General features: G+C 35.0%; 1 protein-coding gene across 2 annotated transcripts; it reads left to right on the forward strand.

Moving 5' to 3' along the window:
• The first annotated feature begins 28,300 nt into the window (after window positions 1-28,300).
• On the forward strand, window positions 28,301-60,083 carry LOC145665824 (uncharacterized). Of its 2 annotated transcripts, none has more exons than XM_081732939.1 (4): window positions 28,301-28,500; window positions 45,455-45,872; window positions 51,006-51,340; window positions 56,714-60,083. In XM_081732939.1, the coding sequence occupies exons 2-4, from the start codon at window positions 45,467-45,469 to the stop codon at window positions 56,924-56,926; spliced, it is 954 nt and encodes a 317-aa protein (XP_081589065.1). In that variant the 5' UTR covers window positions 28,301-28,500; window positions 45,455-45,466; the 3' UTR covers window positions 56,927-60,083. The 2 variants fall into 2 exon arrangements, with proteins under 2 accessions (XP_081589065.1, XP_081589067.1); XM_081732941.1 differs by having other exon boundaries at window positions 45,455-45,866.
• The last annotated feature ends 2,655 nt before the right edge of the window (window positions 60,084-62,738 follow it).

Consider the following 62,738-nt stretch of genomic DNA (forward strand, 5'->3'; position numbering starts at 1 on the left):
ATGAAATTGTATACAAGTATTCGGACATTAGGTAAGTTTTCTTCCATTAGCGTGTAGCGATAAAATTCTTCCCACTACTAAGGTCTATATGGTTTCCTTCAGTGTTGAACAAGTTAACATTGATAATAATTATAAGGAACCCTAATACTCGTAGATGCAATTATTGTATTCATGGTGCAAACGACGAATAAATTAAGGAATTGATAGAGAAGTCACTTACACATGTTAGAAGATAAAATTGAAATATATTATGATTGAAATGGTTTTTATATGTGAAACTATTAACAAAATTGCTACAAACAACTACAAAGAATGTATGGCACTTGGCAGTTTCTCGGATTTCGGCATTTATGGCTACTGTTGGAAAGAGACTTGAGTGATTCTCTGACTACATTTTGTCCACAAAGCAATCTCGTAATGATTAAGTATGGTTTGTAACATTCAGAAAAACTCTGCAAATATATAGTAAATTAGGTGGTAGTATGGAAAATTAGAACGTGATAACTAGAATTTCGGATCTATTATAAAATTTAATACCAGTATCAGCTCAACTTGTGTGGTCATATGATGGACTTGGACAAGGATAAACTTCAGAAGTTTTGATGAAGTAATCTGGTTATAATCCCCAATTACTTCCAGCCAAACATTTAAAAAAGTTCAGTTAAGTTTTACAGTTAAGTATCGAACTGAACATAACTTTTAGTTATTTTACATTATAACTTGGGCGTATCCAAAAGATGTAGACGTCTTTACGTTGAATGATGTTCGATTTCGTCATGTTCAAATTCAAGTCTACGGTGGTGAAATGACTAAACTTATATTTTAGAACTAGTTATCTTTAATTTCCAGTGATTACACCAGATAGAGAATAGATCTATTACAAGTGTAAGCTGTTATTGATTGTATTGATGTACCAAACGAGAATTAACTCATTATATGCCATATATTATCAAATGCTTCCTCAAAGCCGAATACGATAAAACAGAATGGGAGTATTTTAATAAACTGAATACTAATTAAGACGTTTAAGCATACTAAATTCTCTACAAAATTACGCTTAGAGAATGAGATCAGTCGATTGGTATATGTCCCATTTTGGACATTTTGTTCCCATTATGTGCGGCATAATTTGGGGTTCCACAGAGGGCAATTATTCCCCTGAGTTTGAGATTTATAAATATTTTAATCAATAGGATAATAATATACCAATGAAACAGGAGGGATTCTATTTATATTGTGGGTCCTTCTCCCTCCCCCCAAGAAAAAATTCTGGTTATATGTCTATAATATTATGGAGTGTTTTACTTCGTTTGGTATATCTTATAAGGCTTTAATGATATATTTTTCATGTACGTACATTAATATATAAAATGTTGATCTTTTGATGATATTAAAGTCAAGATTTCTTTTTTATTACTTCCCCGTCATGGTTATAGTTTTGGTGTATTTAGAAAAATGACATGGCTTAGGGACACCCAAAATCATCTCACACACATATTAAATAGACCCTGTCCTACGTTATGAGAAATTAAGCGAGAAAAAGGGTTATTAAAAAGAGTAAAAGTAAGTTTGAAGTCTCTCTAAATCGTTCTTTGTTTCACCTCTGATGCACATCCAGTATGTGAGTATAAGAAAATATGTGTGTGCGTGTGAAGATGAGGTGCATCTTTCTTGTTTTGATACTTCCCTTTCTTTTCTTCCATAAAGCAGTTTCTCATATAGAGAGAAAACTCCCGTTTACCTTTTCTGGTATATGAGATGACATCCGGTTTAAACATGTTCCAAATATCAAGCAAGTGAATAAGTACATATGTTTATGTATCTCCATGAAGCGACAACTACTTAATTTGAGTTTTTTTAAATTTCATTTTTCTTGTTCTTGGTTTTAATGTACATTTTACATTTCTAATAGTAAGAGTTAAATGGATAACCATATAAAAAGTAGAGTGTATCAATGAACGCAATCAGGATGTGCTTATAAAAGGAACACCTGTGTTCTGCTTTTCTCTTTCTATCGTATCACTTCAAGGTCAATGATGAAAGGAACATTAAGAACTCAATGGATTTAAAAATGAACAGAAAGTGAACAATAGGAAGAACCGTTGACAGCAAGTTAACACTTTCTCATTGACCTCAATGGCTGTTTATCTCAGATTGATTAACAGTGAAATGAAGAGGAGACATTCGTATCAACAGTCTAGTTGTCAACAACATCAAGTCTTCCTTTCCCTTAATTAACATCTAACTATATAAATTAAATAAAGTAATTTTGCTAACGATATACAATATATGATGACATTTGGATTTGCCTTTCGTCTGTCATTCTCAAATCATCAATCGATTTACTATTCAATTCGAAAAATTCTCATTTCGCCTCCCTATCAGCTGTGATTCTCAAAGATCACATCCGTCGTTTTAGACGAAATGTAAATTCGCATTTGGTCTTAATTCTAATTTCGTCTAACGGTCTTATCAAGGAGAAAATGCCCCTACGTAATAGATCTGGCAGTACTATACCTATACCCATATATAAATACGGTATACATATAGTGAGGATGTTCTTAAGAGAATACAATCATGCCAAGAAGAACGATTAATTATTACAGATCTAATTAACTAACTAACTTTATGACCTATAGAACCCGAAGCTTCAATATCGCGTTCACTAAAGCTCTTCGTTCATTTCTATCCTTAGCCAACTGGATCTAGTTTCTAGTTTGTATTCCTATTTCTGCGAGATCCATCTTTCTACGCCCAGGTCTTCCTAATGGACGTTTTCTGATTAGACTTCCAGTTGAAACTTTGAAAGTGTTCGAACTTCCTTCCATTCTGGCTACATGACCTACTTACCTGAGCCTCTTAGATTTGATGACACTAACGATGTTTGGTAAACGGTATAAATTAACTTCTTATCTACTCGTACTTTGACAATAATTTTATAGTATATTTTGCTTATCAAACTTAAAATAAATCTGCAATGCTTGTCCTGAACATATCGTCGTCAACATGAGTTTGTGGATCTGGTTTGGGTACAAAACCTCGCGGCCAGAACCTCGCGGCGACAACATCGCGTATCAAAACCTCGCCGCCCAAAGCCTCGCGAGCTAAAATCTCGATGGGCCAAAACCTGGCCTGTTCAAAACTTCGCTTCCCAAAATATCGCCATACGCAAAATCTCGCCTGCGAAAACCTCGCGGTCCTGATCTCTGGACACAGAATCTCGCCTCGTCTAACTACGCGGGACATAATCTTGCCTGGGAAGAAATATCGTCAGTATAAAACCTAGTCACGACGATTTCTTCGATGTAGAATGCTCTATATATTGCTATATGTACATATTTTATAATAACACATAATTACATTAAAATAATGACAACAAAATATTCTAACGCCTGCTTTGAAAATCTTTATATATAAAAATGAAAATTACTATGTTTGTGACATCATACCTCTTGAGCCACCCGACCGATCTCGATCAAATTTTCAACATCGATGAGGTTCGGGCCTGGGATGTCTTTTGTAACTTCACTTTGAAGGCATAATGAAGTGGAGGGATATATATATATATATATATATATAAAACTTAATAGCTCTTGAACCAAGAGACCAATATCGATCGAATTTGCCAGACAAATCAGGTTACCGCCTGGGATGGTTTTTATCATTTCACTTTCACTGGAAGGCCGAGGGAAACATATAGAAATACATAAAAATTAAATTGGCTGCGTTTGTAACTCTTAAACCACCCGATATGTCTCGATCAAATTTTCAATATAGATGGAGTTCGAGCCTGGGATGGTTTTTATTTCACTTTGACGGTGACCTTAGGAAATTCTAACAAAATCGAATAATATTTATGAAAGTATGAAATAATATGTGAGTTTTTACGTCCCTCGCTTATGTCCTGTAGGTTAAAGGAGACGTACATAATCAGAATGAAGGAAATGATGGAATGAAGAAAGTGGGAAAAAACGGGAATACCCCAAGAAAGGCCACACACACGATGTTTTGTATATTATTGAAATGAAATGAACTTTTGAGTTTTACGTCCCACGGTTATGCCGGTTAGGCTAAAGGAGACAGTGATAATGAGTAATGAATGAAATGGTGGAATGAAGAAAGTGGGAGGAAAACGGGAGAACCCCGAGAAAACCCACGCACACGGTGTTTGTCCACCACAAAGTTCACTTGGCGGGAGCAGGGTTTGAACCCGAGACCCCTAGCACCAGAGGTGAACGCTCTACCACTGAGCCACCGATTTTTTCATCAAAAATGTATTTCATTATGAAAAGTTTACCTTCTAGAACCTAATTAATCTTTTCATTACAAAATTTTTTAAGGTTTTGAAAAACACTATGGCCATTTCACCCGGAATTACCCGATCTAGTAAACACACTGCCCTTCAACATCAAACTCAGCCGTAGGGCTTTATTTAAAACACACACACACACTGCAACATCACGAACTTATGGAACAATAAAGGGATTCGTTTTTCATGAAAAACATTATTCAATTCTTCGCATATTGCTTACATAATACTGATATTAAAAAAATAATTTCTTTATTTTTCAATCAAAGGAATTATCAAGGATCTGTTGACACGTTGATCCTGTCATTGAATCTTTTGCTATACACTACGATTTCAAACCTCCAATAACTGCATCGTCTCCCCATTTTCTGGAGATCCTTTGTGGCTAAGCGTTTAGCGTGCGCGGCTTTAGCGTGGGAGACCGCGGTTCGATTTCCAGCAGTAGCTCATGTGGTTCTGATCCCACGTTAAGCTGTAGTTCCACGTCCCATATAGTCTCACTACTGGAAGAGTCACTAAATTCAAAATCAAATCAAATATAATTCTTATTTTCTAGCTGTCAGCTGAATATAACAGCAGATTGTGCTGTGGTTTGATTTTGCACTGTCATGTTTTCTATAGCCAATATAGAGTATTGATTCCTTCATAAAAACATTAGACGGAATAAGAATTAAGCCAAATTCGATTGACATTTCCCTCAAAATGGCTGATGCTGTTTTAATCTGTCAATGGCAGCTGGTAGAGTATTAGGCAAAGTGAAATGGAGGTTAAGTGAAAAGTGCCTAATTATTGCCTTCCACAAATAAACTATATTTACCAATGTAAAAGAAAATAACATTTTTCATAGCTATGTTGTACAGTTCTTCATGACACTATAAAACACATACCAGACATTAATTTGTTCATAAACAACAGAATTGTGCATCTGAGTGGACCATACCTTCTATAGAATAGAATAGAATTTTTAATTATTTACGAGGCTTACATGACTCAGACTATGTTGTTAAACACTTTTATTTTTTTAGAGATTTTTAACATTTTATTTAGTTTAATATTGACCACAATAATAATGGAATTCCAAAATATCAAGGTCTCAATTTTCAAATACACTCCCGAATGTTTGTTCCTCTCTTTGTACCTCCTTTTCTTCAATTTGCTAAATATTTTTAGTTCACCTATGCTTAGCGATAGCGTTCCAGTCATTAATACATTTGGTACTTGCTATTTTTGATATTATAGTGTCATCTAACATTGTTTCGGCTTTCTTAAGTTATTGGTTTGCGATCTTTCGCAGAAGAGGAAACTTTCTTATTTTATATATAACTAAAGCCCATCCTAGAGCTTGGAGCTCTTAAAAGTAGCTCTAAGTAGCAGTATTACAACCCCCCCCCCCCAGAAGTCCGTCCTGGATCTGCCCCTGGTTAGGATAATGAATCCATATTATGTGAAAATTCTCGTCATCTATTGCCGCTTTTGCTCTATTGGAATATAGAATAATATTAAAACCAGAAATAGGTAAAACCACCCCTTTCGGTTTCAACAAAGTGACAAGGGCTGAAATAGAGTATATTCTTGCGACTCTGAATCCACACTACAAAGATCATTTCTTGTTAAATCTTACCGCTTTTCCTCTATTGGAATCGAATATTGGAATAATATCTACCATTTTTGGTTTCAATAGAGGAAGAAGAGCACAGATGCAAACAGACGTGTACCCAGAAAGGTTATTTATGATTTCAGTTGGAGTAGTAGTCTGAAGAAGGAAGTGATATACTTTCGAAACTGTAACATTTCTAGTTAATTTATAATAAAGATTACGAGGGGAAGCTGGGAAGTCCTTAGCTTTGCTCCTTCCCCCTTCCGATATTTATAATGTTTGTCTTTATTTGAGGCGTATAGTTTCTAAATCCGCCATCTCCTTCATAAACGGTTTCGAGAAAAACAGAAAAAACTGATAACTCAGAGATTATGTGAGATAAAATTTTCTTTTTACAAATACTTTACTGCTTTCTGGACATTCATTATAACTACCAAATGACAAAAATCTCTCTCATTCCATTTCTCGGTTATTGCAGAAAGCAGTTTGGAGATGGCGGATTTTGTAAACAACTTTTGGAGATGGAGGACTTTGACACAAACGTACCTAAGTTATTTTGGGGGTTTATTTGCTTCCAAATCATTACTATTATACTTTCGGATAACTATTTCAGAACAGAACAGTAGATGGAGATAAACTGAATCTAAACAGCGATATTAACTTGTTGGGTGACATTATAATGTGCACAAACAAGGAAAAAAATGAAGATCTAATCATAGTACGTTAGCTACATTTACGGGTCAAGTTCCGAAGTTCCCAGCCCGTTTAGAAATATCGTCTCCTAGCATAACATAAGCTAACTTAACCTCTCCTCACTAACCTAATCTAACCTATTGGAACCTAACCCAATAACAGGTTAGGCTTCACATAACAGGATGGGAACTTCGGAATAAATGCCACCTTTACCAACAAGAAAAGGATTGAAAGTGATCTTTACACTGTTGTCAGATATAGATCTCATCAGAATCATGTTCGGAAGACTGGCATTCAGCCTAATCCTCATCTACACTTTCTTCTGTTGACGCAGTCAGTCTCTTTTCAGCATCAACTTAAATGGCTAAGTTTGAATTAGCACGCCAATTCTCCCCGATGTGTTTCGTTACGAGTTGAACAACATCTAGCAACTTTTTTTCATTAACGTCGGTCTTCAATTCATAGCATAGCCTAGAATAGAATCGAGATGGCGGGTTTACAAACACACTGCTGAGTGGAGATGGCGGGTTTTGAAAAATACCCTGAACTTTAAAGCAGTAATTGAGGGTGGAGGTGGCGACATTTCAAACAACTCTTTTCATCATCATGTAGGGCATGGAAAGGAATACCAGTTAATCTACTTACCTCATTTTTTTTTGAAAATTGGAGATGGCGGATTTAGAAACTATAGGCCTCATTTGAAAGCTACATGTGTCTATATGTTTGTGACGAAATATTAAAACATTGGTACTAAGGAAAGTTATTTTTTTTTTAGGCGAGTGTTTGAGATGGCAGGGCAGCCCAACAAGTTCAACGATGTTGAGAGTCGAGCAGTGATGAAGTTCCTCTTCCTCCAGGGGAAATCTGCAAAGACGATCCATGGTGAGATGCCACACACATTGGGGGTCCAAGCACCTTGTTATGCCACAGTGAAGAACTGGATTGTGAAATTTAAGACAGGCCATTTTGGCACTGAAGATGACCCCCGCCCTGGGGGACCATCCATAGTGATTATGCCAGAAATCATTGAACAGGTTCATGAAATGATTCTCACAGACAGACGAATTTCTGCTAAAAGTATAGTAGAGGACCTAGGTATATCCCGTGAAGGCGTTGGTGTCATTATTCGCGATCATTTGCACATGAACAAACTTTCTCCCAAATGGGTGCCGAAATGTTTGCAAGCCGATCAAAAGCGTGCAAGAGTGCTTGCTTCCAAAGAGGTTTTGAGCCGTTTTGACCAGGAAGGGACTAATTTTGTGGAGGATGAAACATGGATCTATTTATATGATCCAGAGACAAAGGAACAATCAAAAGAGTGGCGTCACAGTGGTTCACCGAGGCCAAAAAAGTTTCGTGTGCAAAAATCAAGTTCAAAGGTTTTTGCCAGTGTTTTTTGGGATAAGGATGGGGTAATCTTTGTTGATTATCTAGAATAAGGTAACACCATAACCGGAGCTTACTATGCATCATTACTGGAAAGGCTTCACTCAGAGCTGAAGCAAAAACGCCGTGGAAAGTTGTCCCGAAAAGTTCAATACAACGCATCTCCTTCTACCTTCAAGACAACGCATCTCCTCACAAGAGCAATGTTGCGATGCAAAAATTGGCTAGCTTAGGGTTTAAAAACTTGTACCACCCACCATATTCATCTGACCTGGCCCCATCAGACTACCACCTATTCCCAAATTTAAAGAAACACTTGAAGGGGCAAAAATTCGCCACCATTTCTGAAGCAATTACAGCAGTAAACTCATGGTTTGACACCCAACCAAAAGAGTTTTGTTTAGAGGGCCTAAATAAATTGCAGGCCCGAAGCAAAAAATGCATCGAATTGAAGGAAGATTATGTTGAATAAATCCATCAAAAGAAATTAATTTTGTCTTATTTTTCTTAGTAAAGCTAAGAACTTATCAGCACCCCCTCGTATAGACAGACTTGTAAGAAGGTTGTATTTAGTTTGTGTACCCAGAAAGTTTTGTTGGGGGGGGATCCAAGCTTTTGTGGGGGGGAAGAGTCCAATACTACAACCCACTACAACTATGTAGTATTGAGCAGGTAATATTCTGCACCCGAAAAAGACGATAAGTAAGTGTAAAATACATTTTCTGTGGTAGGGCTATAGATTGGTTTTTATAAGAGATAGAGTACAGATGAAGCGCAAGATCAAAAGTTCATGTTATGTCAATCATTTTCTTCTTAAATAAGTAAAGTTTTATTGAGAAAGTTTACTAATGTATATTGAATTAGGAAGTTTTTTTGGAGGGGGAAGGTCTACACCCAGTGGACCCCTCGTGGGTGTACTCTAGGGTGCAACCCATTCTTGGGATGTTGTGTCCATATGAAGAAACTAACTTCAATATCTATTGCCTTTTTTGCTTTATGGGAATCAACTGGAAACTGGTAAGAAGCAGATCTCTACCACTGACGCATAGTGAAAACTCAGTCTGAAACTTGTAATGAGCCGCTATTGTATACCTGAGCGACGCATTACAAACTGTTCCTGAGAATGTTTTAAAGGATACTGGTCCGTACCAGATGATTTAAAATATTCCAAAACTAAAAGTAATTAAATTTTTTCGAATCATTTTTGGATAAACAAACATATAAATTACATAGTAAAGAAGACATTTTGTGAGTGAGTTAATATGGATTATAGTAATATGTGTCGTTAATAAAATATATGTGCCTCGGATCAAACATCAAAGCTATACCAACTGCAATTCATATATAATGTTGTAAGTAAAAATTAAAATCTACCGTATAGTAAAATGATTAGTTGTCATAACGCAGAATAAAGGGATAATTAAGTGGATGATGATACATATATGTATATATTGATGAGATGATCTTAGTGTCTTCTTACTAAATCAGCCCTCAAAAGAAAATAATGTGATAAATATGATAATAATATGAAAACGTATATTGAAAATAAATGTAATGATATGTGATAAATTGATGTTATTTATAATGTGTAAAGTTAGAAAGTGGCTGTTATAAGAATTGAATTGATCCTTAACTAAACTAAACGGCGTGACAAACATCTTGGCATTTGAAAGCGGCGCTCCAAGTTCCCTTTAAATGCTGCTAGAAAACGAGAGGTCTGCGGTATTGCCACGTTCATTTTGTACACATTGACTTCAGTCTATTCCTGTCACCTGATCGCGCTGTAGTTTGTCTGCTTACCCATAGCCACATCCCTTTACCACTTGGCAACGTCGCCTCAGAGCTTGCGTTTTATTTGTTTAGCTGAAATGACAAGATGTTTGTCACAGACTTTATATCTCTATCTCTATCTATCTATCTATATATATCTATATCTATATCTATATCTATATCTATATCTATATCTATATCTATATCTATATCTATATCTATAGTACACGTTGCTTTGTTAAATAATACATCATCCAATAAATATTACAAGGAATTATAGGCTGCTAGTTGACCTTCTGATATAGTATTCTTTACTGTGAGAGTCTCAATCAACACCAGAACCTAAAATATGACAAACTATGAATTGTAAAAACTCTTCTACATTGTGGTGAAAGTGGGATAAAACAAACTTTAAAAAAAAAAAATTAAAAATCTTTAGATTTACACTCGGAATCATTTAGTTGAGGAAACCTCTTGCGGTTCCGAGACGCAGTAGAATTCGTATACGCCCATTGGTTTTGTTACCGTTAACAGTTCTTCTTCCCAATAAGAGATCACAATGGAGTTAAGTAATTGTTCCCTTTTCTTTAAGTATTCAATTGTATTGTTGATTCCAGGTATATTAACTTCATTGTACACTTCTTCTGAATAAATGCTCCTTCGTTACCACTTAGGTGACGCACTTGCTTTCTATGTTCCTGGTTATCAAGCCTTCAACTTCTGATTTGAATATATACCGAAGACATAAGTCTACTGAAATAATGCTCCAGATACAGCTCCTTCTCAAATAGTCTCTGTGCTGGAAAACAATTGAACCAATTAGCCAATGAATCAATACTTTGAGATAATTAGTTGAATTACAAACAATTCACATGTGCATTATACAGGGATGCAGGAACTTAGTATGTTGTCTGTTGTAGTCATTTCGGACATGAGAATTACGGTAAGTTTAGAGTCACACATTAAGAAACAGCTACAAAAACACAAAAGAATAAATTGAAGAAATATCATTAAAACATGTCATTAAATCTTCACTGAGCGATATTGTCTTCATTATATGGCTTCTTATGACAACTTAAAAGCCGGAAAAGGCAAACCTAGATTTACCGGACATGGTTTTAGAAAAGGAAAAGAAAAACAGTATGATTTAATGGACTATTTGATGACTGAAAATTAAGTCATTATTACGTTTAATTTATATAATGGCGTAATACGTCTGCTCCGTTATTTTTATCGGATGCACTTTACTTTCAATCAATAAATCTAGAGTAATTAAAATGTTCACTGAGGATACCGTTTCCGGCGTATTTCTATTTTAAATGCTGTTCAAGTCACCTGTACTTGGTAAAAATTTTCACTCAGAAATCTTCAGTTAACCTTTAAGATGGTAATAGTAGAATTTTTTTTTTTTTTTTTTTTTTTTTTTTTTTACATCGTTGGCGGATATATGCATTTTACGAAGGAAACACCTGGATTTTGTAAAAATAAGATCGATTCTTTCGGTTTATGCATAATATTTACCAGTAGTTCTTCATCCCGAGTCTTCTGCCCTTTGTACATTGTAAGTTAAAGTCGTGGTTAAGTAAAAGTTCTTATATCTATATATATATATATATATATATATATATATATATATATATATTGCGTCAGGCAGGCAATCGATAGCACATGCAGCGATATTTATTAGCGTCCGGCAGACAATCGACAGCACATGCAGCGGTATCTATTAGCGTCAGGCAGAAAATTGATAGCACATGCAGCGATATCTTTTAGCGTCAGGCAGAAAATCGATAGCACATGCAGCGATATCTATTAGCGTCAGGCAGGCAATCGATAACAAATGCGCGATATCTTTTAGCGTCAGGTCTGCAACTTTCTCGCAGTAACCCCTACCAATTATAATTGTTCTTGACTAACTGCAGAGCATTTCAAACCAGAAGACTTTTTGTAATTATAATCACCACATTGGATCAGCAATTTTGAATTTTGAAATTTTGAAATCAGATTCTTAATTAACTGTCCGAAAACCCCCCTGGCGGTATGTTTTCTTCTACTTATATTATTGCTTTCTGTCCTGCTTGGAGACCACCCCTAACGTTCAAAGGGTAATTTCTACCCTCAATCCCGCACCATTGCTGAAATTAAAAAAAAAAAATACCTTGTTGATTATTTGTCAATATTCTACAAATATGCAGTTTTAATCAAATCTGTGAGTTATACTTCCGTAAGTCTCCTTGTCAATGAAACCTAAATAAATTTTAGTAAACATTCATTTTATTCTAAATTTGAAAGATGCTTCATATCGCAGTTATAAAGAAGAAGGTGGATATGTCTATATTCTGACTACGAGAGCTGAATTAAACATCGGAACAGGTGAAATAAAGCCTAAAAGAGGAAAATCCTTAACTTTTCCCCTATAAATCGGTGCCGTCACTCTTTGTCTAAGGTTGGCGCACGAGTTTCGTGGTTCGACTCTCGGTGAGAAAGTATAGAACACATTACAGCAGCTCGTCCTATATAGCCTTGCTCTGTTGCCAAGGGTCGTAAATGAAAATCAATCAGTTAAATAAACTCTTGTGTAATTTTAGTTAGATTTCAGTTTAGTGTCCCTTTTTAGCAGAGAGGTTATATAAGAGTGTTGACCTTCAGCTTAACATAGGATTCAAATTTGAATCATGTGCCAAAAGTACGTATACCCTCTCTATAACCATTAGGAAGCTCATGTGTTTGCAGTAGTCAAACATAATTGAAGAAATTGAGTATCTATTATATACATTATGAATATTACAGGATATTTCAGTAGAGTTATTCTCTTCTGTGTTCGTATTTTGCGCCCTTAAACGTAGGACGAGCGGGATCTGCTATTAACTCTGACCCACGACCGAAGATTGAATCTTACTGCTGCAGTTAGCAGATGCACAGGCCATCATATAAGATCAATCCTCTGAGTAGGCTATAGGCTGTTTCCTATATGTAATACTAAATAGCCTCCATAGGCTATAGGCTGTTTCCTATAATACTAAATTGCCTCCAAAATATATAGATCGCAGGTATACACCAGCAGACACGGTGATAGGATTTTTCCAAGGTGGGGAGGGGCAAAAGGCAAACAAGCACAATCGGAAGTGCACATACTCATTGTTGCATACGTGAGCATAATACCTACATCATATAAAATAGCAATTATTTACGAACATGTCCTTCTTAACTACAGTAGATAAACTATGGTAAGTTATATAAATATTATGTTAAATACTATAGTATATGAATAACCAAATTCGTGAGATGTACGTGGTGTACCTCTAAGAACTGAACACCCTTAGAAAATTCAGGGGGCCAATTGACCCCCTTTTCTTTGTTCCTCCGCTGCCGCGGGCGGTCATAGCAACAGGGTCTTTAAGATAAAACATCAAATGCTTATACATCACGAACGGCTAGAAGTTAAAGCCCGAAACTCAAATAATGATAGGAAAATGTCAAAGGGAACATCGAATAGAGCATTTTGCTTGCCCCTACAAATTTTATCTCAAAAATTAAAACGGAAAGGTATGGAAAAAAAAACAAGTATTGTACTGCAGTAAAAAGGTTTTCGTACGTGATGCGCCATTTACGCTAAGGCTACCATTTAACGTTGATTTTTATCTCAGGACTCAGAGTTAAATAATGGTAATTACGAAGCGGTAATCCCACACACACACAAAACATCCTACAAAATTTGTTTAATTTTCCATTTTTTTCCTCTGGTTTCTCAATAATGTACCCTGCAATTTTAAATTTTTTGGTGATCCCCAAGTCCCTATAAAGGAAGGCACTGTGTGGTAAACAGAACTCTTCATTCAATGAGAACTTTGATATTTTTGTATCTCACTTTTTGTGTCATTCTTTCTTTTATCGCCATTCATTTTTGATGTTTAAGCAGCAGTGGCGCACCACCTATGGGGGAGCTTCACCGGGTCTGAACCCTCTCCCAAACTTTGTAACTCGCCATGCTTTTGTACATATTCCCAACAAAACTATATTTTGTTTAACAGGGAAATGATTGATGCAGCATGAAAATTTGATCTTACACTTAATTTGTACTTTTTTCTCTCATGAAAACAATGTAGGTCTATGACTGTTATCCTAAAATGTAGGTGGAACTACTTTACAATTACTTATTGCCTTTTCGGCTGTAGAATAATGCCTGTTCAGTGTTATGTACACCAGTGGCTTGTAGTATTGGACCTACGTAGTGTAGGCGCTAATGCTCTCATCTTTGGGGCCAGCTGTCCCGTTTTCTATTCCTGGTGAGAGCACACGGTCGAAAAAGTGTAAAAGTTTTTTTTTTCAGTCCTGCCATCCTGAGTGAGGTTTTCCTGGGTTTGCCTCATTCATACCAGGCAAATGTCTCTTACGTAACAGGCTAACATGGCCATAGATGCCGAAAGCCCAGAAACCTAATTCCTAATTCTAAACCTAGTATTGGATGCCCCAAAACAAATTTCTGGATGCGCGCCTGATAAGTGCCGTAACTTATCTGAGAATCCAATGTTTGCTTCTGTATAGCTAATTCGTTTTGTTTGGTGGTTAGTTTGAAGCCTACCGTTTCTTTCAGTACGAAGATATATGAAACGTGAATCTGCAGCTTAACATGGGATCTGAATAGTACTGCTCATAGGACGAGATTTGGGGCTGTTTCGTGTCAAAAAAGATGCCAAGAAAGTGTGATCTCATCTCGAAAAGCATATATGTTTCTATTGGAAGAGCTACGTTTTGTCTTGTATTTCGTATCTTCTAGAGAGCAATACACATACGAATCACATGAGCTGCTGCCGGGAATCAAACCCGAATCTCAGACTACCAAAGGCACGTAAACGAACTTAACCATAAGTAACTAAGCCTAGGGCCTGTGGAACCTGAAGATTATATGCAGTGTTCACGAAAGCTCTCCGTTGACTTCTACAATTAGCCAATTGGATCTAATTTCTGCTTTGCATTCCTATTTCTGCGAGATCCGTCTTTTTAATACAAGGTGTCCCAAAAGTAGGTATATACCCATGCATTGATCAAGTATAATCTTCTACTTTATGTGTTTATTTGCTTCGGCTGTTCCGAACTTAAAGTGTAAGTGAAAGAACATTAAGAGCAAATAATAAAGAAACTAAGTCTACCTGATGGATAGCAATAAGAAATGATATGAAATGTAATGAGCAGATCAATATGGGGCTGTATACATTTGAGACGCCTTGTATTGTCCTCCTATCTGCGCCTAGGTCTTCCTAATGGTCGTTTTCCGATTGGATTTCCTGTTAAACCTTTGAAAGCGTATCTTCTCTCTTTCATTCTGGCTACACGACCTACCCACTTGAGCCTCTTAGACTTGATGACCCTAACAATATTTGATAAATGGTATAAATTATCCAGTTCCTCGTTATGAAGTTTCCGCCATTTCCCATTCTCGTTCTCTTGGGTCAGAACCTTTGTCTCAGGATCTTGTTCTCAAATACTTTCAGTCTATGTTCTTCCTTCAGAGTAAGCTACCATGTTTCGCAACCATACAGCATACAAGCATGATTATCGTTTTATATATTTTAAGCTTCCAATTCCTCGACAGAATTCGCGACGACAAAATATTTTCAACTAACCCTATTTTAAGTAGACAGTTAGTTTCTTTGTGGATATGGTTTTGTTCTGTTAATATTGATCCTTGATATTTGACAGTATCTACTTTGTCAAAGGTATTATTTGGTATTTTAACACATCCATAATTTGCAGTATTACGATCTCGGCGAACTTCCAGGTATATAATTTATTTAACATTTATTTCTATTGTTCTTCTATTATACCCTATTAAATTTACATCATCAGCATGTGCCATAACCTGGTCAATACCATTCATCCCAAGGCTCTGGTTGCTGTCTTTGAGATTTCTTACAGCGTATTCCAGAACAAAGTTGAATAATAATGGTGACAACACATTTCCTTGTTTCAGGCCATTCCCGACGTGAAAGCCCGTGGACAAAATTTTTCCTACTCGGACTTTACTCTGGGATTTATTTAAACATTCGGTATTCTAAATTCTGTAAGAATGTTGCAGAATGTTTCCCTCCTTACCGAGTCGTAGACCTTTCTAAAATTAATAAATAATTGATGTATCGGGGTATTGTATTCCCTTTTGTTTTGGAATATTTGTCGAATGGCAAATATCTGGTCGATACTTAACCATATAGCCACAGGAAAATTGTCTTGAGATGGTTTCGTAACATTTCGTTCTGGTTTCTTCGGTAGTTTGTATATGAGAATACTTTATATAGCGTTCGCTAAGTTACGGTGAAAGCAATATATATAACCAGAGACAAATCACTGGACTAAAACGAAAAATGTAACTTAATAGAATTCAAGATAAAGATGATACTGTCAACCGATCCTAAATCATAACAATTGACGTAGTAATTGTGCGTTTCCTAACTGAAAGTCAGATTTATATTAAAAAAAGATGAACAGATAAGTATATGTAATATTTTTGATTGCTCCGATCTGACAGTAGCACATAAGAAAAGAAAATTACATTTATAATTCATTTCATTTGAAAGATTTTTAGTGTTACGCTGTCTAGAAACGTTAGTTAATGGTTAATTGTGCAAATAAAAATCAAGAACGCATCACAATCAGATGACACGGAATGTAATTTTGAAAGCAAATCAGGTGCTCTCATACGTACAGGAAAAAAAAAAAGAACACAAAATATAAGCTGTTATTCATAACAGATAGGATCCGCCCTTATTTTACTTCTGATGTTCGGCACAGGTGGGCAAAAATTGCTACGCCCGCCAGGATTTACTGTAAGCAATACATTTATATATACATACATACATACATACTGCATACATATCATCAACATAAACGAAAACATACTTTTTTTTCTGCTTCTGTTGGTCCACATATTTTTGTCTGCGAATTGAGTCCGACCAGTTTCGCACTGACCTCGATACACATAGAAGTTCTTCAGTGTTCAACTAAACTGAATTATATTTTAACAGTTTCGGTTACTCTGTCGCTTCACAGTGTATATATATATATATAATGGGGAAAATGTTAATTTTTTATTGTAAAATCATGTCTATAAAAGTAATCGAACACAATCTGTTTTATCTAAAGACCACATTCTTGCAGCAGTTAGTATTATGTTTTAATAAATGTCAGGCATATACCCAAAATTTTTTGTTGGAGATTTTAAGCTTTGGCAGGAAGGTCCAATGCTAAAAGCTACTATATCTATACAGTATTGAACGGATATTATTCTGCACCCAGAAAGACGATAAGTAATTGTAAAATACTTTCCCATGTATTTTCAGAGAAGAAAATTATAGAAGTTGATTGCTTTTATAAGAGAAAGAGTACAGATGAAGTGAGGCGCCTAGAATCAAAAGCCGTTTTTTTTTTTTTAACCGAAATTGAGCTATATATCGCTTGTTATATGTTTGATCTAAAGGAATTCCATGGAAACAGGATTTTGTTTGAAAGCTTAATATTTTACACTAAAAAAACTAGTTCAAATATGGGACTTTGTACGTGTGTATATCGAGCTTCACTGCACGTTTTGCGAGATTACTCGAAACTAAGCGAAATGGATGTTGCGGATTTTGATACTGAGCGTCTCAAGTGTGTAAAACCATATTTTCATGCTACATCAATCATATCTCTGTTAAACAATTTTAGTTTTATTGAGAAAGTGTACAAATGTATCTTGAGTTAACGAACCAGGTGGACCCCCCTCCCCCGTGTGTGCACCTCTAATAAAGATTCTCAACCAGATTTCTACATTAAAATAAGAAGACAAGACTTTTGAACGAAAAGTGTGTGACCAGTTTTTTAAACATGAGAGTGCTTGTTTTTTTTTTTTTTTTTTTTTTTTTTTTTTTTTTTTTTTTTAGGTACAACTAGATCTATGTCCATGTTCAGATTGGGTTAAACAATAACAACTGTGTCATAAAGACATTTCAATTGGAATAATTAAATGTACTGCCTATCAAACAGATTGAACTTTGAACAACGACCTAACGTTCTTGTTAGGTTCTAAACCTTCCATTTATCATTTGGGCATATTTGTAAAGCGAAATGAAATCCTCAGTGGAGGATCTAACCCAGAGCTGGGTACTCAGGATCCCATTTTTTCAAGGATAAAAGCAAAATGATGTTTTATTCTTTATTGCAAAATTTCTGAAACATTACATGTAGTTTTAATTTCACTTTTTCTGTTATGCGAAATAGTACTTTAGGTCTACAATATCAACGTCCAACCTAGCTATAATATTCACTGGGAGAGAATTAAGTTGAAAATTTTCCGCAGGGGCCAATGGAAAGTTGTAAACCAATTTCCAAATACAGGCAATCCACGAATTAACTCTTGAGTGGCTTACGCGTATATGAGTGCCATCATGTGCTGGTAGTAAAATATAAAATAATGAAGATAAAAAGCAACCAAGATGTGTGCTTTATCTTATTTTACACTAGAAGCAAAATTTAATTGTTACAATTTCTTGGGGTTAAGTTTAGAGTTACCCCTCCGCTTTTTATAAAAATCAGGAAAATTTACAGGAGAAATGAGGTAAGAGATGATAATTTGAAGTTTTTATTTGGTGTTTAGGAATGTAACTTCGGCAGGAGAGTTGTTTAATATGATTAAAGATATGTGGAAGTTAGTACTATTTGCCGGATGCGGAAGCATTCGCGGAAGGTTTCAGCAGCATGGTAGTTGTAAAATATGGTGAATATTGCGAACAGGTGTAGTGGATGCGCAAAAATAATGAAGAAAACCTTTCAAATTTTGGGGAAGCCCACGGAGTACTGAAGTTAACTGAAATGTAACAATTTTTAATACTTTAAGCACTGTTTTTTGTATGTTGCAAAGTCCAAGGGCAACTCTGGACTGGAGGGGCAACTCTAAACTTAAGCCATTTCTTGCTATCCCTATCAAGGTTTTGTTTAGCAATACATATTATTCCTAATCGGAAGAAAAGAGTATTCATATAAAATCAACATCCATGTTCCCCATATTCACGATATTGCCACTTCTTTTTGTGTCTACAGCCACATTTTTTACAGTATGAAAAGGCAGCTTTTGAATTGAAGGGCTGCTTTAAAAATTCAGACAAATCTCTCTTTTTTTCTTTTTTAATTACTATCTGAGATACATGCATACAATAGAACAGTTTCCCTTTGACTAACTTCAGCTGGTGGCAATATTTAACTGCTCAATCAACAGTTAAGTTGGAAGACATACATGAAGGGCATATAAAATTATTTCCGTAAACTCATGATACATCTATTATAGTCTGGGTTCTGACCCCCACCCCTCAGTTTTTACCTCCTAGATCCGCCACTGGAAATTCTTCAGTTTTACGTCTCCGTACAGGCTAAAGAGGATGGATAGTTAACGAAAGTCAGTAATTATGAAAGATTTGTTGGAATGAGAATGTGGGGTGGGAAAAAACGGGACCACCTCGACAACATCCATGAACAAGGGCGCCCATGTTGTGGTTTCCAAGCGGGAAGGGGGCAAGTATAAGCGACGTTTCAAAAATAGTTTCAAATTTTGCTGTAACTAATGTAAAAATTCTATTGGATTTTCGATATTCTGATATTCGAATTTCCTCTAGGAGAGGCGAGCGCCCCACCTTGCCCCCCTTGTCCATGGACACGAACATCCAATGTACTACAAACTCACAAACCTGGGAATGAACTAAGGATTCCCTGCACCACAAATGAACGCTATCATTGAATGTTCTATCATCGTGTAACTCTTTGAAATAAAGATCTCAAACAAGCAGAGAATCTGCTGAATTTAATTCCACTTGAGAATAAGAAAAGAGAGCTTTCCTAAAGACAGGAGGCGGCCAGACATTATAATATATGACTGTATTTTCTCTAGCATACAATTTGACGTAAATGTAAATGAAATTGTTCAGTTTAACGTCCCACGTTTATGTCCTTTGTTCTAAGGTTGACGGATGATTAAGACAAGTGAGTGATGATGGAATAAGTGGTGGAACATAAATGTTGGAGGAAACGTGAAAAAAAACCACGGCTACGATATTGTCCCTACAAACTTACTTGGCCGGCACACAACTTGACGCTATGTTTAACAGACAACTACATGTTCAAATTAATATTGTGTTAAATCCCAACATTCAGAATCGATGAAGATGACCTTTATTTTAAAGCAAGCAACTGATCTCCTCATTGAATCTACTGCATGCCATAGGGATCGAACTAGGGACCACAAGTATTCTTCCTAGTTTCTTAACTATTCACAAGTCCCCGGCTACATATTTATGTTTGAAGATACATAATATCTTGATTCTAACATTTATTTCTTAATCCTTTTCAACATAAATTAAAATACTAATTAATATTCATTATGCAAAATTCTCTGACTTTTATGACTTTTTTCCATTGTAAATCTACTGTCAAGAATGTACTACCAGAGAGTTCATTTCCTAGAGAACACTTTTGCATACAAGTTATGCGTAATGCTGTTTTCGTATAACAATAAGGTCATGAACAAGTACGTACATTACTTTACGCTTTAAAGAATTCCGTCACGTATTGCTGTATCCTTGGACAATGTCGAGACTTTTATTTGTTTAACCAGCGGTTGGAAGAACAAAACCTAAGTACGGATGCTAAAAGAATAGACAAACATGTTTGGAACGTTATGTTGTGGTAAGAAAAATTATCTGAGCTTCCTTGATGGTTAGCATAGCACATTTTTGGCATAGCACATTGGAAGACGAGATTCGATTCTCGATGGGGGCTCCTGTGGTTAGGATCCCACGATAAGCTATAGAGACAATATGGCCTCATGGGTTTATATATCTTTGAAAGTTTACTATAAACTTTCAAAGATATATAAATAATAGCTCCAAGCTCCAATTATTTTTGACAATCCAAAAACTGGAGGGCCTAGGCCCTCTGGCCCCGTGCTAGATGCGGCACTGTAATTCAGGTTTCTTGTCTGGAAAAGGAGTCGTGAAAATGACATCTTTTCTTAGGAAGTGCGTTTGTATCTGCTGAAAGTGTTCTGTGTTGTCATGAAAATTTTGTCTCGCTTCGTGGGTCTCCTAGTTAACGAAAAAAACTATTAAATACCATAGGTCTGTAGTTTGCTAGTTACCTATGATGTGTGGGGTCTACTTGGTAAAAATTAGTTCTAAATTATGGAACATAAAGACATAATTTACCTTTACGAGTAATGGAAAGTGGTAAGTATTAAAGATAGCATAAAGGTCGAAAAATTCGAGATTTTTCATAGATTTACATGCTTCGTGGTTTCTTTCTACCAAGAAACAGGATTTTAGATGCCTATATGTGGCTTTTTTTTTTTTTTTAATTTAAATGTGGTCGTACACGTCTGCAAGATGCCTCAAGAGAATGTCGTCCTTCAACAGCTGCAGGTCCAATTGTGACGGCAAAAGCTGAGCAATTAGTGCTTCAAGATAGATGTGTGACTTTTAATTATTTTGCTAGGAAGTCCGATCGCACTATATTAAATGACATACTGCATATCAGTAAAGTGGCAGCAAGGTGGATTCGCAATTGTTGATACCTTTGCAAAAATAGAAATGTATGAAATGTGCACAAAGGACCTATACCTATTTGAACCTATACCACAAGAAAAATGAGGCTTTTCTAGACAGATTAGTGACTATAAATGAATGCTGGATGAATCTGTTTACCTTGAAAACTAGGAAATAGTCAAACATGGAATTATACTTCGTACCCTATTCCCCAAAAGGCTAGAAACACGAAATTCAACAAGCAAGGTCCTGTTGACCTTGTTTTCGGAGCATTCAAATGAAATCTTGACAATGTGGCTGATGAAGGCAGAGATACTTTGCAGAAATTGTAACGCAGTTATTTTATTAGATAGACAGCATTGGTCATAATTTGTCTTTTATTGTACACAAGAAGTTACAAAGCTAGAATGAGTGCTATTCAGACGTAGTCTTACTGTTAGTATCAACAGTAAAAGTTTTAATAGAAATGATAGTTGCTTACGTTCCAGCTTAACAATATCCGAGGCTTACGAGTAAATATTACTATTTCAAATTTGTGCTTCGAAACAGATGGAGTAATGATATGTATATTTCAGCAAAAGAAGAATGGCAAACTGTTCTGGCATTGATTGTGGAGTGTAGGTCGTGTAAGATACCGTAATTGTCCAAAGCTGATGAAACTACGGAAAATGAATATCTGGTTATAGAGAACTGATCTTGCAGAACGACTACAGAAATATGCCATCTTAATCAAGTGTAATGTGTGGTCATCTCATGACCAAATGGATAAAAATATTATTTCTTGCTTCACGGGCGTTCAGCAACATTGATAATAAAAAGAACCTCAAGCCAACCAAAGGTTTGTAGAACATGCCCTGCAGTCAAACTCCATCGTTTTCCGGTTGTTTCCGACAGCAGAACGTTGTTTATTTACCAAATATTGGGTGAATAAGCTTTTGATAATAATATTCTGTGACTCAGTGCCGGATTTACGTATAAGCTAAACAAGCTTTAGCTTAGCGCCTCATTCTTTCTTGGGGGCCCCAAAAATTTTCAAGAAGGAAAAATTGGATGTAGATTTTAAAACTAAAATAAATAGAATACAATCTACATACATCAACAGCGGCTTCTTGGTATGATTACACGTATGCTAATTAAATTATAGCTTACATCTGTTTGATCTCTTAACTCCCAAGCATTTTCCAAGCTTATATTTTGATTGTTTTCCATTCTACCACAGAGAAATTAAGTCTATAATATATATAAAATATAATCCCATAGACCTTGGTGTAAGCTGGGAGAGTGGGACCCCCCAAAGTTGTTCTCAATTTGGTCCGGCACCCCTGTCGTATAAATGTGCATTTCAAAAGTCCAGGCCAAGTAAAAGATATATAAATGCATAATTCATTTGTGGAGTTGTCCCACCAATAGGTTTTCTTAAGTGACAAGAGCTGAAACTCCCTCATTTCTAAAAGGTGTCGTGAAGGTGGTATCTTGTATTTTTTTCTTTCTTTTGAAAGAAATACCGTATGTCTCACCTCATGTGGTCACTAAAATTGTAATCTTGTCTTGTGTCGTGGGAGATCCTACTTAATATTAATATGTGATATTATATAAACTACCTCAGGGATGCAAATAAGCAACAAAATTTTACTAGCCCCCCCCATAAAAGTACTAGCCCACATCCCACAATAGAAATCAGTTTCTTACCTTCGGGATGATAGTAAATACTAGCCCGCACCGATGAACCTCTCGCCCTGGACGAGTGGTTATTTGCATCCATGATACTAATTCTAGATAACTAATAATAGATAAACTAATTCTAGATAACTAATCCTAGATAAACTAATTCTAGATAATTAATCCTAGATAAACTAATTCTAGATAACTAATCCTAGATAAACTAATTCTAGATAACTAATCCTAGATAAACTAATTCTAGATAACTAATCCTAGAGAAACTAATTCTAGATAACTAATCCTAGAGAAACTAAGTCTCGGTCCAATATAAAATGAAGGTTCAATGGTGCATTCACAAAAGTTCTCTATTGAAGTTCGGTCCCTTTAAATATAGATTGCGTTGAATTTAATACTCTTCGCGCACATATATTATTAGTCAACACTTCCGCAAGAATGTTCAAATAACTGGTCCTACGTACGTATCATCGGTGAAATTACAATATATGGGTAGAAGGGAAGATATATATATATATATATATATATATATATATATATATATATATATATATATATAGTGGCGGATCCAGGATATGATCAAGGGAGGGGCTAAACCATAATTTGCCGTTTTATCCAGTGTAAAGCTGAATTGAAGCCCATTTTATCCAGTGTAAATCTGAGCGTCAAGGGGGGGCTATAGCCCCGTAGCCCCCCTTAGATCCGCCCTTGTATATATATATATATATATATTAGTAATCGCGATATACTGGGTTTTTCAAAACAACACCGACAACGTTTGGGAGGTGATTTCTGACACCAAGATAAGACAAAAAGTATGGACCACCTGAGTGCACAAATGCTTCCTTTCGGAGTTTTAGACTGCCGCCAAAAATATGAAAAAATAAACTTATAAGGCCCATAACTCCAAAACTATCGGGCCTACCGTAGTCGGGTCAAGACTTCAATTAGGAACTAGTATGTACTCTATCCAAATATCCATATATCAGAATCCTGCAGTACTTCCGCAACAATTTTTATAGAGGTAGTTAGTGAATACTTCAAATTATATGCCTGTAGCCAAACTCCCTCTATAAAATGATCAGTAAACGTTTCGAGAAAATATATTTTAGAATGGTTGGCAACACTGCCAAATTGGACTGCTTGGGCACACTCACACTAAGTTATTCATTGTCCAATGCTGCTTGTGTCACATTTGTTCTATGTTCGTTCAATTATACGCAACCAATTTGCAACATTGCGATGTTTACATTTGGTTAGCAACACCGGCAATCTGAGATGGTTGGAATACGGTCACACTCAACGTATTTTTGCTATAATGTCGTGTGATGTTTCTCCCAATCTCGGTGCATGAACGTCTCATCGTACGAAACCTGCTTTACACCTCATTTTACAGTTGGTTGGTAACACTGACAAACTGGACTCCTTGGAGGAGGAATACGTTCACAATATATTTTTTTCTAGTGACGAATGATGTTTATGCCACGTTTCATGGATATACATCCAGTGGTACAGAAACCACCTGCCACATTGTGTTTACAATTGGTTGGCACCACTGACAAAATGGGTGTCTGGGCGAAAAGCGATATTATCAAACCCTTGTCTGAGTTACGTTCTAGCAATGAGCCAAACCGGAACATGATGAGCTCAGGTGCTTATGCGTGATGCATCTTAACATTCATTACTTCTGTCGTATATGCAATACATAGGGTCACAAAAACCAACAAACTGGCCACTCAGGTTGAGGGTTTGCCCGTGATTTGAAAACGGTTTCGTACTTCCGTTGGCAAGAGCTTTCAGACGATATATAGGTTTTTCCCAAGTACTTGGTCCCGGAGTGGAATCATCCCTTGTAAGTGAAGTCTTGACCTCACTACGATAGGTCCCATAATTCTGGAGCTATGGACTTTTAAACTTAATTTTTTCATGTTTTCAGTAGTCTTATCTATCTATCTATCTATCTATCTATCTATCTATCTATCTATCTATCTATCTATCTATCTATCTATCTATCTATCTATCTATCTATCTATCTATCTATCTATCTATCTATTATCTTTAAAAGTCCATAGCTCCAGAATAACTGTGAGTCTCAACCTATAGGTCGTGACCCATTGGTGAGTCCTGAAGGAATTTTTGGTGGGTCACGAAATACTTGTGTCAGATTAAACTGTTAAATTAAGATTAACAATTTCTGTGGTGTAAAGACTGAGTTTTCTGAAAGCTTTGAGTAATTCATGTCACTCTTCAGTATACGACTGGGTGAAACAAACAGTTCAAAGATCCAATTGAAAGTAAAATTTAGATCAATTTTTGTATTAAGACTCTCTATATAAAGGTCATGAGTCATTTATTCTCTGAGTATGAAAATATTTGATTGTTTCGTGACTATATTCTAAAGAGTATTTTCTTTATACTTCTGGGATCCGTGAAGTTCGAGATGAGCACAGATTGGAAAAGGTTAGGAAATTGTTATAGATATTGGGTCGTGAAATTATTGCAGTATCTTGATTCAATCATAAGCTCAAACTGCCTTAGCTTGCCTAAAGCTGAGGGAGTTAATCGAAATAAATACATTTCAGCCTAGGAGAATTCCAGCAAACCAAAAAATTGTGATTCTGAAGCAAATCAATTCTTCGAATGCATCTTGGACACATTTTTGGTTGATGAAAACGCGTCTCTGCTAGATTATACCCAGATGTTGGAAAAGGCAGATGTCAGTGGGACAGCATGGTAGATAGAAAGCGTTTCGTCTTACAATGCATGTAATCTTGTAACCTTTGTATCATCATTTATTAACACTGTTGTCTTGTAACCTAATCAAAATAGAGTTCAGGTTTTGATGCATTTTGCCCACATTCTAAATTCTCGGAATAATCCATAGTTTCTCCAGATGTAGTGCTACGGTCGAATGAACAATGCTGAGTTTCCCTGCAAACTCTCGTTTCGTCCGGTTGATTTGCTACGGTGATCCCCTACCTTTAATGTGTCGTCACCAAGAGTACAACGAAGTCCATCACTTTCTTACCTTCCAAACATACGTCACCAAAATAGAATTTTCGGAGCTAACTTTGTATTGTATATTCACTTACACTGTTCACGGTTCAATCTTGAGGCGCTCGTTTTGCGAAAATCGTGTTTTTGCATCCTGTTTCCTCAATCTGAAAATGTACGAAAGTACAGAGATATTTTCTATGGCCTATTTATGCAGGAAGTCAGAAAACATAAGCTTTCGAATGGCAGGTAGTGTACGCGCTTTTGACGTGGAAAACTCGACTTCGATTCCCGGCCGGAGTTCATGTGGTTCGGATTCCACGTTCAGCTGTAGGCTCAGTCCTGTATAACCTCGCTGCTGAAAGGGACATCAAACTTAAAATCAAATCAAATCGAATGATAGGGGACACCATATAAACAGACAGTATGTTTTATAGTCACAAGCATGTGTTTAAGTGAAAGTACCTGAAATCTTACACCAGTTTTTCAACAACCCAATACATGACCATATCCTATTAGCTACACAAATCATCAGGAAATAATATAGTTGGAACCTCTAAGAAGATGCTTCTTTACCTTGTTCTGCGCGAGTCATGGTGTATTTAGTCATGAGACGCCACTGCGAGCGTGGTATCCAGCTAATTTTAATCAAATTTCGAGTTAATATGGAATTCAGTTATGAAATGTTTTATGCGATTTAATTAGGTGTGGCACCTAGTTCGTATTGAGACCAGGGGCGGATCCAGAACCGACTTCTGAGGGGACGGTGGGTTGTTATACTGCTACTTTTAAGGGCTCCAAACTTTGGGATGGGTTTTATTTATATATATAAAATAAGAAAGTTTCCTCTTCTGGGGGGCGATCGCCCCTTGTTGAAACAGAGTAGCGATATTTTCATTGGTGAATCAGTTATTCTGTGACCGCTGTAGTCATTCAAAGGATGAGACAAAAAAAAAAAAAAAAGTTCACGCGAAAGTGAAATCCACGAAGAGCTACATATTTTAATGTGCCGATAGAACTGAAGGAAAGAAAAGCTCCCTGGAAGTTTTAGGATAGCAAGACATCGATTCCGTACCTAGAACCTCTCGATTGCAAAGTCACTACTCTACACCTAGTTCTACTTGTTAGCGTTTTTGCTTTGAAGTTGGAATCGCTATCATCATTCTGAATGTTTTCCATGTGTTTGTCCTATCCTTCAAGGAAAATATTAAGATATTTCCTTTAGAAAGTCCTGAAACATTACCACTTTCGCTAGTGTAAAATTGCCATCTAAATTCTAAAATAAATCTCCTCCCGGACTTTACAGTTCAGAAAGGTTTACAAGTAGCCAGACTCCTTTCGTTTGGGCAGTTGTGGTCAATTCTTATAGTTTCACTCCTGTCTTTTTGAACGAGGCCGAAATTCCTTGCTACTCAACTAACCTCGATAATAAATCAAACACTGATAATTCTTTGCACCCACCGAGAATCAAACCCAATGTTCTTTATACTAAGGAGTTACATACTAACTATTTTGATTACACGAAAATACAGTAAAATTGTCTCATCATGGTCGTATCTAAAACTCAAATACTAAGCATGAAAGTTAACCTGAAGGAACTGACATAAACAAAGCTGAACTGAGCTATGTAAGCGTAACACACGTATAAACAGCAGTTTTTTTTGAACGTTAATTATCAGTAGGTGACCTAATATTCGTTCTGTTGCTACAAATTTAAAAGGAAGTCCAAACAGAAATGGTTTCCATCATTTTTTAGATGTGTTAGGTCTTAGTGGACCATATATTTGATAAGAAGGAAAGAAATTTAAAAAAATCTTTCTAAAAGAAATCTTTCCTTAATGATGGTATTTTTACTTAAGTAATGTGTTGTTTATGGTTTTCAACGTAAATAAAACCAACAAGGCATTCATCAGTACCAAAGCATATTTTTTTCCTCTTGTTCTTTACAGCTGCAGCGAAGCATAAGATCTCCACAAGATGTACTAACTCCATGAATTACCATGTAATTTGCTCGTTTGATGACTGCTGGGAGCTTGAATATTACTGCATCTCCGCTTCCTTGAGGAATGAATTATCCCTGTGCAGAAACTTTAAGAAAAGGGAAGTAGGGTGAACAATTCGTAACGCATGCATGGATTTACTCTTCGTACAGTGTTGCGTGCAAATCTGAGTATTTCACCAAGCATGGGAGAATCAAAGCAATGCGTTCTAGATGTGAAGTATACAGTTGTCGCATCGTCCAACATAATCAACAAACCATTAAAAAGCCATTTCATAAAACGGTGAAACACGCATTTAACTGGATCAGTTGCTCTCCATACAGCGTTTTCTACTATTATAAAGTGGCTTACACATATAAGAAACACAATATTATTTGACTTGCCATTGCACGTACTTGTAGTGCAAAGTAAATAACATATACGTGATTTACGTTCGGACTATCCATATGAGTGCATGTGTGTTTTAGCTAGAAGATAAACAATCGACAGGACTCTCAGTGTTTTGTAGTGTGATTTAAGGTAAAAAAACAAGAAAATTGTGACGATAATAATAGTACTTCCAGACCAGAAAATTATTGTGATTTCTTTATAACACAAATACACTATATTTTTATTCACTTTTTCTCGTATCGAGAAGCAATGTTTGGTGTAAATATGTCACCATCTAGAGAGCACTCTAGCAATTCTAATATTGTATGTTTTACACATTGTTTTTGTTTAAATTTAATTTATGTGGTACAAGTTCACTTCCTTGGGGAACACTATAATAATTTGGCAATACAAAAGCACTTATACAATATCATACTTGAGCAGCAATCTCAGAAATCACTCAACAATAAACAATAGCAATCTCAGAACCGATCGAAAGTAATAGAAACATGATCAATATTTTCTTAATTAACTTGATCACATCATTCACTTGCATTTTCCATCTTTATCCTTTAGTTTGTAGAAAGTAATCAAGTGACATTAAGGTTGTATTTCATTTCGTTTAAACAAAGCAACAAACATTATAACATTTACGAAGTGAAGATTTAATTCTTATGAATTGTCATTTTTTCAGTAAACTATTAAAGTAGATTTCACAAATCAAAAATTAAAAAAAGAAAAAAATTAAGTATAATATGCACAATATAAGGTTTTGAAAATATTTTTAATATATATATTTGGTTGATTTGGAGTTTAGCGTTCCTTATTAGAATGTGGGAATGTACATGAGACGTAGTGTTATAACTTGGAATAACATAGCTTAACTTGGAATTTGAACAACATGAGTTCCCACTGGTAACCGAACCCGGATCTAGCGCGCTAAAGCGTATATGCTAACCATATACTCACAATAGTATAGAACTCATTTTAAATTTTAATACACAACCAAAATGTATATATTTATATAAATAAATATTAAATTTCTGCTTTCATAATACACACATTCTATACTCATATTTAATTTCTACACTTGTAAATTTAATATAGACTTGTTTGAGAGACGTAAATACGATTAAAAAGACTTTTGGTTTGAATGTAGTGAACTAACACTTGTGTATATATATGATCAAAATATTATATTAAATTTTTGGCTTTAAAATAGATACTACTTTTAATTCTCTAGAATACAAAAGCAATATTACATTATGTACAGTTGGAAAATTTTATTATTATTATTTTTTTTTAATTTTAGATAATAGTCTATGCTTCTTGTATAATATACTATTGCAATACATTATACTGTTACCACTTGTGAATTCAGGAAAATGAAAATACACATACAGAATATATTGTTCATGATAAAGTAAGAACAGTTTTAAAATTCAAAATGTACATTATAAGTATGGAAGATGACAAGGAAAGAAGTCTTTGATAGTTGTTTATTACTCAGAGTTTTAAGGCCAAACTAAGTAACAACACTGTTGTTTTACCACTAATATTTCAACTTAAGTCTAAGCTATTTATTTTTTGAGAGCATGCAAATTTCAAAATAGCCCACTGCAAAAACTTTTATTGGCGTATAATTGCTAACTTTCTTAATGTTCATAAAATCATATCTTTTTTTTTTAACTATGTGCTAAAAAGATAAGATTTTGCAAAAATTAAGAAAGTTAACAATTATACGTCAGTGAAAGTGTTTGCAGTGGGCTATTTTGCAATTTGCATGCTCTCAAAAAATAAGTAGCTTAAACTTAAGTTAAAGTATTAGTGCTGTAATAGTGTTTCCTAGAAGAGAACTGAAGTTTAATTCAAATTATTTAATTTCGAAAGGAAATTAAAAAGATAAGTAATTTTCTGAACAGATTGCTAAAAGTCAAGAAAATAATATTCAATTCTAGGTAGAATCATTATTCTTCTAAAATGAGATAATGCAAGTTTGACTTTTCAAAGAATGTCTATGAAAAACTAAACACACTTGATTTCTTGAAAGGAAATATCGATGTTATTGTTTAGCAAATATGTTGTCAAACTATTCAATACTTTACCACAGAAACTACAATAATAACTAAGAAGACATCCAAAATGAAAACACTTAATAAAAAGATTAGGAACTCGCATATTATGTAATCATTGCTATATTATTGGCAAATTTTGTTAATATAAGGGGGCAGACTACTAAAAATGATACAAAAGCTAACCATTTTTCTTTTGCCCGTTTTCCGTAAGGGAAAAAGAGATAAAGAAATGTAATTTACCACAATAATAGATAATGTTATTCTACACCCGCAAATACGAATCAAAAGAAATTTCAGTGTTGCCATCCATAGAAATTACAGTGTGGCCAGAATATGAATTACCCAAAAATCTAGGTTAAAGCAGCGACTAGAAAAATGAACCCAACGGTAATTGATGACTTATCATGTTGTCTTATTTAATTGTTAACTACTTTTTAAATAATATTTTATTTACTTTGTAATAAATAATAAGATGATTTTAATAACTTTCTGTTTATTACAAAATAAATACAAATATTATTTAAAAAGTAGTTAACAAGGATCCAACACAACATGAACAAGTCATCTCATCAACTACCCTTCAGTTAATTTTTCTAGTCGCTACCTTAACCTAGACTTTCGGGTAATTCATATTCTGACCACACTGAAATTTCTATGAATGGCAACACTGAAAATTCTTCCGAATGTGTTTTCGGGTGTAGAATAACTTTGTCTATTATTGTGGTAAGTTACATTTCATTATCTCTTTTCACTTACGAAAAACGAGAAAAGAAAAGTAGTTTTTTATCATTTTTGTAGTCTGCCCCCTTAATGTGGTAGAATAAGATATTCTCGACGTGTGAATGATACGCATCAGTTCTATATTTGACGTCAGAATTCCTGATAGAGGTATTGGTTAACCTTAAAGTGAATATATGTATGTTTAATAGTGACACATTCCCTTGAATTTGCTAAAGTAATAGAAGTTGGTTATCGATATTACTATTATTTTGAAAAAATAGATTGCTAAATTGGTATAATTTAGAATTTGTAAAGTGCTGCTTCGCTAGTTTAAACTATTTCTAGCATTCTTTTCCTTACATATCTCCCTGTAACATATTAGGATTTGAAGGCAGGACTTATTTGAATTAAAGTGTTGAGAACAATTTAGGTTAACTCCACTTCTATAAGAACAGGTAACTCTGCAAACAGTAAGTATGGTTAGCTTGCGTTTTTATTTTGTAACTTAATATTAATACAGGGTGTTTCAAAACAACATCGACAACGTTTGAGAGGTGATTCCTGACACCAAGATAAGACAAAAAAAAGTATAGACCAATCTGAGTGCAGAAATCTGTCATTTCGGAGTTATAGGCTGCCGAAAACATTTAAAAAAATGAACTTTAAAGATCTATAGCTCCAATACTATGGGACCTACCGCAGTCGGGTCAAGACTTCACCTAGTATGTGCCTTATCCAAATATACATGTTTCAGAATCTTGAGGTATAATTTTTTACTTGCGTATTTTTTATAAAGGTGAATACTTCAAATGTCCGTAACCAAACTCTCTCTACTAAAATTGTTGCGTAAGTGCTGCAGGATTCTGAAACATGTATTTTTAAATAGCGGACATATTAGTTAGTAAGTGAAGTCTTGACACAACTACGGTAAGTCCCATAGTATTTGATCTAAGTACCTTTAAAATTCATTTTTTCATGTTTCAGGCAGCATATAACTCCGAAATGACGGATTTCTGCACCAAGGTTGTTCTATACGTTTTGTGTTATCTTGGTGTCAAGAATCACCTTCCAAACGTTGTCGGTGTTGTTTTGAAAGATGTTGTATTTTTGAATACGGGAGAAAGACATATTTAAATAGAGTAGAATGTTATTTCATACTAGTGGTAGGGGGGTGACCCACTTTGAAACTTTGGTCCAAAAGATGTATTTTTTTCCTTAATACAACAATATTATATTGAGTTAATGCAGCATGTTGGTTCATGTTTAGAGGACTCTCAATCTCGACCCCCTGGCTATGCAAGTTTGTTGGTTGGTCAATTAGAGCATATCACCCCATTACAACACCGAGGTTGTATGAGGAAGAATCTATTGATTCAATTTAAGGTCCGAACCACTACTCGGGTTTGTATCCGAGCGAAGTTCTACCACTGAGAATTGAACCCAGAACCGCGAAGATAGGAAGCAAGTGCATTAGCCATTTGGGCACGAAGCTATAATTTTTTTACTTGCAAGTATCATTCATCTAAGGACCTGTCCGGATGCAATGATGTGAACAGACTTTGGGGGAGATGGATGTAATTTAGCTCAAATGTAGAAGAGACTATGTAGATTCTACATTCGAAAAAGAAATTGTCCTAAAATAGATGAACATAGTAAAAAAAATCACGAAACATGAACATTACTGTCATAGAAAATCAATGAACAAATTAAGTCCACACATCTCAAAAACTCTAATAAGGAGATAGCTAATTAAAAGCTTATTGCAAAGACATAATGATGTATAGCACGTAAGGTAAATATGATAGAACGTTGTCAAAAGTCAAGTTTTTTCAGTAAAGTCAATAATAATGATGATGCACATTATCGTCTGCCAATTACCCAGGGCGCCCCAAGAGGAGCTTATATGCTTGAAATATTTCACATCTGCACTTGGAATGTTCAGATTCGAGTTAGAACATAACGTTACTTTTGACTTGATCACGTGACACAGTGTGGTTCTTATTGCAAACCGTATAGGCCCTTAGTCTATAAAGTGTAAACGTGATACTTTAAACTACATATTTTATTTAATTTTTAGCAACCAGGGCCTAGAGTTGAACGGCATTCACCAGGTTTACGCTGATGATGTAAATTTAATAGGGGATGATAGGAGAACAGTAGAAATAAATGCAGAGGTATTATTAAATGCTTGCAGGGACATGGGTTTAGAAGTAAATGCAGAGAAAACTAAATACATGGAAGTGCGTCGGGACCGTAATACGGCAAATTGTGGAGGCGTTAAAATATTAAATAATACTTTTGATAAAGTGGATACTTTCAAATATTTAGGATCAATATTAACAGACGAAAATCATATTTACGAAGAAATTAAATGTCAACTAAAAGCAGGGAATTCATGTTACTATTCGGTTCAAAATCTCTTGTCGTCGCGAATTCTGTCGAGGAATTTGAAGCTTAAAATATATAAAACGATAATCATGCCTGTTGTTCTGTATGGTTGCGAAACGTGGTCGCTTACTCTGAGGGAAGAACATAGACTGAAAGTATTTGAGAACAGGATCCTGAGAAGAATATTCGGACCCAAGAGGAACGAGAATGGGGAATGGCGAAAGCTTCATAACGAGGAACTACATAGTTTATACGGTTTACCCAACATTGTTAGGGTCCTCAAGTCTAGGAGACTTAGGTGGGCAGGTCATGTAGCTAGAATGGAAGAAAGTAGAAACGCTTTCAAAGTCTTGACTGGTAGACCCTTAGGAAGATCTAGGCGCAGATGGGAGGATAATATTAAGATGGATCTCGCAGAGATAGGAATACAAAGTAGAAACTGGATCCAATTAGCTAAGGATAGAAGTCAGTGGAGAGCTTTTGTGAACGCGGCACTGAACCTCCGGGTTCCATAGGCCATAGAGTTAGTTAGTTTTTTTAGTATTTTAATAGGTTATTTTGTAAATTATTTTTAGAACGAAAAATTAATCAGTAATCTTAGTTTAATGCTTATAGTAACGAAAGGGCTTTAATACCTTTCATTAACTACCTAAACATGCACTAATGTAGGCGATGGGATTTAAAAAAGTAAAAAAAAAAGTCCCATTAAAGGGTTAGATAACGAATCAACCAGTCATTCGTTAACCACACGTGACGAATTTAACCATTTCTATATATACTCATATTAAGTGAAACGCTTTTCAGTTTTAACATCATGAAACTAAAATATTTATAGCCATTCATTAGCATGAAGGAGTTAATCTGATCTATGCAAAACTGCTTTTTTTTATGCTGTACGACTTGCTTCGAGAGCGAAACAATACACCTTTCTTTAATAACGGTTAGAGTTTGAATTAGTTCCATTAGTTCACGATGTGGAATATACGTACTTAGGTTGATAAACTATGCAAAAATTATAGTAAGTGTATTTCATGCTATTTGACTCTGCTTTTACATTCAGATGTTTACGCCTACACATTTTTTATTTTATGTTTTGCGATGCGAATCTCATATTCGAGGAAATTATGCCCTGTAGGCTAACGGAGGATTAATGAAAGTGAATGCTATGAAAGGAAATTATAGAATGAAAGTGTAGGAGGAAACAGGAGAATATTAAGTAAATCCGCGGACATATACAGCTGAGTGTCTACGTTACTGAAGGTTTACCCGGTACGGGATGGGCAACACCCTACCTTACAGATCTGACTTATATGAGGGATGATCAAAAAGTAAGGTAACAAAGCCTATAGTGAATATCGTCGCTGCGCCTCGAAGAACCGCTATGTGACATTTTTGTCGAAAATGAGTTTTGCCGTGCAAATAAACCTGAAAGCTGTCAGGCAGTGTCACTTATAATGTGGCAAGTAAATATTCAATTGTTTCGCCACAACAATTAAAACATAATAGATTGAAATTAAAGTATTCAGGTTCTCATCACGTACGTATTGATTAATGTATACAAATCCTCTATGTGCTTATAAAGGCGCAAAGGGTCCTACGTAAACACAAAAATAGTAATATAATATTGTTGAAGCAAGCTATAACAATGTAAAGTGCATAATGTACGCAGAACGAATTTTATTATGTTTTCAAGTGTTTCCATGTATATTTGGCAAAATTTTAAGTTCGGAATGTTTTTTCGCTTCTCCTGAAAAGTTGTGGTTTTAACACATAGCGGTTCTTCGAGGCGCAGCGACGATATATTATTTCATGCAATTGATACAACCAACAGAGCCAATACAACCATTAATTAAATTCTTTTTTTGACATAGTCCCCGTATCGGTTGAAGCATTTGTTGCATCATGGGATGAGTTTGAAGATTTTCTCCTGCTAAAAATCCTGTCCTTGCGTGGAAGCCATCGGGTACAGGACTTTCCGGTACTGCAGAATGTCGTGCACAATGTGACGAACGCTTCCGAACATCATTCTACCTCAATTCTGTCATCAGATGCCGTAACGTGACACTCCTGTTGTCCTGAATCAGCTTCTCCACGCAGGCTGTGTTGATGCGGTGAAGCTCGGCCACTGTGTTCCTCGTCGGTGACGTTTTCTCTACTAGTCACAAACTTTCGACACCATTCTGCGACATGTTGGCGAGACATTACAGTTTCTCAATAAACCTCTACCAGCTGCCAGTGAATTTCAGCCGGGGTTACATGTTTCGCCTACAGAAATCGAATAACTGAGCGAACTTCTTCGCGACACCAGTTTTTCCCAAGGATGTTATAAAATAGATGACCTGTCCATACGTATCTTCATAATATTAACTCAATGAAGCCGAAAAACAACTGAGCATCGTCTGAGCCGGCACATCTGATTGGGTACCCTCGTTTCGACCATGATTGTTGGCTCGAAACATTGCGATCTTATTGGCGCGGAGTGGTCAGAGTAGGTGTGGTGAGGCTGTGACGTATGCCTTCACGATTTTGTTGTATGGGCAGATCCTCTATTTTATAACATCCTTGAGTTTTCCAAACGATTCGCCATTTGTGTTTACCTTCAACTAGCGCCGTAATTCGAGGGTGGATGAAAGTCTGCACAGTTGCCAACTCCATGTATTAAAATTACCGCGTACTCCTCATTCCTCTAAAACAGACAAAACTCCAGAAATATCGGCCTGGTAACCTTAGTTTCTGATCCTCTCTTGTATCTTATTGGCTGGTCCACTATTTACAAGGACTTCCTGTTATTGCTCCGTTCACTCCCTCCTTTGCACCTTGCACTAACCTGGGTTTAATTCCTAAGAGAATGATGGTTTAATTCCATCAGAATCGAGAGTCCTACTTTCCTAACAACCAAACCTAAGGATAATTAATGTCTTTTAGTCATACGTACTGGATGACGGGACTACGGAACGAGAAGGAGTTTATTAGCATGAGCAATATTAGCACCCGAGCATTAGAAAGAAGATCACATTCCCTTTAGAGTATATGGTCTCCAAGTTGCCGAATCCTAGGGTATGACTACAGCTTGACAGAGACAATAGATTCAGTAACCAGTGCATGCCGTAGGGTAGACGAGGAGACGGAAGTAAGGTGGCGCAAAATTCGGGAGGAATGGAAGGGAAGGGAAAATACCATGGAAGGGAAAATACAATAAAAAGTGCTGAAAATCAATTTTTAAAATCTTTTCTTATGATTCGTGCCAACTAGGGTGGTGCTTCGTCCCTGGTTTGTCAACCTTACTCATATGTACGGGGGCACCGGCTTCTACTCTCGCCCCGGGTGCTGATTTTCCACCCACGGCACTGCCAGTAACCGTAGATTTCGCTAGGGGGGCTTGCTAATTCTAGGCCCTGTCTAACTTAGATCATTCAACACTCTGGACTAAACTATCTCGTTTACAAGGACACGACGTCCACCACAGATTCATTTAATCTTGGAATAGTATTGCTCACAAGACGAGATTCGAAAAGGTGCCGTGAAAGTGTTTTTTTTTTTTGTTTTTTTTTTCGTCTAGAAAAGTATGTATGTTTCTGTTGGAAAAGTTCTACCTTGTCTCGTATTTTGCATGAAAATTTTATCTCGTCACGTTTCGTAAGAAACAATACCTGGAATCGAACCAGGGATCCTTAGTACCAGAGGTGAGCGGTTTATCACTAAACTACCACGTACCCATTCTTCAATTGTAATATCCTCATTTCACAAGTCAATACTCGACTCGACTTGTACAGTATTCCTATGTATACGTAGGTCTACGTGAATACATGTTATATGCAACTTTTATACGTTTTTTTTTTCAATTTAGTGGAGGGCACGATGGCTGAGGTCGAACCCCGGCCAAGTAAGTTTATGGTGGACAATACCGTGTCCGTAAGTTTTCTCAGGATACTCGAATTTCCTCCCATATTCTCATTCCACCAATTCTTTCATCATTATTCACTTGTCCTAATCATCCATTTTCCTTAGCCTAACGGGCATAATCGTAGGACGTTAAACTGAATCTTTCATTTAAAAAATGAATGAAGAAACTTCTTATTAATTTATAAATATGTGTAATTATTAAAACCGCATAAAACAAACCCATATTGCTAAACAAAAAAAAATTCTTATGCAAGGTTCTCGTTGTAAATGAATACAGCTATTCATGTTACGTGACTGCTTTTCCATTCAGCTATGTATATGTCTACTCATTTCATATTGTATGTATTACGATGCTAGTTTTCATGCACGAACAAATTAAATTTAGCCATTGTTTTTAATGTATTTCTTTCAAGATTTGTGTCTTTAGGTACTAAATCTAGAATAATAGGTCTTACTCTCGTTCCCCGTCTTCTGCTGGTTTTAATTGCTAACAGAACAAACCTTCTTGTAATTAAATTCGTCCTTCTTTAGTAATTTCCGGCACTACCTCAGACTTATTTCTCTCATTTAATCCACTAATAAGTGAATATTGTTTCTCGTATTACGGATCTGGTGGAGGAATGAGCATTATTACATTATAACATATCTTTTCCACATCATCGTGCTTCGTGTAAGTAGTTATGATCATACTCTATGTGGTAAAAATTTCAAGTATTTTTTATTGTGTTTTTTGTTTTTCTGTTTTTCTTTTTGTTTTTGTTGCTGTTCATAAAGGTTAATGAAAAGTCCTACATGCACATTTTTCATCTTTTGTTCCATGGAAGAGCAACAAGCAGGACACGCAAGTTCTTTTGTGGAGCCTTTTGCTTTTATTATCGTAAATTCTAAATTTCTAAAGTGTAATTTGAGAAGAATTAACACACATATATAGTCACGTTCAAGAAATCCTGTGTACCTATTTTTTTTTTTTTTTTTTTTTAACTTGAGAAAGCTTTATATTCTCAACCTTCGAAAGGCCAAGCTCTAAAAATTATGCAAAAGGTAAATGTAAGGGGGGAGGTAAACTGAGTGAACCCTAAACAATATTTTAAATTTTAATATCTTTATTGTAATTTTTCTTAATAGATAAACATTCACACACACACGCATATATATAAGGGGTCTTTGATTCGATCCTAGCTCGCGCCAAGTGAACTTTGTGGTGGACAAACACTGTGTGTGTTGGTTTTCTTGGATTTCTCCCATTTCCTCCCATTTTTCATTCCACCATTTCCTTCATTTCTTATCATCACCGTCTCTTTTAGCCTAGATGCAGTAAGTGTGGGACATAAAACTTAAAGATTTCATTTCATACATTTTATGTATCTTAACTATCTGAAGTGTACAAAACCATTTTATTAAGTCTTAATACAAACTTTGGGTTGGGTTGGTTTATTTCTTCCTCCGGATACTACTAGGTACTACAGTTTGCTTTTTCATTGGGCTTTGCCACAATCAAAACACTTAATAGTGTTTGGACATTTTTTGTGTTGTTCACAAATATATTTTTGATACGCTTCACTTTTGGTCTTTTGTCTTCTTTCCTTGCGCAGAGAAAACACCTTCCAGTTTCGTTTTTGTATCCCTTTTTAGACCCGCAGTCATACCTTCTTCAGGTTTCTCGTTCGAAACAGCACCAAGTAAATTGTCGAGCACCTCGGAAGAAGCGGCCCTAATATCTATCTCCAAATTCATGTGCATATTTTGTGTTCATCATACACGAGAAACAACTGCAAGAAATGCTAATTCTTTCACGGATGAATAACTTTCTTCTATTAGGTGTTGCTTTTCTCTAATCTGTGTATTTTGTTATTAGGAATCAGGAATTAGATTTCTGAGCTTTCGGCATCTATGGCCAGGTTATCTTACTACGTATGATTGATGACGTCCCTCGGCGATCACACTATCTGGGGAAAGGGAAGGAAGAAAGAATTGGGGAAGAAGGAAGCGGCCTGGGACCTATATGTTAGGTACCATCCCAGAATTTACCTGGTGTGAATAAGGAAAACCCAGGACTTGAAAAAGCTTTTACATTTTTTGGACTGAATATTCCCACTGGGATCGAACCCAGGACCGCTCGCACCAAAGACGAGTTCATTGGTAACTACACTAGGCGGGGCCACGAGTGTGTTTTATGTGTATGATGTATGCATTATAACTTTGAGAGCTGCAATGTCTAGAAGTTCCATGAAAAGATGAAATGGCCATCTCCGAGTTGATAATGAAAATGCATACTCCCATGCTGTGTCAATTTTTGTTTACAACATCAACGCTACCTTCTGTAGAAAGTAGCGTAGCACTATATTTGTTTTTTTTGTCACTTGCGTCTGAATTTCAACTGATGTATGTTGGGTTGAGAGAAGAATTAACAGATTTGCTTACCGCGGGAATATATGAAACGAATGTGGTATCACCACTGAATCCAAATAGACTTGAATGAGGAGGTCGAAAACGGGTTGGTAGGATTTCTTTGGGAATATCACATTTATTTTTCCTCATAGTTCCCACGAACGTTACATTTCTTTTAAGCAATTCTTCAGCTAGCTCACAGGACGTGAAGAAGTTATCGGCAGTTATTCCCCTTTCAGTCATCAAATATGGATTCTGCCAGAACAGGCACCACACGCTTGGCTTGATCAATTTCTCATCTTCGTCCTTTTGTCTATGTATACCTGCAAGTTACAAGTATAAACACTGGTTGAATCCGCAAATACCCAGATTTTCATGATGTATTCACCTGGCTTGGATTTCGTATAAATACGAAATGAACATTTGGCCTTGTAAGGTTACCAACTTTTCATCAACAGTAACGTATTAACTCGGACTGTAAGCTTTAACACACGCATTTTGAAATAAGTCAAAATATTTACCTTATGTTCTGCAATTTGCCACCTGTAGTTTTCGTTTCCAATCCTTAAGCGCGAGATGCTTTTTCATCGAAACTAATGAAAAAAAATGAAAGGATATCTTTGAGTTTTACGTCCCACGGTTATGCCGGTTAGGCTAAAGGAGACGGTGATGATGAGTAATGAATGAAATGGTGGAATGAAGAAAGTGGGAGGAAACGGGAGAACCCCGAGAAAACCCACGCACACGGTGTTTGTCCACCACAAAGTTCACTTGGCGGGGGCTGGGATCGAACCCGGGACCCCTAGCACCAGAGGTGAACGCTCTACCACTGAGCCACCGCGGCCCCGAAACTAATGAATCTTCCTATTTGCTTGAATCAGTATCTGGACATAACTACAAGGGAAAAACGCCATTCTAAACTCTCTGTTTGAAGACCACAAATCATTTATGGATATTTTGAGGGCCTATGTACAAATCCAATTGCTAGAAGTAAAGCAATCCAAGCTCTAATTTCTAGTGGGTTTACAGGATTCTCTCCTTTAATTTTATGAATTTTTGCTGTAGCTGTTGTACACCAACAACGCCTCTGTGGTCGTTTCTTTGCAAAGTGTGTCAGTAATATGGTCAGAAATGAATAAATGGAAACACTTGACCATTGTATCAACATTTTTAATATACACAGTCAAACTCCGAATCTTGATTTAGTATATTGTGAAGACGGCATTTTTTGAAACATTGAGGGACTTTATTCCATTTCTTAGCAAATGGTGCAAGAAAACAATCATTTGATGTTTCTAAAATGAAATGAAATGAAATCTTTGAGTTTTACGTCCCACGGTTATGCCGGTTAGGCTAAAGGAGACGGTGATTATGAGAGATGAGTGAAATGGTGGAATGAAGAAAGTGGGAGGAAACGTGAGAACCCCGAGAAAACCCACGAGCACGGTGTTTGTCCACCACAAAGTTCACTTGGCGGGGGCTGGGATCGAACCCGGGACCCCAAGCACCAGACGTGAACGCTCTACCACTAAGCCACCGCGCCCCCCTTGATGTTTCTAATTCTAATTCAAAATCCTCAGAATAACTTCCACATTTTGTATTACTTTCTTCAAACATGGAATCTTAATCACACTGTTCATTATTACATTCATTAGGAGCAAAATTAAAAATCGTCAGTGTCATAGTCAGAAAGTTCTGCATCTTCATCTTCTTCAAGGTCGTTTTTAATTGTCTCAGTATCCATTTTTGTGCATAACTTAAGGCAATCTCCTTCTCCTGTGAACCTTGAAAGAATAAGACCACCAGGCGTCTCATTACATACTCTACTAAGCGGCTTATTATGCTACATTGCAACAGTAATTACCCAAAATAGTCTATGAGATATTAAGGTTGCGAGATTTCAATGCTACAAGAAGCAGAACAATATTTGTTTCAGCAGAAATTTAAGAACATCTCATATTATTATTCTACAAAAATAAACTGAAACATATTTAAAAGCAATTATTTACTAGAAGTTCAGGAATTATCTAAGTGGAAATACTAGGGAAACCTTGGATCTCCTATCTTCCATATTACAAATGAAAAATTTTGGTAGTGTATATGTGAAGAGTGCGGGATTTAAGGTCCCACACTAATATAAAATATTATTTTGTCATTAAATGACACAGCAAAAACTAACCACAAAGCTTCTAAATACCAGCTGCCTAATATGTTAGAGACTGACACATACCTAGAAAATCAATATTTTTCCACACATAGGTTAGAATGGACTAGGAAAAAATAAGACAGTGGGGAACGTAAGGTTCCTCACTTGGCCTTTCGAGATTTAAGTGCAAAGAACTCACATTAATATTATATTTAATTTTTGGAATAGGCAATAATAATACATTTCTTAATTCAATATAAGAATACATGGCATGTCACCAAGAAATATGTACTCTGTAACATTGTGTAGCAGTGGCGGCTCTTGAGGAATGTCAGAAAAAAATCTTGTTGTTTCACGTTCATCACAATATTTGTTACTCTTGTCTGTCTCTCTATGTTCTGTCTTCGCTTTTGGAGGCATTTTTAAAACCTAACTTAATATTGTATATAACAGATTTAAAGGTGAGCGTGAATAAAAATTATCCCACTGTACTACAACTGGACGACCAGAATTCTATCTCTGGTGAGGACGGGATTTACTTTCCATTCTCATTCCAAAGCGACGTAGGGTTCACTCATACTTGAAATAATGGGTACCTGACTAAACCGATGGGTAATGATAGCAGCAGCGTTGTGCAGTGCTAATTACAACACCTACTGTTGCGTAAATCAAGAAAATATGCGGCATCGCCACTGGTAATCTTGGTTGGTCTGCTCCAAATAAGGATGGTACCCATTTCTTATATGATGTTTTATTTTTTCATGTTTTTGGTTGGCCCTAGCTACGAAACTATGAACTTTTTCCTACAAGCCCACATTAACTTTTTTTTTTCTTATTTTGACATGAGCAATCACTTCACACAGTTTGTCAATATAGTTTAATAGCACCCTGTTTTCCCTTCTAATATAGGTTATATCCTCTAAATTGAGAAATAACACAAGTACACCCCAAACCTTTAAAGGATTTCCTGTAACCTAATGCTTTGAGCTTTAAGTGCATATATTCACACTTTGAATCTCTGTTACGAACAAAGGCTCAGATAATATTTTGAATAATGAACGCTAAATTTTGCTTTTATTGATACTTCTAAGTATTATTCTTGAGCACTATTTTGTTTCTGAAGAATACGTTTACTTACCAAACCTAGAATCGAAGTCGTGACTGGTCCTGCTTGCTGTTACTACAATTACTAATTGCTCCTCTACAACTTACAAACCATGCATTTTTTATTGATTCAATAATTTCCTTTTCTTATTTTTACAACATACTCTTTAATGTGTCCCATACAGCCATTAGACTCTGGTTTGATCAGCTTAGAAACTATTTGACTTTCTGGAGGACAAACACTAAGTTAATGAGTTCTCTCGAGATTCCCTCACTTTCTTCACTCCACCACTTGGCTCATTATTGTCACCACAGTCTCCTCTCGTCTCGGAGCATAATCATAGGACGTTAAACTGAAAAAAAGACAACTTCTTGACTAGAGCAGTACATCCCATAATTCAGCTGACATTAACAGTGATGAAGCGAAATTGTTTATGTGAGCCATGTTGGTGCTAGTTAGTTGGTGTTAGTTGAGTCTCACTTCTTCCTTAAAAATGCAATTTGGTCACCTGATTTATGGTCCACCCTGTATGTACATATAAAACTCAAAGCAGTCATTAAAATTATTGATGCGTGGAAAAAAAAATGCTAAACTGTATTAAATCAGGACGAATTCTTACACCTTTTATAAAGTTGACCTTGATTGGTAAAACATGCGTGGCATATTGTATGTCTTTTTTTCGTTATTTTCTTGTAGAAAATACGTATATATAAAAAAGATAATTTTTCAGCAATAAGAAAATTAACTCACGTAGAAAACGTTGGAATTGGCCTTCTTTGGAATATGGCCGGAACGTGGGAGGATTTAATGGTCTGACCACAATAGAAAAAAAAAAATAAGAAAGGAAAAAAATAGAATCATTTTCACGTGTATCCATAACAAAGCTAAGTCATGCAACGCATGAGATGATCCCACTTTGCCTGTCCATTGCCACACAAACAGCGCGCTGATTCACTTAAGCATGACAATCAGAAACAAACAGATTATATTCTTCAAGCCAAGGAACATAGGCTATAATGCTCATTAAGGGGAAAAACGATGTTAAGTGTTGTGCTTAGTTCTTTATTTAATAACTCCGATAACACCACATAAGATTATGATCCGTAATTATTGCCATATTATTTCTATATTAGGTTTTCTCTTCTTAACGGACTAATAACTATAACTTTCTATTTTAGAATCTGTTCGTAGAGGCACATGAAGCGTTTAGACAACAATTTAATGTAGCAAACGTCTGTCTTGTAATTTAAATGGTTTATAAAATTACAACAGCAATTGCTTGCTTAATTAGTGTTTAGCTTATGGATAGTAACACAGAGGTTACACACAAAATTAAGTCTAGTTTAACTTTATTATTGTGTGAAAATTTGAACTAATACCGTTCTAGTTACAGAGTAAATTTAAATCTTGTCAGTGAAATTAACACAATGTTCTTACGTGAGCATATTTTCTAGGTGAGCTAGAAATAATTGTTTCAACGACGATTTTTCGACTATGGACTCTACTATGTTCATTCTTATATACACGAAAAAAACTTCTATACGAAACGTCAAGGTTTAACCCCATTTCTTTTGTTAATTATAGTGAATATCATAATGACCATGAAAAATATTTGAAAGCAATTTATATGAACTAATGATTATTTTTAAGATCCCTGTTGTTGTGTATAAATTTGGGTGTCGAATAATTATTACGTCATAAACTGCGCTGTACTCCAACAGTAGAACTTACCTTGAAGTAGACTGGATGTCACAAACAACGTACAAACCCAAAAGACATTACATCATTCATTGGGTCTGGTAATGTATGGAGTATGGCAGCCGTAAATTGAGGAAGGCACGGTTTGGATCCTGTTGTCTCTACGGGGGAGGTACGCCTCCCAGATGGAAACTTACACATTCCATTGCGTCTTTGCAATATGTCCGAGTTACCTCAGAACTTACTTTGAAATATTTGAGATATACAAGGCCGGGAATTAGCAACCCCTTGAAGAATTCCAACCGGACTTAGATTTGTCTTTGCCGGACTGTGGCCAAACCATGGGATTCGGCACCGAGAGGGAGGTAAGCTAGCCATAATTCTACTAGTAGACCCTTACTCGCTAGGGGAGTCGCCTTCACTACTAGTAGGAATAACTGGGAGACTGGTTTCGGCCTTCCGTACAATGGACGTATCTCATTTCCCTACTTGTGGCATGGAGTTATATACCTTTTGCCATAAAGCCTGAGGAGATTCCGAGTTGAACGAGAATTACTGCACTTTCAGTGCAACCACGGACCCACAAATAATACTAATAGTTATGTTTCTTTGTTATTATGTAGATCAAGAAACCCATTGTAAATTATGCAAACAAATATAATGCAAAATTTTTCATTTCAGAAATTACCAATCATGGAAAGAAGTCTTAACTTATCCGTTGCCATATGCCTATTGGTTGTAGCTGCAACAGTCGTAGCCCAAGAAATTGACGACAACGAAGAGGTAGATGTTGGAAGAGTTGCCAATAAAATGTATGGTCGCTGCATGAGACATCAGACATCAGCTTGTGCACAGCTAAAGACCTTCTACATGGTGAATGACTTCCTAGGTTTAGAAGACCCAGAGACCAATGGAACCTCTGCAGGACTTGGGAGGTCGTTGGGATCCTCTGTGAGGGCACAACACGAAAACCAAATCAACAATATGCTCCTCACGTCTGCACTGGAATTCTTAAGCAAGAACCCACTTCAAATCCCTATTTCAGAGTGGTTTTCAGGCTCCGTCGCAAAGGAAGCCGCTGGGCAGTTTGAAGGTAGACGTAAGTAACTTGGCCGTTTCCAAGGCCGAGGATTTCAACCTTTCCATCAAAACAAAAAACCAATGTTCCACTTCCAAAGCTATCATCTGCACAATAATTCACATTTCTATCAAAGAACAAAGATCACTCTAAGATAATGAAATCTAATTTTTTTTTTTTCATTACACTTAACACTACATAATCCTTCTACAAAACTATTGTGAGAAACTGAGCGAAATCAGGTCAAATTGGAATCTGTGGTAGAAGTCAATGGATTACATTCTTATCTTGTAATTGGAGACGGTATGATTTAAAAGAAAGTCTTACTAACCTTTCACTTGAAATCTTATTGTACATATACGTACGTGTGCTCTGAATTTCACAGTGTGCTTTCACATTTATTAATCTCTACTAAAGTAACGGATAGCAGGGTACATTTTGCTCGATTTGTGATAGGATGCTATAATCTAAAATGCTAAAATATTTTAAAGATACCAGTCAATATCAGAATTGCATTCTAATAATATTTCTTTTTATTAATAATAATAGTTATAAAACGTTAAATTCAATATGCTAGAATTCTTTTTTTTTTTTTTTTCATAATCAGAGTTATTGTACTGCAACTAAGAACCTTTCCGTGCATTACTATAATAAGCTGTTCTTCGTCTTCACGTTAGAATTTCCTGTTTTAATAACGTCAATCAACTGTAACCTTCACACCTTCATTTTATTCCCTGCTAACACATCTCATAATACGTTTTTCATGATACAATTCCATCTCAGCCAATGTTTCAACCAGTTTCTCTTCGTCTTTTTTTTTTTTTTTAATTGCATCTAAAATTGTCATTTTATCCGCAAATTATTTCTAATACTTCCACATTCGTTTTCCGTTTCACTCAGTTAATTCTCTCCACTCTTCTGCACTTCAGTGTTTGGGATGCTAGATGTTATTATTATTATTATTATTATTATTATTATTATTATTATTATTATTATTATTATTATCCAAAATAATAACAAGCTTTGGTAACAAATGCTGCAGTTTTTACAATGCTATAGCGTAAAATACGTCTTTTCATCATTAAAAGATATGAACTACTATACCGCTTACAAATCGACCGACAAACAGTTGGAATTTCTTTAAGGTTTCTAGCCGAACCTGCGCTCTTTACACATCGTCTCATTCACACATGAGTATGAATCTCCTTGTCATTTCTCACAACATCTGTACATGTCCCTTTATAGACACAAATAAAAGATGTCTTAATAAAAATCCGCAAGGGGTACCATAAAGGGGAGGTTTTTTCAATATCTCGCGCTGTTTGCAAGATTAGAGCCTACTTCGGGTTGAAGTTTCCAATTCATAAATGACCAGTGTTTTCTTTCCTCTTGCATGCAGTATTAATAATCAAATACAGGACACATACAATTAATTATAATGTCAGTGATATATGGTGTTCATTAAACAAAACACTCCAAACAATAAAGATTCATCATAGCCTGGAGAAACGGTTGTCCTTTGTTTTTCATTGTCATTTGGCCATGAAACAAACGTCTGAGAGATATACTACCCCTGTATACAACTGTGTGGTGTTCAAATGTATAACTCGTAGGATATGATGCTTTACTTTTTTTAAAAAAAAATTCAACACTTCCAGTGTACCCCTAGAAATGCAATAAAGAAATAGCGTCCACGTTTATTAAATATTCAATTAGAAGTGAACAATCTACACAAAATTTGCAATCAATCAGTGAAAACGATATCTTTCTAGAACCTATGGATCTCGAGAACTCTCTGTCGAAAGGATTGGCCACAAACGTATAATAAACTTTTTCTAGCATTTTAATGTGAAGACCACAGGGAAAACAGAAAGTAAGTCAGTTGTTTATGATTTTAAACAATTGCCCTGTTTTCCACTGACTTAGCCCCTTCTTCCTCAGTAGGTAAACTCTTTAGCATTAAATTTATTAGTGACTAACCTTCTTCTTACTATGGGATTAAGTCCATGCAAACTACACTATTCTGCTGTTAACTCAATTTCGACCATTTCTTCACTTACCTCCTTTTCTCCTTGCAAATAGTCAGTTTAACAATACTTAAAAGGATGTTAGTTCCAAAGTTTTTCAATACCTAAAAAAATACTACGTATAACATATCATCTATTATCTTAGCCGTACATTGAGAAATTCTGAGCATACACTATGAAATTGAATAAGAGTTATATTCTTTGTGTTCATTGCATATATATGGACATGTATGTCGTACATTGACTTATCCCTTAATGCTATATGGTTAATCGATTCTGAAGGTCCTGGTGGAAGCTCATTTATCTCGGATTCCACGTTACACTGCACATTCACATCTCATATTATAAGGTCAGTGTTCAAAAGCAACATAATAACTCAAATCCAACTAAACCAATTTAAAAATTTTACGTTACCTGTATTGTTGCTTAAAGAAAGTATTTACGTATGTAGAAATCAAATTTCCATTTTTGATTAACATTTCACTCAGTTTCTCCAAATAACGCAACGTTAATAAAAGAAAGCATGAAACAAAGCTGCAAGTCCAAAATAACATCTGTGATATACACCAAAACACAATATAATGCCCAAAAGTTGAGTATCAAAAGTGATAAATGCAGAATGATTATATACACCCCTGTATATATAATATTAATAGCAGCTAATATTCGGGACGATTAACGAACACATAATTCTGACAGAAAATAGTCATACGATAATTGTAATTCAGTGTACACATTTAAAAGTTAAAACGAGAAATAATATATTTTAATGAAAATTTCTCCTTAACAATAGTAATTTCTATATGATATTTTATAAAGGATAATTCATTATAACTTTCAAACACAATATCATTGTTATACGTAGATGTTGTTTTATTTTAAAAAGTTAAAATTATGAAAATCTGAAATATTTCTATCATTGTTAATAAGACATACGAGGGTCTGCTGAAAATTTCGTGGCCCAACCTAGAAAGAGTGCACATGGAATGATTAAACTTTAGAGTTATTTTTCATACTCTCCTCGAAGTTAAATACACTTCCTTGCACGGCGCTCCAAGTTTTGCAAATCAATTTTTAAAAATTCTGAAAATTGTTCCTCACACTGTTCTTTAGTATTATTCACATCTTTATCAGATCCCAAGAGGTCGTCCTTTCAAGTGATATTTGAGTTTAGGGAATAAATAATAGTCGAGTGGAGCTAGATCTGAAAAATAAGGAAAATGATCTAGACATTGAGGGTCTAGATCATACAATATTAGTTGTGTTTGTAGTGCTCGATGGACAGTGGCATTTTGACCTGAAGGAAAAAATTATTATTTTTTTCAATTTTCCGCTGTGTTAAAATTTCAATGTCTTTCAGTTTTTGAGTAATGCAGAGTAATGCTCTGTATGAAATGTCTGACCCTTGGGCAGGTAGTCTATGAGTACGAATATATTTTTATTCCAGAAGATGTTGAAAAACACTTTCCCAGCCGAATTCTGTTTCTTAAACGTCTTGGGAAGAGGGGAACCTTAGTGCCGCCACTCCATTGACTGTTGTTTCGTTTCATGATCGTAGTGGTACAACCATGTTTTGTCGATGTTTATTATTCGTGACAGAAATTGGTCGGCATTGCGGGTCAACATGGGAGATGACTTCCCTTGATGCTCTCACTCTTTCACGCTTCTCATCTGGTGACAGATTTTTAGGAGCCAATTTTGGCGAGATCCTGCACGTGCAAAAATCATTATCAATTATGCTACTGATGTTCCCAAGAAATGTTTAAAATCTCTGTTACACGTTTTGCTGAGATTGTCAATTTTCAAGATAAATGTAATGAATTCCATCCACGATTTCGATGATAGACAGTTTTGTAGCACGTAGAGTATCATCTGTTGAGAAAATTTCACATTTAAACTGTTTCACTCACTTCACCACTATATATGACGAAGGAGAGTCCGGTAGTGTTTGACTGATTTCCTCATGAATTTACTGCATTGACTTACCTTGGCAGAACAAAAATTTGATCTCGATGTTCGTGAAATTAGCTGATTGGGTATACATAATCACTTCAGAGACTTGAAAAATACCATAAGAAATTCATTATCAGTATGAAAATTTGTCTTCGTACATACATAGATACATTCCTTAAAACTAAAAAAAAAAAAAAAAAAAAAAAAAATTCTACTTGCACTCCTGGGGATTGGACTACGAAGCTTTTCAGCAGACCCTCGTATTTCTATTTCGTGTTACCTAAAACATAATAATGTATTATTAAGACCCGTTAGTATTCGAGGAGAATTCCAGTACAAAACGCTGCATTGTCAACTTAGATCTGTACTATTTTGGTTCAATTTTACGTTAGCCAATTGATTTATCACAAGGACTACTTTCCGTAGTTAATGTACTACGTGCTTCTTCTGATTTTTCTTTGAAGAAAAAGAAAGAAAAAAAGAAATAAAAGAAATTATTTCAAAAGCTGCATTTACAAAATACAAGATAACCAAATCGTTTTCATTTTTGTGTATACTGATCAAGTAATTATAAACAAAATTTCTCCTTAGCAAGAAGCTATTAAGACTATTAAAACATTTAATATGTAGAATAAGGAAGATAAACAATCATAAATCACAATTTTTACACATCCACATTGTGTGAAAGATCAGCAACACAGCGCACCTTAACATTTCTAAATACCGAACATGAAACGAGCATTAACACTGTAAAACACTAAAAGACAAACATAAAACAATATTTAGCACTATAAAACACTACAATTTATTGCACTTATTTAAGATGCATTTAATAGTAATACTATGTAATTCTAATTCATGATATTTAATTACTTAATATTGACTCTAAATTATATTAAATTTAACTGATAAATTTAAGTTTCTAATTAAATTTGTAATTCATTAAAAAAACATCTAAAATTATTTCTTAACTATCAGCAAAGTTAATTAGAGAAAATTCACTTATAATCGATAATTCAAAATATAATAAAGAGAGTTAATTCTTGAATAAATAATAGAATTAAATTTAAATTTGTAAATTCTTATATCGGTAGTAATTGAAATCCCTTCGTTATGAGTATTATATTATAAACAATTTTGATTTACGAGCATGTTCAAATTTCCTTTTCCATAGGTAGAAGAATCTTAAGGCGACTTGCCTTACCTCTGTTGATTGGTGTTGTCATGAAGGGAGCAAGTATTATTCCTTTGGTGCTCGGTAAATTGACACTCCTGGGAACCATGTCTCTCATTGCCAGCAAATTGTCTATCCTTGTCTCTGTTCTCCTCGGGATCAAGAAACTGTTTGGTAACAGCCAGACCCAACAGGAGTACCAAATACCTCCATACCAACACTACCCAGACTACTATGGAGCAGCCGCTGCTGGACCGTCGGCTGCTGGTGCGAGCCCTTACTATAGAAGAGTTAGCCCTTTTTACCACAAAAGAAGCTTCGGTGACGGACCCACTGTAAGTATAGATAATTTTCTTCTTTCATAAGTTATTTTTGAGTTCACCATGTAAACTGGAATGGAATAAATTGAAAACTTACAAGGGAAGTCTCCTAACTGTAAAACGGGCTTTGAAAAACTGGTGAATGGATTTAGTAAAATCCTCTATAGACAAGCACGTACCGGAGAGTCCAAAGCTTTTGTGGGGTCCAAATTCAATATAAGAATAAATAATATTAAAATTTGTAAAAACGGACCGAAAATTATACTAAATTTACAGAAAACTCGAAATTGCGAGGAATTCCTGTCTATAGATATGATTTCTTACCCATTAGCAGCTACTAATAATCATGAATAACATAAGTTATGAGTTAAAGTAATTTATGCATTGTGAATCTAGAAAATAGAATTTAAGACAAAAAGAAATATCTAAATATTTTCACATGTATCAATGAGCACGTTATATATTAGGCTATGTAATCAATGAGCATGTTATATATATTAGGCTATATAATCAATGAGCACGTTATATATTAGGCTATTATTTTAGTCACTACTGTTATGAGTAATGCAGTGTTACCAACCTACCACCAACATATTTGTTTTCAAAATGAACTATGTGAAGTTGGCACATGTTCAGATTTCCTTCATAACACTGAACAACATATTTATTTCTTTTAAAATTGTCTTCTTGCATGTATGTGTGATGTTTAAAATTATTTTCAGATTGTTCAATATTTATTTTCGTGCGAATTACAAAAGTAAACATAAAATTAATTCATTGAAAAAGTTTAATTTGTACTCCGAATTCCTACTTAAAAGTCAAGTACGCTAAGTCAAGTAAAATATGATTACTACACACACATACATACATACATACACACTTTATCAATATCAGTGATCTTCATTTTTGTATTTCTGGCCTTGCTCTTTGATGAATATTGGTTTTTGGATAGATTGATATGAAATGTAAGTCTGAAATGATTAGAGATAATTTTATATCCTGCAACACTGATTAGTCAGTTCGGATATGAAGTTAGAATAATCTTCGGAATTGTTTCCATTGAGACCAATAAAGCTTTTGCGTGTGTATTCTTCATTCTGAAGATCAGTTGTTCAAATAATTCATCTAACCAATTGCTTAAATAATTTTGATCTACTGTTTACATAAATGCAAATATACATCTAGATTTATATATGATAGAAACGCGCCATTCTCTGAGATCACAATTCAGAAATCCTGTTTTACTGTATCTTTATTATTTGTAATTAGTCTATTTGTAGTTGTAACCTTGCAATAAGTCATATTTTAAAGGAATTCATTGAGTTTGTTTTTCAGTTTATTCATATTCATTTTACAATTGGGAAACATCCCTTGATAGTTCAGTGTCTATTATTTCTTTCTGTTATCATCGAATGATCGGAATGCTATTGAAATGATATAAAACTAAACTAACGGTATATTTAGTTCGTAAACGTGTGCATATAATCTTGTGTTTGTCTAATTCACTAACAACTAGATTCATTCCAACAAAACTCATTGGAATCTTGATATGGTTAAGGCCAATGCTTTCCAAGTTATAAGCCAATCCCTATCTAGACTTACACCCTATTCGTACAACACTTATTCAAATAAACACAACAGTTCAGTATAGGGCATCCTTCATTGCTGTCGCTATACCAAGAGACACCCATTTGTAGAAATTTCTCATTGGAGCAGGGGGTAAAACTGAGTAAGAACGCGAAGGACGTCGTTCTCCCACTTTCAAAAGTATCTATGGCGTCCCTCCACTTCTCGAAAAATTACACGGCACAAAGATAGGCACGGGGGACAGCGTGACGTCATGAGTGTCCCTACCATTTCAGATCCACTTTCTTACCTCTGCATAGGATTGTCTTAATTTCGTATTCATACGTATTATATGAACAAAAACATCTTCAGGAGCACACCCAAGCATTTTTGTTGGGGGTCCAATACCATAAACCACTATCTATATGTAGTATTAAACGTGTATTATTCTACACCCGAAAAAGATGATAACTAATTGTAAAATACCTCCACTATTTTTTCAGAAAGTACAGAACTAGATTGTTTTCAAAAGAGAAGGAGTACAGATGAAAAATAAGATCAAATTTTAATGCTGTATCAATCACTCCCAGTTATACCAATATAGTTCTATTGAGAAATTGTACAAAGTATGTTGAGTTAGGAAGCTTTGAGGGGGGGGAGGGCCTAGAGCCGGTGAACTCACCGTGGGTGTACCCCCTGCATGTAATGCTATAATTAACTGTTACTCACACAAAATTGTAGAAAACAAAAGTTTGATCACGCAGTAATACACAAAAGTAAAAGAGAAGGAAGTTTTTGTAGCAAACACTTCATTTTGTATTATACTTAATCTATTCCAAAATATTTTGCGACACCCACGTTGAAAAGCTCTGTATAACCTAAATATTGTTTACATTCTTCTGAATGCTAAATCTGACTACGAGATGGTGCAAAATTGTTAAAATACTTTCCTTCCATGTAATTCAATTTCGTTTCCAGACAATTTGCAAGAAATGATGCCATTTATAGTTTATTGCCGCAAGAGAATGATTTACGTTTCTATCTTCTTTAAAATAACTAATTTTGAAGAATTCCATACGTTTTTCTTGCTGTTATACTGAAATTTGGTATGTAAAATTATATCTACACATTATTACACAATTTTAGGTATAATAAATAGATCATGAGCTCTGTTTGACTGCAGAAAGTATAAAGTGATCTAGGTACGTACTTAAATAACTTATAAAGGTGATTTCAATTAATAGGATTTCGAATATGCAGTTAATTTCATCACACATCAGTGAGGTACCTAGTACAGATATGAGTGTTGTGATGCTTTATATATATTTAATTGATCTTATCCATTACGGCACATCAGTCATTCCCTCTGGCCTAGTGGCTAGCACATGCGTTTTTGGTTAACGTGATTCGATTTTTGCTGCGAGAACATGGAACGATAGAACGCATTACAGTAGTTTGGATTCCGCTTTAAACTGTAGATCCACGTCTGATATAGCGTCAATGCTGAAAAGAGGAACACTAAACTTCGACAGACAAACAGTCATATTGGTGATCGATTGTACTGTAAGAGAAGACCACTTTTTTTCAATGTTAATGCACTACTCAACTATAAAAATAAATAACGAAAATACTCGTATGTAACACTTCAACTCAGCTGACCATTTATGGTATTTTTTTTCAACTAGGGAATGTATAAATAGCATCTTAACATATTATATCTTGCTTTAGGTAGAAGGTATAGAGATTCACACACGGAATTCGATCTTTTCCCACAGATTCACTAAGATAAATACAAAATTTAATAAGTAATTAGGGTAACTAGGTATATTAAAGCCAAGGCAGCTAAAGAAAAGATTTCCGCAAAGCTCCAGGTAAGCTGAGTGAAGCTGGGCTAGAATGTTTAGTACTTTATGAAGCAGAGAGGAGTTGGAGTTTCGCAAATATTCAGGCAAGCTAGGAGGGAAAGAAAACTACGAAACTTCACGCAAATTGGGTCGTCGCGGTTTAAAATTTTATACAGCTCAACTCAAACTAGGAGAGCAGTTAAGTTTTATAATGCTCTAGGCAAACAGAGTGAGCAGGAGGCCTCAGAGCTGGAGGTAAGCTAGGAGGCTTGGGTTAGGTTAGGATCTCTTGGAGCTCCAAGCAAGCTAAGAAGAGGGAAAAATGAAATCTTTAAGTTTTATGTCCCACGGTTTTGCCGGTTAGGCTAAAGAAGACGGGGATGATGAGAGATGAATGAAATGGTGGAATGAAGAACGTGGGAGAACCCCGGGAAATCCCACAGGCACGGTGTTTGTCTACCACAAGGTCAACCACGGCAGGAGCTGGGATCGAACCAGGGACCCCAAGCACCTGAGATGAACGCTCTACCACTGAGCCTGCGCGCCCCGCTAAGAAAAGGGAGTTAACCAGCCGAAACGGATGTCGTTTAGACAATGCATGGAGTTTAATACCATTTTTAAATACCGATGGCGCTGGTGTTGTTTTTTATTACATGACAAAATGGTAACAATAATTTCTGTTCTCTGCATTATGCGGTAACTTTTGGAAAAAGAGCGCGTGATCTAGTTTATAAATAGAAACACATGTTGATGTTTACAAATATAACCACATGCAGCATTTTACAATATGTACTGTAGTTTGCAACTCTTAAATTACTTGCTCTACAATCTCCTCACGATTCTAAGGTTGGCAACTCTGCAAAATAAAATTACCACCAGCAGCTTATAAACGTCAAAACAGAAGAAGAATAATTGTTTTAAAACTTAAAATATATACAATTAAGCCTGTTTACCGATAAAATACCAGCCAGTTGGCAATCCTACTAGGTTCATATCGAGACTTCTGTACCTGCACCAGCATGGAAACCTACTACTGGGACACATGAATGGAAAACACATGAATTATGGTTCGTCTACAATTCTTTTTATATTATTCATCTTAATTTAGTATATAACCAACGATCGTTATGTAGTTCTTAAATCACCTACCTTGTTCGTTGCTAAATAAATAAACTCAACAGGAATACGATTAAATGTTTTCACTCACTCTCCACTTGAAACGGAATTAGTAATCACATTAATTTGTAATCCGATATCGAGGTTATATATATATTTGCAAACATATAAGTGAGACATTGATGGATAGGAAAGCGTCGAAGAGTGTTTACCTACCACTTCATATATATTTGCAGTTTTCATTAAGTGAAACACTTCGTATTGAAAGGTTATGACTTCTAATACAATACTTAAAAAAAAAAAAAAAAAAAAAAAAAAGCGTTAAGATTTCGAACACATTTAATTAAACAAAGAAATGAAGTTGTTATTGTATTCAATTTCATTTCAACAAATGAAACTAATAGCAAATAGAATTATTGCGAATGCGTTTAAAAGCTAATAGAATTTAAATACAAATGTTAATTTCGTAATTACTCATGTTTTATTTCATATCGAAGAATCATGATTCATTTATTCTGTATCTGACGTAATTTAATGGATTATCAATCACTCTCTGAGAGGAGATTACAGTATTTGTTAATATTAAAATGAACACCACCCACCCCAAAATGAAAGAAAGAAATGAATTTCTAAATTTAACACTTATGCCTTTTAGGCTAATAGAGACGAATGATTATAAAAGAATCGATAGAATGAGAATGTAGGAGAACAAATGGATACTATGTACATACATTTTTATACAACTAAATTTGTTGCAGACCTCGTGGTAAAACACGTTCCTCATCCACAACCATCAAAATAACCCATTGTTATTATTTTTTTTAATATGCATTATTCGTAACTGAATTTTATTTTATCATAGGACGAAACTGAAGAACCAAGTGAAATTCCTATTGGTACTGAGGATGAATCTGCTGTAGATAGGCAATCTAGTGTGGTCAACGCCACTGAAAACGAGGAACAACAACAAACTATAACACGAGGAAAGAGACGGCTGGACGAAGTTGCAGGAAAACACGTAAACATTTACAATGGCCGAAAGACTGTAGATATTCCTAGTATAAGTAGTTTATGAAAGTTAGATCATACTGAAACGTAAAAATAGTTACCTAAACAAATTAGGAAAGAAGAGTAAAAACCGAAATTTCTAACAAGTGTAGTTAAAAAAATGATTTTTTAAACGAGGGTTTCATATCAAAATTTACTCATGCCAAGTCCAAAATGATATTTTCGGACAGGAACTATGAATATCAGACCGTTAATATGTAAGTGAAGAATTTTAATTCTAAAAATATCAGGTAAAAGTTCCTTTGTGATTGTTATTTTTTTTAATGATTTTTAAATTTACTATATCACAGTGTTGTATGTAAATTTGAAGACATGTCTGATACAGTGCTTACATGTTGTATTATTACTTTAGAACAAGGCCATTTAAAAAATATTCTTTACAGTTTTACGTGTTGCTTCTGTACGATTTGCAATAAGGAAAGGCACTGCACGAAAATGATAGGAAAAACTGTAAATATACTGTATATTCCGTACTAAAGTTGGTTGACAGTGGCTTAGCGTCCATGAATTCTGCTGTGCAAATACTGTTTCCCTTTAAATAAAAGAAAAATGCAATAAAACAAATAATGTAATAATGACTTAAGAATAATGAAGATTTATAAGAATAATGGATAAAAATAATAGCTTCTGCTAAGTAGATAACCACGCTACACGCTAGTAACAGATAATTTATACATTCTATTCCATAGCTGGAAAAACAACATGATGGCATAGGTGAAATATGTGTTTATTTCTGAATACGTGTAAGAAAGATAATCCTGTTTCGCTTATGTTCCCGAAAGGGCTCAACGCAGTCACCCGAGTGCCCGTCAATGATACATGCTGTTTAGGTGATCGTATGCTAGGGTTGCCATCTTTTGCTAAGCCTAAATCAGGGAACACACTTGTCCAACATGTGCATATCGCCAGTTCCTCATATATTAAAACTTGTGCATGGAACAATTAAGATTAATAGAAAAAAACCTATTGATAAATGAAAATGCCAGTGAAAACTTAAGGATGAAATTTGCAGTATCAGTTTGTTTTTGGTTATTTGGACAGAAATTATGAACCAATGCACTAGTACAAACAAAGAAAAACATATATTGCCGGCGATTTCAACACTGCCAACACGAAATACTTAACAATAGAAGCATATCGATATCTTGACGTGGATCGAAATTTATAACTTTCAGTTGCATATGTTGTTAAGTGTTCAAAAAATTAGAATAAGTTTAGGTCCTGTTAACAGCAAAGACAGTGGAAAATGATAGGCTAGCCGATGTTGTAATAGAACGCTTCGGTTTATAGAGTGTTTGTCAACTAACTTTATTGCTTACGTACTAACTTTATTGCTTACGTACTAACTTTATTGCTTACGTACTAACTTTATTGATTGGGCGCGTGAAGAGAAAACTGTTGGATAAATGGCGGGGAATTGTTGATTGGCCAACTTCCATTTTAAAGAACGTTGAGCCAACACATTTTCCAATATTGTAATTTCCAATTATGCGGATGATTTGTCTATAGGCCTGTATTTAACGGTCTACTGAAGTGTCCTGTAGAGGCTAGGAGATTGCAGATCGCTCAAGGAAAGCATTTATAGGGAGTGCACAAAAGTTGATTTTGGTTGTCTGATAGTAAAAAAAATATAACCTTGAAACATTTTCCTTACTTTAAGAATAATATTGTACATTGCAATTCATTACAGAACTCTTACATTGTAAAAATGTACTGATGTCTTTGATTCGCCTTGAACATAATTTTTAGCTTTACAGATTAAGTAATGGTTCACAAATTTAATTGAATAATTGGCCTACGTAATTCGAATACATAATGTTTTACTTGTAAAATTAGGAATACTTAATATAATCAATTAAACAATTATTTATATTTTTTTAAAAAATGAATTATATACCAAATGTTCAGGAAGTTTAATGCTGAAAAATCCAGTAATGTGAATAACGAATATTAAAAATATTAACTTGGTCTAAGTCTTAACTATTGCAAAGTTGGAAATATTTTTGATACACCACATATTAAAAGGTTTTTCTAATATTATGAGGAAAGTAAACTGACATTACTATAATAATGGGTCACTATCGTTATGGTAATGGTAATGTCTGTAACAAATATTTAAGGCATACTTTTCTATTATATAAACCACCATATCAACTTTGTTTTACGGAATAAATAATAATAATAATAACAGTAATAATAACAACAATAACGACTCAAAACATTTTTCTGCAAGTGTATCGTTTGGAAGAATACGATTATTGGTTATATAGATTCAATAATAGTATGAATGTGAATGGTTATATAGATTGATGATAACAGTTTCTTGTAATTGTTTGTAAATGTTTGGTAGATTCATTTTGTAATGTTAACATAAGCTTCGTATTAAGCTTATTTTGTTAAGGTTTTACCATTAAGCTTAAAAGACAAACTATACTAAAATATTTGATTTAAAAATTTGTAAAGATATTTTATACCTTTTAGCTCATTAATTTATACTAGGGAGTAATATTTCTATTTTCTTTTACATTAACTGGGATTTCGAAAATTTGATTTTACTGACTTATTTCTCAGATTTCTTTAAATGGTCTTTTCTTCATGAAAATTATTTCCCGTAATATATAATTGTAATATTCAATAATCAAATTTACTGTTAAATAATATTAAATTTGTAAAAGTGAAAATTCATTTTGACAAATGAAGAGACATCTGACAACACTTGAAGAAGAAACCAGTAAAATCAAATTATTAAAATTCAAGTTACTTTCAAAGAGGAAAAAATAAGTTCCCATATAAATCAATGGGCAAAGAACCAAATATGGAGCAGGTAATCTATCACCTTCAGTTTACATACACAATACTACACTAAAATAACTAATTTTCGACTTTTTTAAAATCATAAAACAGAAAGAAAGAAATAATATATTTTAATACAGTAACGTAAGAGCATTTTAAAAAAAATCCCTCGTAATGTATATATTTAAAATTATTTATTGTAATATTTATTTGTTGAAAACTTATTTAACAAATTGCCATTGTTGTAATTTGTAAATATTCTTGAAACGACAATGCAATATTTTTTTAGTAAAAGAGTTAAAAAATAAATGTCATATTTAAAAAAACAAAAAAACAAATATGTACTAACTGAAGCTCAACAATGTCTCAAGATACTAGTCTATTTAAATTTATGTATAATTTTGTCAAAGTAAATTATTTATTTGTAATATAATAATTTTGCAAAAATATATTTTTGAAAAAATATTGGTGTTTTATTCTTATTTATTTATTTTATTTTATTAATTAACCTAGGCTATTTTACTTTATTGTATTGAATAACATACTTATTCACCACAATATCTATTAATAACCCACATACTTATTAATAATTGTGTCTAAATTAAAATAGCCCTGTAAAGTGATCATCCACTTTATATTATTAATATTCAATACAATAAAATAAAATAGCCTAGGTTAATTAAAAAAATATTTTATTTATTTATTTATCTATTTATTTTGTATTTAGTTGAATTGGTAAATTAGTGTTATATGTTCTCAGGATTCACTGAAATATTACGTGGATTATGTTTTAGATCATTATGGGAAACCCAAACCATAAAAACAGGACTTTGAAAATGAAATGAAACAAAATATTTCAGTTTAACATTCCACGATTATGCCCTTTAGGCTAAAGGAGACGATGGTTAAGGCTAATGAATGATTAACTGCTTCATAATAGCTGTACCATCTTAAAGAACTTAAATCAGAAATACAAATCGCTGAGCAAAGTAACGTTTATTTAAAAATAATAAATGTGTAACAGTTTCGCCAACTAACTGAACACATTGGCTTCATCAGACACTGTAACATTGTAACTTGTTTGTTACTGTAGCAGTTTCGCCAACCGCTGTAACAGTTTCGCCAACTAACTGAACACATTGGCTTCATCAGACACTGTAACATTGTAGCTTGTTTGTTACTGTAGCAGTTTCGCCAACCGCTGTAACAGTTTCGCCAACTAACTGAACACATTGGCTTCATCAGACACTGTAACAGTGTAACTTGTTTGTTGCTGTAGCAGTTTCGCCAGCCGCTGTAACAGTTTCGCCATCTAACTGAACACATTGGCTTCATCAGACACTGCAACATTGTAACTTGTTTGTTACTGTAGCAGTTTCGCCAACCGCTGTAACAGTTTCGCCAACTAACTGAACACATTGGCTTCATCAGACACTGTAACATTGTAACTTGTTTGTTACTGTAGCAGTTTCACCAGCCGCTGTAACAGTTTCGCCAACTAACTGAACACATTGGCTTCATCAGACACTGTAACATTGTAACTTGTTTGTTACTGTAGCAGTTTCGCCAGCCGCTGTAACAGTTTCGCCAACTAACTGAACACATTGGCTTCATCAGACACTGTAACAGTGTAACTTGTTTGTTACTGTAGCAGTTTCGCCAGCCGCTATAACAGTTTCACCAACTAACTGAACATATTATATTGGCTTCATCAGACACTGTCTTGTGTCTGACAAGCTAATATGTTCAATTAGTTGGCGAAAATGTATTATTATTATTAAGTAGTAAACGTTACTTGATTCAGCGATTTGTATGTCTAGTTTAAAGTGAATGATGATGGAAGAATTGGTGGAATGAGAAATTGGGAAGAAACGGGACTATCCTGAGAAAACCCACGTACCGTAAGTGATGTAGACAACAAACTTACTTGGTCGGAGATAGAACCAGCAACTCTACTCACCAGACGTAAGCACTGAATCACTGACCCACCGCACCCCTCTGAAGCAATAGTTTCAGACTTAAGTGGGATTCGAAATACACGATATATGTACGAAATTAAAGTCGTATTGTAAAAGACCAAGAAGTAGGGACATTTCAAAAGTAGTCTGATTGACATTTTTGAAAATATGTTCAATGTGTTAGGTACTTATATAGTGGTTTTACGCAGTCGGATTGCAAAATTATATAGGGTGGAGTTGAGTTGAATTTCAGTTTAGCGTCCCTTTCAGCAGCGAGGCTATGTGAGACGTGGACCTACTGATTAACGTGGAATCCGAATCACATGAGCTCCCGCCGGGAATCGAACTATATAGGGTGGAATATAGGAGAGAATGTAGGGAGTAAAATCCAAACTTCACGCTCGATACATGTTTTTAACTCGACCAGTGATTAAGGGTTCGTGTAGTAGACATGAAACTTCACTTGAAATCAGTAAAAAGGAAACCTAACTAACTCTGTAGATTAAGATCAGGTGAGCAAGGAGGCCAGTCAACGTCATAACCATAGGGCACTGGATAATCCAATGATATAACATTTTGTTCCCGTGAACTTTGTTGGGCTTTTTGCATATGTTTCACCAGGATTGTAATGCCAAATTCATCTGTGCCGAAGATGAAACATGGGAAATAAGAGAACCAAATCACAATTTAAATATTAAGACAAAAATAAATTATGTATGTTTATTTTAATTCGTAAGTGGAGTATGTATTGGTTGTTTTCTACGAAAGAAAACTCTTTCTTCTTTGCTACAAGGGAACGGGTTAAATTACTGTTTCTGCAGATAAAAAGTAAAAAGAAGAAGGGTAGGTAATTATTTTTTAGTAGATACTAATAAACTGGAAATAAATAGAGTAATTAATTAGCTTTCTGTTTGCCTTTAAACAAACATTTAAAAAATGACTTTCAACGTTTCTGTTCTAAGTTAAAAATATAATTTTGCTTCATAAAATAAAGATTAAATATTTTTTCCTGATTCTGTTCCGAAATGTTCCTTCCTCAAAAGCTGTGCCGGAATGTCACTCTGCTCC

The sequence above is a fragment of the Thermobia domestica genome, chromosome 12 (genome assembly GCF_964235325.1).
Source record: "Thermobia domestica chromosome 12, izTheDome1.hap1.1, whole genome shotgun sequence".
Lineage (NCBI taxonomy): Eukaryota > Metazoa > Arthropoda > Insecta > Zygentoma > Lepismatidae > Thermobia > Thermobia domestica.

What these genes read in the sequence shown, in the direction of transcription:
- LOC145665824 (XM_081732939.1), top strand. Translation starts at nt 45,467, where the DNA reads ATGGAAAGAAGTCTTAACTTATCCGTTGCCATATGCCTATTGGTTGTA. An exon ending in TGGGCAGTTTGAAGGTAGAC is followed by an intron (nt 45,873 to 51,005) that starts GTAAGTAACTTG and finishes CCTTTTCCATAG; the next exon opens with GTAGAAGAATCTTAAGGCGA. An exon ending in GCTTCGGTGACGGACCCACT is followed by an intron (nt 51,341 to 56,713) that starts GTAAGTATAGAT and finishes ATTTTATCATAG; the next exon opens with GACGAAACTGAAGAACCAAG.